The sequence below is a fragment of the Bubalus bubalis genome, chromosome 22 (assembly GCF_019923935.1).
Source record: "Bubalus bubalis isolate 160015118507 breed Murrah chromosome 22, NDDB_SH_1, whole genome shotgun sequence".
NCBI classification, from domain to species: domain Eukaryota; kingdom Metazoa; phylum Chordata; class Mammalia; order Artiodactyla; family Bovidae; genus Bubalus; species Bubalus bubalis.
This window is the reverse complement of record NC_059178.1, coordinates 25,545,784-25,617,872: the sequence shown is the minus strand read 5'-3', so window position 1 is coordinate 25,617,872 and position 72,089 is coordinate 25,545,784.

Sequence of the window (72,089 nt, the reverse complement as noted above, 5' to 3'; positions counted from 1 at the left end):
ACCAGAAATAGATGTTTTTCTGGAACTCTCTTGCTTTTTCAATGATCCAGTGGATGTTGGCAATTTGATCTCTGATTTTCTGCATGTCAAATCAGCACATTGTACAGCTTCAACTTACACGTTATATGTCAATTATATCCCAATGTAGCTGGAAACCACCACCACCAACTACAAGAATATATACAAGGAGAAGGAAAAAAAAATCCCAAACTCTCATGGAGACCATCTCATCCCATCCCCACATTCAGCACAGGACAGGCTTCCTGGACCTTGCGGCTGTCCTTGTGAACCTGAATTCATGTGAGGCACAGAACTGCAGGTAGAATTTTCAGGGCAGAATCTTTGTTCACCCAGAACTAAAGCAAAACAAAACAAAACAAAACAAAACTTTTTTTTGGTACCTTTACCGAATCCCACATATTTTAATATATAATATTTTGATTATCAGTTCTATCATTTTCCAATTTCCAATGCGGTATATTTTGACCCATGAATTATTTCATAGATACATAAAGATGTTCCACTTCACTCAAAATCAAGGAAAAAAGAAATATTTAATTTCCTTCTAGTGGGGAAAAAAAAATAGTTTGGGAGGGATGTGGAGATGGAGAAATTTATACACAGCTGGTGAAAAGGTAAATTGATACACCATTTTCAAGAGCAATTTTGAAATACTTAATAAAGCCAAAGATGAGAGGCATAAAATCCGTGAGTTTGCAGTTCCATTTCTAGAATATTTCCCAGAAAATATGTTCATTCAGGTGTACAAAGATGTTTGCCTCAGTCTTTGTAATCATGTAAAATATTACACATCTGAATGTGAGCTGTATATTATTCTTGCAACAGACACCACGGATTACTTAAAATAAAACATCTGTAACTGTGTGTGTCAACAAACAACTTAAAGCAACAAAATTCGGTAAAGCAATTATCCTTCAATTGAAAAAATAAATAAATAAAATAAGATTCTTTAAAAGATTTTAAAAAAAAGAACAACTACAAGGGGGGAAGATAAGATAGAAAATTGGAATGCATGTGCATTCTATGGCACAATTTAGATAATATTTAAGTTCCCTGTAAAATACGGATGGCTGCCTAGGTGGCACTAGTGGTAAAGAAACCACCTGCCAATACAGGAGATGTAAAAGGTAAGGGTTCAATCCCTGGGTCGGGAAGATCCCCTGGAGGAGGGCATAGCAACCCACTCCAGCATTCTTGCCTGGAGAATGCCAGGGACAGAGGAGCCTGGCGGGCCGCCGTCCATGGGGTCACAAAGAGTGGAACACAACTAAGTGACTATGCAGAGCATCCAGTATTTTACAATTTTCATCTCAGAATGATTTTGCAGATGTGATAGTTAATTTTATGTGTCTACCTGACCAGGGATACCCAGATTGCTGGTAAAACATTATTTCTGGATGTGTCTTCCCCACGTCCCCCATTCTCACATCCTCCAACACACTGAATTTCACCATTGACTTCCTGGCAGACAGCAGATCATGAGACTCCTCAGCCTCCATAACCATGTGAACCAATTCCTTTAAAAAGTAATATTTGTTGTTGTTGTTCAGTCGCCAAGTCATGTCTGACTCTTTATGGCCCTATGGACTGTAGCCTGTCAGGCTCCTCTGTCCATTGAATTCTCCAAGCAAGAATCCTGGAAGGGGTAGCCACTTCCTTCTCCAGGCAATCTTCCTGACCCAGGACTTGAACCCAGGTCGTCTACATTGCAGGTGAATTCTTTACCACTGAGCCACCAGGGATGCCCACATGAACCACCAGGGAAACCCACCTGCCAAGCAGGCAACACAGGTTGGATATCTGGGTCAGGAAGATCCCCTGGAGAAGGAAATAGTGGTCCACTCCAGTATTCTTGCTTGGCAAATCCCATGGACAGAGGAGCCTGGTGGGCTACTGTCCATGAGGTTGCAAAAGAGTCAGACATGACTTAGTGACTAAACAAAAACTATATATATGTATATACACATATACATACCTTGGTTCTCTTTCTATGGAAAACCTGGATTAACACAACATAAAAATTTTTATTTTTAAGAAGAAGGTACTATTTTAGAATCTAGTTTTTATTTTTGTCATGGTTTCTTTATTTGTGATCCATTTAGTCTCATTGTTTTGCTCTGTCTTTAACTGGATTCAAGCAAATTTGTCACATAGTCTGCATGTGTTGTTATCTTAAACACATTCCTCTTTTTTTCTTACTTTTCTATTGTTTTCAACATATCTGCAGAGTCAATTGCTCTTTCCAAAAGCAACGTTGAATTTTTAGAAACCTTATCATTCAATTTTTCTCAAACATATCGACCATATTTTATGTAAATTATTTCAAATGACTTTTACAACATGCATAAAATGATTCACATGGAATGTTCTTCTAAGTAGGTTGTCAGCAAGTTGGAGGATAGGGAAAATGAAAGCATGAATGTACATTACAGATATGACTGCAGTTTTATCATTGCACACCATTTAGGGGAAATTATTGGCCAAAATTCAGGGGACAGGGTTGTTCTTCTCTTTCTGGCCCTAAATTGATTAATTGGTTAAATTTTGAAAAGCAAGAAATGAAAGAAACTCCAAGAGATAAGCATGAATCACAGGTTTTTAGGTTTTTTAAATTTAAGATAATACTGACTACTAATCGGGTATTGGCCACACTGTTTTCTTAGCCCTCTGCTTGCATGGTGTCATTCCCTGATTGCTTCGCACACCGGGGCAGAATAGGAGACTCTCCTACACTCCAGCGCACACATCCCCACTTGGTGGGAAGACAGAAGAGGTCTGTGGGCCATAGGAGCCAGGATCATAGTCAGGACTGTGCTTTCTCCTTACAAAACAACCTCTCTCCATCTCTCACACCCTCAACAATTCAAGGTAATGACATCCACTTACAAATTTCCCTTCCTAGTTGAGATGCTTGGAGAAGGAAATGGCAACCCACTCCAGTATTCTTCCCTAGAGAATCCTGTGGACAGAGGAGCCTGGTGGGCTGCTGTCCATAGGGTCACATAGAGTCAGACACGACTGAAGCAACTTAGCATGCATGCATGCATTAGAGAAGGAAATGACAACCCACTCCAGTATTCTTGCCTGGAGAATCCCAGGGACAGGGGAGCCTGGTGGGCTGCCCTCTATGGGGTCACAGAGAGTCGGATACGACTGAAGCGACTTAGCAGCAGCAACAGCAGTTGAGATGCTAAAAAAACTATCTATACCAGTTCTTTAGTTCAAAATTACTGAAACAGTAAGTATACAAAATGAAATAGTAAGTATACAAAAATCTATGATATGGTAAGAGATATAAAGAATGATAACCATTTTGCTCTTTTAATCCTTCACTTTATTTATAATTTAATCGAACCAAAGTCAAAGACCTGGCCTCAAAGACCCCACCTCAGTCCTCCCTATCAATGGCTGCGGTCATCTTCAGGCTGTGTTAAATTCTTGCACTTGACCAAGATGAGTGTCTGGGTTTGACAAAATCACAGTCCCAGTGAAATAATGACATTTAGGTTGAAATGACAAAGTTTTCAGCCATGGTACATTCTCCCTAAGAGCTCAGAGCATATCATTCCCAAGCTGTCTTTCAACAGGCTACCAATTTGTATAATATTTCTGGTTTGGGGTTGTTTGTTAATTTAGAACTCTACAGCCTCTCCAGCTTTAATTAAATTTTTACTTGTTGCCAGAAGAGAATGTTTAATTTCAGAATAAAAATTTTTTAACTGAAGTGAATCCAAGTTTATCTCTACCCATAGGGTCCAAGAATGATATTCGTGGCTCTAATCATCTGTGACCTGAAGCCTGAGCAGTTGCAGCAGGCTTACTTCTTTCTTTAACCAAAAATAAAGTAAATACTACTAATCAGGACCCCTCTATCTTTTATTTTTTATTTTTTTATTTTTTTTTAAGTTAATGAATCACAGAACTTTATTGTAGCATAGAACTTTAAAACTAAAAAATGGAAAAAAAGATCACCTTTTGACATTATAATTATACATTATATATATTAAAAGTTTAATATTTTAATATTTTTGAACAAGAATGATGGATATTTATTTCCCCTTGTCTTTTCCATTCCTCTTTTCCCGATACCTTGCCCAAACCAAGTAATAAGGAATATTAGCCAATTTTATCTATCAATTTGGCGCTCTAAGGAATATATAAGACACGATTAAGTATTTCAAAACACTGGATCTAAAAATATACTTTAAAATTTTTCTAAAATAATACAACTGAATTTTAATAAAGGAATACAATTATTTAATAATGATAGCTCTAGTACAATAATTAAATGCTTCTCCTAAAGTCAATCATGGTGAATACCCACGATTCACCATAATTTACAATAAAATACATTCACAGTCCAAAAACCTGTACCATTCTCATCTTGAAGGGTGAATATTTTAAAATGCTAAAAAGTCACTTATATCTCTCTTTCTCATTTCTAAATCAATAATAGCATTTTCAAATTCAAGAATTTCCTCTACCTCTCCCAAGTGTCCACACACAATTAAGCAGAACAAGAGATGCTCAATTGTACATTAAACCACCCCATGATATATCACAGAACACTACCCAGAAATATATATACATTCCTGTCAATACCTCTATTAAAATCACCTTCAAACAAACTGTGACCAAGACTGAGGTAACTAAGTTTAAAGTCTACTATCAACTCAAAATACTCAAAGGAAAAAATCTGACAGAAAATCATTCAGCAATTAGTTCACATAATAAAAATTCTTTTTCATGGCACAAAAAATTAAAGTATAAACTGTCTTCAGTATAGTCATATTTTCATTTCTAAAGGCTATTTATTTTATTTATAATTATTACTTATTTAATTGGTTGTGCCAGGTCTTAAGTGCAGCAGACAGAACCTTTAGCTGCCGCATGTGGGATCTAGTTCCCTGACCAGGCATTGAACCTGGGCCCCCTGGATTGGGAGCATGCAATCTTAACCACTGGACCACCAGGGAAGTCCCAGGACCCCTGTATCTTAAGAGATGTGGCCCTCAAAAAGGCAGTGACCATCATAGTTCCTTAAATTGTCATCCACAATTTTGATGCATTGTAAGAATTTTCTAGCTTTTTCCTTCACTGTCAGTGGTCCATGAAAAGTCATAGATTCCTACAGTCTGCAATGAATAAGATTGTAAATTTAATAAAGTCAGTTAGAAGGATAAAAAGTCACCTGACATTTCTGGCAGTCCTATCTTGAGATTATGAATTTCTAACCAGTTCTCACTACTGTGTGCACATTTGCACCTCTGTGAATGATATAACAACCTCAGTGGGCAGAATTTTGTTCACACTTCTGTTCTCCCTCTGTGTAGCTGAAAATTATTTTAAATGACTCATTTTAAAATATTGCTTTCCCCTTTCCTAAGCCTCAAAAATGTAGTTTTTATTATTATTATTTATATAATACACAGTTTCAGCTGAGGTGACTTTTGAACAACTAATTATTAATTATAGTATTACTGTAATCTAATTATTAATTAACATGATATTTTAAAATAACTTTACCCACCATAATTGGGCTTCCCTAGTGGCTCAGATGGTAAAGAATCTGCTCATAATGCAGGAGACAGGGGTTTGATCCCTAGGTCGGGAAGATCCCCTAGAGAAGGAAATGGCAACCCACTCCAGTATTCTTGGCTGGAGAATCCCATGGACAGAGAAGCCTGGTGGTCTACAGTCTGTGGGGTCACACAGAGTCGGACATGACTAAGCAACTATCACTTTCACCCACCATTATAATTATAATAAAACATATCTGGTCTTGTTGTAGTAAACCATTGTTATAGTTATACTATTGTTTTTATTCCCTTCACCATCTTCAATATCCTGAATGTGTACCTTGCTAACATTAACAACATTAGAAACATTAAATTTACACTCACAGTCATATTTTGCTACAGGCACCTAATATACTTAATTAATATGTTCACATACCAATCACCCAAGATACACTGTAGCAAATGTTGTTACACGATATAGCTGCCCTACCTATATCACCTTGAGATCTAACTGCCTGAGTGCTTTGCCTCCAAGAGGAGAGCTCTCTTCCCCTTCGTAGAATAAGTCAGGAGTGCCAGAAAATTTCAGCTTCCTCCTCCATTCAGGAGCAACCCTCAACAATACTCGATGGAGATGGGTATATAAAAGTCCCAACTCCATATTTCATGGATGGAGAAACAACCGAGGCCCATGTTAGACAGAGAATCCCAGAGTTCTGCAGTAGGATTAAGCTCCAACTAAAACAGCGATGCCATTTGCAGCCACATGGATGGACGTAGAGAGTGCCATAGAGTGAAGTAAGTCAGACAGAGAAGGAGAAATATTGTATGACATTCCTTATATGTGGAATCTAAAAAGAAATGGTACAAATGAACTTTCTTACAGAACAGAAAGAGACTCACAGACTTAGAAAACAAACTTATGGTTGCCAGGGAGAAGGATGGGGGGAAGGGATAGTTAGGGATGGATATGTACACACTGCTGTATTTAAAATGGACAACCAACGAGGACCTACTATATAGCACAGGGAACTCGACTCAATGTTATCTGACAGCCTGTAAGGGAGGGAATTTGGAGGAGAATGGATACATGTATATGTATGGCTGAGTCCCCTTGTTGTTCACCTAAAACTATCACAACATTATTAATCGGCTATAAAGAAGGTTAGTCATTGTTGTGAATGACTCTTTGCAACCCCGTGGACTGTAGCCCACCAGGCTCCTCTGTCCATGGAATTCTCCAGGAAAGAATATTGGAGTGGGTTGCCATTCCCCTCTTCAAGGGATCATTCCGACCCAGGGATCAAACCCAGATCTCCTGCACTGCAGGCAGATTTTTTACCGTGTGAGCCACCAGGGAAGCCCTACTCCAGTACAAAAGAAAAAGTTCACAAAAAATCCATAATGATGATAACAACAACAGAAACAACAACAATAAAAAACAGCAGCACTGGGAAATCTCTAGCAGTCCAGTGGTTAGGACTCCACTTCCACTGCAGGCGACACAGGTTTGACCCCTGGTTAGGGAACTCTTAATAAGATCCCACACGAGCACAGCGCAGCCAAAATTTAAAGAAAAAAAAAATCTGTGTGAGTGTTTGTTGCTGCTGTTGTTGTTTTAAGGGTATGTTAGGTGTCGACATGTACACACTGCCTGTATCAGCGCATCTTTTTTGGCTGCCCTCACTTCCTTGGTTCACTTCCCAGTCCCCTACAGCCATCTTGGGACTATGTGCCAGACAAATGCTTTAATTCAAATTTTTGTCTCAAGGATTGATGCTGGGGAACCCAGTCTCCCACAAATGGCCTAGAGTCTATACAGGAGCAACTGTTAACATTTGTAGGAAGGATGAGGAGATAGACACTGACATAAATCTTTCATTCAAAACATAATTTCAGAAGATTCTACCTGAAGTGCCAGTTCAAACTACCATAAGTTTTCCACAGAGAATTTATGCTTAAATTTACAATGTCTAGACTTTGTATTGATTTAGTGTAGTGGGAAAAATCAGACAATCAATCACTTGAATTGGTTGATAAATTCGGGCAAAGCAATGTACCTGGAGACCTAAGAAGACACACTAAGAATAAAAATAGAGGTCCACTGTAAAGCAAGTTATCTCAATTTAAAAATCTGAATCTGCTAATTAAAGATTTTACCTGTTAGAAGCTCCAAAGAAACAATGCCTTTATCTATTTTTACACACTAATTTTATAGCTTTACTATATGTGGGAATTTTTCTCACATTCTTTTTTCCCTAAAAAATTGTATAGATATTGCAGTATCTTCATCTAATTATATATATATAAATATATTTTAACAGGGAAATATGATCCAATATGTATATTTCCACGGTAAATAAGCTTTTATTTCTGTCTATATTGCTGTTTGTTCTTAATCCTAGGGAATGGCTGAATGGCAAAAATGTCAATCACTGAATATATTTTAATGATTTTTGCTTTATATTTGGGGATTCTCTTCAATATGAAAACTTAAGTTGTTTAGAATTTTCTTTCATAATTTATTTGACCATTGCTTCTTTGCATCACATCATTTATCACTTCATCATCTTTTCATTATATTAGTATTTTCAATTTCTTGTTCTTTTTATATATCTATAAAAATTTTTGACATGTATATAAAAATTTATTTGTATATGCATTTTAGTTCTCCACTCTCCAAGTCTTTTCTTCTTTTATTCATGATTTCATGTCTTTATCATTTTTTTCTGAATTCTTGAAGAAGTTATTCATTCTAACTTGAAAATTGCTAATTTGAATTTCTGAAGTCACTTAAAGCCCTCTATTATAGTTCTGTGCTGTCTCTTATCCAGTCCAAGAGAGGAAGTGTGGGACAAAAGAAGGGAATCAATTTTAGGGAGACAGACAGGCTGTTCCAACTGGGGCTCCTAACTCTAGGGTTGACCATGGTTTGAATTCAGGTTTGCCCATGAACAGGGAAAAAAAACTACCACTAATAAAATGTAACAATCTTTCCATAGTTTATATTCAGAGTGAGTTAGCAACACCTGTGAGTTTTTTCAACAATAGAAAGTATAACTAGGGACTTCCCTGGTTGTCCAGTGGCTAAGACACCTCTCTCCCAATGCAGAGGGCCCTGGATCGATCCCCGGATGGGGAAATAGATCTCACATGCTGCAACAGAGATTGAAGATTCCATGTACTGCAGCTAAGACCTGGTACAGTCAAATAAATGCATAAATATTAAGAAAAAAAGTATACCTATGTTAGTGCTAAATAACAATTGTTACATTTCAAGAAATCATTTTTGCTTTCACTACTTGAAACTATAGAAGTCATTCTTCAGCTCTCTGGGTTAATGTAACTCTAATCAACATACAGAAATGTTGTTTGTGGAATATGAAAATTTATGTTGAAATACATATAGAAGACTGAGGGCCAAGAGTAGCCACAAATGTTTTGAATACAAAAAATAAACAGTATAAACCCACTCTTAGCTTCCAAAAGTATCTTTGCAGTTTTGTGGCTTCATCTGCCTGCCTAACTGGATCAAATCGGAACCATGAATTCCAACTCAATCTGTATAATTTTTTTTCTCTTCTCTTGGGTGATGGAAAAATGAATTTTCTCCAGATCACGAAAGGCAAAATTCATGCTTCCAGAACCAGCTTTCAAAAGTATTAATGTGAACTACTAAAAAGTCTCAGATAACTAATTACCTGGCATGCTTGACCAAAGTACAGTTTTTTCTCATTTGAAATAATTGTTCCAAATGTTTCAATACTAAGTAATCCAAAAACTAGAGGATATTCAACACTTTCTGTCAAGGTTAACCAGTAAGGTATCTATCATTTTTTTTCCTCTTAAAGAGGGTCTCATATTTCAGGCTATGCGTGTATTATACTTGGGCTTCCCTGGTGGCTCAGATGTAAAGAATCTGCCTGCAATGCAGGTGACTCAGGAGACAGGGGTTCGATCCCTGGGTTGAGAAGATGCCCTGGAAGAGGGCATGGCAACTCACTCCAGGATTCTTGCCTGGAGAATCCCCATGAACAGAAGAACCTGGCTGGCTACAGTCCAGAGGGTCGCTAAGAGTTGGACACGATTTAAGCGACTTAGTGTGCAAGCACATATTATACTTGGTTTTCAAGAATCCTAGGAATTACTGAGTTTATATTAAAATACACACATAAACACACAAACATGAATGCACATATACAAAATGTGTAAATGATCACTTATATGCATCCTTTCACATAACTCAGTTATTAGTTAAGCTCTGCTTACACTGAGCCCCCAATTACACAGCTTGTGAATTATTCTCCTCTAATCATAGCCCATGAAATTTCAATACCACAGATATACTGCATCTGTACACACTCTCTGCAAAGTTCCCAGCACTTACTTTCTCATCATCTCTCTCCAGCTTCCATGTATGTGGGCTATTTCAATTTTTCCCATGTCAACTTCCACAGGGAACCAAATCTTCACAGTTCTCTACCAAATAAACTTAGATAAAACATTTTAAAGATTTAGTAATTTTACCATTTATTCACACACATTGCTGTGGGTAAAGAAGGAAAATGAAGTCGCTCAGTTGTGTCCAACTCTTTGCAACCCCATAGACTATAAGCCTGCCACTGCCAGGCTTCTCCATCCATGGGATTTTACAGGCAAGAATACCGGGGTGGGTTGCCATTTCCTTCTCCAGGGGATCTTCCTGACCCAGGAATTGAACCTGGGTCTTCTGCATTGCAGGCAGACACTTTACCCTCTGAGCCACTAGGGAACTCATTGCTGTGGGTAGGAACCCATCAAATACCACACACCCTCCTTCCACCTCAACTCTTTTAAGCCCTTCACAAAAGCTTTGATCCCAGATTTCCCTGGTGGTCCAGTAGTTAAGAATCTGCCTTGACCACTGGAGACATGAGTTGGATCCCTGTTTCAGAAAGATTCCACATGCCACCAGGCAACAAAGCCTGAGCCCAGATGCTGAAACTACTGAGTCCACGCTTTGCAACGTGAAAAGCTTTGCAATAAGAAAAGCCACCACAATGAGAAGCCCATGCTTGCCATAACTAGAGAAAGCCTGTGCACAGCAACCAAGACCCAGTGCAACCAAAACAAAAAAAGCTTTGATGTTAGCACACAGCCATGCTGTCTTAAATGATCAAGTCATCTTCCTAACAAGGGTGATTTTCTCACTATGAGGAATTCTTATACCACCTGGTAAAAAATATAATGTTCTTCCTTATTTTGTATACAAATATTAGGGCATAGAAAGAGAGAAACAAACAGCAGCTACTGTTTCACTCATCGATCATAATTGTTGTTGTTCAGTCGCTAAGTCATGTCCGACTCTTTGCAAGCCCATGGACTGCAGCACGTCAGGCTTCCCTGCCCTCACCATCTCCTGAAGTTTGCTCAGACTCATGTCCATTGAGTTGGTGATGCCAGCCAACCAACTCATCCTCTGTCGCCCCTTCTCCTTCTGCTCTCAGTTTTTCCCCGTGATAACTTTAAAGGTTACAGTGCGCTGAATACTGCCAGCAGGAGTCCAAAGAGCAGTCCACGGGCTCGAAAACTCACACACAGAAACAAGTCCTGCAGTGAGGCGGGAACCTCAGGAACAGGCTTCCAGGGCACTGCACAAAAACATTCAGGATAAACTTTCTGCTAACCATTCAACTATTTTATATAATGTAGTTCAAATATCTGGTTATTTGATTTTTTTTTTGTTTTCATCTCATTTTGCTTTTTAATTAATTTTATATTTGAGTATAGTTGCTTTACAATGTTGTGTTAATTTCTGCTGTAAAGTGAATCAGCCACACACACATAAATAGGCACACTCTTCGAGACTCCTTTCCCATATAGGTCATTACACACACTGAATAGAGTTCCCTGTGCTATACAGTAGGTTCTTATCTATTATATATTTTGTTTTAATAAACCTTATTCAATAAGCTTTACTTTTTAGAGCAGGTTTAGGTTCACAGCGAAATTGAGAGGGAGGTACAGCCATTACCTGTACACCTTCTGCTTCCACACAAGCATATCTTTCCCCATTACCAACATCACCCCCCTACATTAACACAATGTAATCAGCCAAAATCCACAGTTTAGCTCAGAATTCCCTTTTGTATTGTACATTCTATGGGTTTTGACAAATGTATAATCACATGTATTTGCCATCATAGACTCATACAGAAGTTTCACTTCCCCCCAAAAATATTCTGTGCTCCATATTATTCACCCACATTTCCTCCCCCAAATTCCTGGAAACCACTGATCTTTTCACTGTCCCCATAGTTTTGCCTTTTTCAGAATGTCTTATAGTTGGAATCACACAGTATTTATCCTTTTCAGATTGGCTTATTTCACTTAGTGATATGTATTTAAATTTCCTCCATGTCTTTTCATGCATTGATAATTTTCTTTTTTTTTAGTGCTGAATAATATTCCATTTCTTGGAGAGACCAGTTTATCTATCCATTCATCTACTGAAAGACATTCAAAGTTTGCTCGATTATGAATAAAGCAATTATAAACATTTGTGTACAGGTTTTTGTGTGGATTAAGTTTCAACTCATTTGGATAAATACCAAGAAATATGCTGAATAGTTTGTTAAGAATATGATTGGTTTTACTCAAAGCTTCCAAATTGTCTTTCAACATGGCTATACCATTTTGTATCCCCACCAGCAATAAATGAGGGTTCCTAGTGTTCCGCATTCTTACCAGCACTTGGTGGTGTCAGTATTCTTCATTTTGGCCATTCTAATAGGTGTGTAGTAGCATCTCATTGGTTTAATTTGTATTTCCCTAAAGGCATATGATGTGGACCATCTTGTCACGCTTTTTTGCCATCTGTATATCTTCACTGGTGATGTGACTGTTCTGGTCTTTCGCTCATTTTTAGTCAGGTTGTTCATTTTCCTAATTTTCGCTGAATTTTAAGAGTTTTTTGTATATATTGCATAACAGTCTGTTATAACATATGTCTTTTGCAAATATTGTCTTCCAGTCTTTGGCTTGTCTTTCTCATTCTCTTGACGTTACTTGACACTGTCAAAATAAAACATTTGATAATTGACTAACTCTTTCTCAAATATTTGGGGGTGTTTACATGTCAGCATAGACTATATTACAGATAAACTAAATTACTTTTATGTCTTTTTTTTCTTATTCTTATTTGAAGAATATAATGCACTTGAAGGTAGAGGAGAAAAGAGGCATTGGTGTAAGACAACTTTCACCAACCTTTCGTTTCATTTCTTTCTTTCCATCTGAGTGAAGCAGCTGGATGGAAATCAATCAGATTTTGAATCCAAGATTTCCTGATACTGAGTCCACTAATCAAAGTTATTTTGATAGGCCACGATTACATGTAGCATCATGGAGACAGAAAAACATTATAACTTATGTGCATATCTTTACCTCTTCATCTCATTTTGAACTGACAGCAAAATTCTTAAGCATATATAAATGATTAGAGTTTCACTTGTATTTACCATTTGGTTAAATCTCATAGTTGGTTTTGTTGTTGCTACTGTTGTTTATTCTTAATTTCTGGAAATAAAACACCAGGTACTATGAAGAGGCAGTTTGAAATTTTACAGGTAAGTGTTATGAATCTGTCTAATAATCCTTCTGTGTTATGAACAAATCATCAACTTCCACCTTTGAAAATTCTATAAGAAATTTTACAATATCTATGACTTTCCATTGATTTTCCTGGTGTGTGACAAAAAGTTTTCTGGGAATGCATTAATTTTTAATTTTAATGTGGTCTCGGTATAATTTTGAATTTTTTTTAAAATAAAGATAAAATTTAATTTAAAATTCAACCATATATATTCTAACAGTGAAGATAATCCAACTGATATTTAATCAGGACTTTGCACAGTTAAAGTGGCATGTGAAGGTAATGACAATTATATGGGAACACACTCCTCTCTCTGACTAGCAAACTTCTGTGGAAATTGATTGTAAGATGTCACCAAATACCGCAACATTAAAATGTCTTAGATTCAAAGAACTATGACGTATCTTTGAACTCTGACACTATTCCAGTTGTTGTTGACTCTGTTTCAGTTGTGAGCTCTCTTGCAGGAACTTGTCATTTAATCATTCCTGGGCTTCTGCTCTTCGTCCTCCTTACCCAGTCTCTTTGGTTATTATTTCCATGTTTTCTCTTTATTATCTATTTGGTGGAGTGTGGGAGATATTTAATAGAATCCTGGAGTATGATTCATCTTTTTCGGTTTTATTGAGGCATCTTCTTAGATACAGAACAGATGTGAGTGGGAGAGATATGGGTGATAGCCCTTACAGCATTGGATCAAACAGTAAAGAATCTGTCTGCAGTGAGGGAGACCTGGGTATGATGCCTGGGTCAGGAAGATCCTGCGGAGAAGGGAATGGCAACCCACTCCAATATTCTTGCCTGGAGAATTCCATGGACAGAGAACCCTGGTGGGCTACAGTCCATGGGGGTCTCAGAGAGTTAGACAGGACTAAATGACTAACACGTTCACTTTTACTCTTCATGGGGGTTTCCAGTGTTTATTTGTATTTTTTAAGCCTAAAAGACCTAATATTTTATTCTCATATTATTCTACAGATGAGAAATATAGAAAGTTAAATAACATTTCCAACGGTTACACATAAACAGCTAGAGGCAAAGTCAGAACTAAAACCCAGGTCTGTTTGTGTTATTTTTATTAGAGCAACTTGCTGAAATCCAATTATATATAGTAATTTTAATTTAATGTTTTCTTTTGATCTTAAATCACTCTATGAATTCTGCAAAAGGAAAATTAGCATTTCTTCTATGTGGCTTGAATTCTCAATTTCTTCCTGCTCAATCTTAAATTTCTGACTTTACACTGAAAGACCTAATTTGTTCTAAAATGATTCTGTCTGCAGGACAAGCTAACCTAACTGTGGAAACCATCTGGTTCTGATAGCATCACCAGCCTGGTTTATCCCAGATAAGACTTGAGATTTCTAGCTATCAAGTATAGACCCTCTATCCCCATCTTCCACTCAGATGAGAACCTGAAGGCTGGTACCAATCTCTACATGACTGGTATGGAAAGAAATTTCTGCTCATTATATTTTATTTTTCCCCTCATTTTATTGTAAATTACCTTGGCATGCAGAATGAACTCCAAAAGGATGCTTCCTTGTGACTATATTCTTATATGGATCCTAAGTTATCATCTGCTAATGCATTGAGCTTTAAGAATGGAGACAAGAGTGCAATATTCAATAATAAGTTGGAAAAAAATTCTATTGCCTTTTTGGGAGATAACTTTAAAGCTCACAAGTGAAAGAATAAGAATATACAAAAGTAAAACACGTCCACCCACCAACTACTTGCAATGCAAGAGCCCATTAAACTCAGAGCCACAGGAAGGAAAATGCAAAATGCCTTTACTCTCTTCTCTTATTGTGGCAGCTTCAGCAACATGATGTTTGCTTGCATATTTAGAACCAGCTGGTTCATTCTCATTCATACTTCAAGGTCTTACTTTTAACTGCCACCTCCTCCAGCTTCCTAGTAAGAACTGTGTTGGTGTGTTTAGAGTAAATTGATCAAGACGGTTAACTTACTAATGAAATAGAACTACAAATATCAGGAGTTTCTGAAACCAGCTTTTGTAATAACATTTTGGAGGGACTGGACTGCTTGAACAGAGTATGAAATGGAAGAAAAATAACAACGTATGTCATAAAGTATTCGTGTCAACCATAGAGGGAGGCCATTGGATTGATTTGTTGGGGTTGTGGTTACCACAAGCTGGGAGATGAAACAAATGAGTCAGCACCACTCAGGCACCCCGGGCCAAACAACTGAAAGGAACAGAAACAGGTCCTTCCTGTTCAGAGGGCCATTTAAATCAGGGTAGAAAAACCCTAGTGGCTGAGATTTTAATGCTACAAGAACTACTATGCCGGCGAAGAGATGTTTTAATGATCCTACCATATGTGGCAATTGTTCAAGAAAAGATTTCAGGTTTGTCAAGTTTTGGTATAGAACTGGGTTTCTTTGTTGTGGAATACGCTGGAAGCAAAGGAAAATTTCCTCCAATTAAAAGAAGGGAAAAGAAATCATTATATATTGCCACTACTGAAAAAGGACATAGTCTGGTGAACTCCTTGATTGAAACTGGAAGAATTAGCAGTCTGGGTCTGGTTGTTGTAGATGAGATGCACATGATTGGTGAAGGAACCCGTGGGGCTATACTGGAAATGACTCTGGCAAAAATCCTCTACACCAGCAAAACGACTCAAATTATTGGTATGAGTGCAACGTTAAACAATGTTGAAGACCTACAAAAGTTCCTGCAAGCAGACTATTACACCAGTCAGTTGAGACCAGTTGAATTAAAAGAATATCTGAAAATAAATGACACAGTATATGAAGTTGACAGCAGAGCTGAGAATGGCATGACTTTTTCACGCCTCCTTAATCATAAGTATTCCGATACTCTGAAAAAGATGGATCCTGACCACTTGGTAGCACTGGTTATTCCCAATTATTCCTGCTTAGTTTTTTGTCCCACTAAGATGAACTGTGAAAACGTAGCAGAAATGATATGCAAAAGTTTAAGCAAGGAATATCTGAAGCACAAAGAGAAAGAAAAACAGGAGGTGATTAAGAACTTGAAGAATGTCAGCGGTGGCAACCTGTGTCACCTGTTAAAGCGCACCATCCCATTTGGAGTTGCCATAGTGGCTTAACCAGTGATGAAAGGAAGCTCTTGGAGGAAGCCTACTCCACAGGGGTCCTCTGCCTGTTCACCTGCACATCCACCCTCGCAGCAGGTGTTAACCTACCAGCAAGAAGAGTAGATCCTTGGAGAAGGCAATGGCACCCCACTCCAGTACTCTTGCCTGGAAAATCCCATGGGCAGAGGAGCCTGGTAGGCTGCAGTCCATGGGGTCGCTAAGAGCCGGACACGACTGAGCAACTTCACTTTCACTTTTCACTTTCCTGCATTGGAGAAGGAAATGGCAACCCACTCCAGTGTTCTTGCCTGGAGAATCCCAGGGACGGGGGAGCCTGGTGGGTTGCCATCTATGGGGTTGCACAGAGTTGAACACGACTGAAGCGACTTGGCAGCAACAGCAGCAGCAGGGAGGGAATACAGTGGTAAAAGAACAGTGCCCTTGGGGGACTTCCCTGGTGGTCCAGTGGCTAAGATTCCATGCTCCCAATGCAGGGGGCTGGGGTTCAATCCCTAGTCAGGAAACCAGATCCCACATGCCGCAACTAAGAATCCACACACTACAACTAAAGATCCTGTTACAATACAATGAAGATTGGAGATCCCACATGCCTCAACTAAGACCCCATGCAGACAAATAAATAAACACTTTAAAAAAGAAAGAATGAATAATTCCCCTGGATTGGATGTGGAAAATGAGATAAATATTTCAAAACCCAAAGCCCAGAGATGCTGTGTGTCTAACTGCTCAAGAAACCAGTCTTTCTCCATGACTAAAGCAATTTTTCACTTGTACCATCTCCTTTTGTTATTTGACCATCTGCTCTCTAATTTGTCATCCTGAATATGGGAACCAAGCAACCCAACTTAGGTTCCATTTACTTATTCAAAATCATGAGGCCACGCATGGCTTTTGTCCTGACTCTTTTGATCCATGGGCTGTAGCACACCAACCTCCTCTGTCCTTCACTATCTCCTAAAGTTTGCTCAAATTCATGTCCATTGAGTTGGTGATGCTATCTAATCATCTCATCCTCTGCCGCCTCCTTCTCCTTTTGCTTTCAATCTTTCTCAGCATCAGGGTCTTTTCCAATGAGTCAGCTCTTTGCACTAGGTGGCCAGATAAGACTTAGCGGCTAAAGAACAAAAACAAGTACATAAGGTAGGGACACTTTGCTACCAAGAGGGTAAAGCTCTCACATGGGGAAAGTAATTGATAAACTACAGTAGGAAAATGGAACTGAAATGCTTATCAAAAAATACTTGAAACCTATCCTCTCAGTGGAGTCCTTCCAATCACGTTTCCATACAATTTAAGCCAGTTTGTATTTGGTTTCCTCTTATTTGTAGCTAAAAACATCTTACCTGATACAATGAGGCACATAAAAATGAAAAAAATGAGAATGAAGTCAAATACATGAGATCCGATTTTTTAGTTCTTGGCACCGTGACTATAATGGAGAGTAATCTGGTATCTAATAGCATTTTTAATGGGAACCATCACATTTGAAGAGAAGAGTATTTTGTTAACACAGAGCAAAACCACTGTGAAATTAAGTTTAAGAAAGAAATAAGGGAGTAAGAAAACTTTCCGTTTCTAAGCTCACTGCAGGGGAAGTAATTTCCATTTTCATTTTCTCCATTTTTCCTCATTACATTTGATTTGTTAGCAATGGAGGAGGCTCCATTTCAACCGCCCTGCAAGCTTTATGCCATTACATGGCATATATGGAAGTTAGTATTTCGGTGTTGGTAATAAAGTGCTTACAACCCACAAGAACACCTACATAATATTTAAATTGCCCTGCCATGGTGAAGGTTCATTTCTGCCGGGTGCTAAGTTCTGATATCACATTTGTCAAATGGTCTAGTCATCTCCTCACCTGAATACAGCAGCCTAAGGAGCTTCACAAATGCCACTGAGCACTCAAACTCGCTGAAGCCTTAAGGTGGCCAAAAGTTATGCTCCGTGAAAGAAATGTAAGCAATCATTTACTTTTTAAATTAGTTGAAAAACTCAAGTGTGTTGGCTCATCAGCATAGACAGTAGGATTTAGAGCCTAATTTGAAAACTCCCTCAAAATGAAGAAAGCAGACAGACTTGGGTTGAAATGTGGAGCCTCTCAAACTTGAGCAAGTAGTTAATCTCCTTAGGCCTCTGGGTTTTGTTTTGTTTTGTTTCTGTAAACCCAGGGTATTATTATCTACCCAATAGAATCGTTATGAGTATAAAATGAACTCTTGTGTTTCTAAATGAGAGTTATTGTAAAGTTTATCTGAAACTTCAGTATAGATTTATCATTAAAACATTTCATATGAAATTGGAAACTATATTTATTATGACTCTTCTAGGCAGAACATAATGTTCTAGGAAGAAAGATTATTCACTGTTTATTCTCAGGATTCTCTTGGCTTTTGCTGGATGGTTTTTGAGGTCCACCTTCTGCATCTTTTGAACACTTTGTTGCCTGCTAGAATGGCAACCCACTCCAGTACTTTTGCCTGGAAAATCCCATGGACGGAGGAACCTGGTAGGCTGCAGTCCATGAGGTCACTAAGAGTCAGACACGACTCAGCGACTTCACTTTTCACTTTCATGCATTGGAGAAGGCAATGGCAACCCACTCCAGTGTTCTTGCCTGGAGAATCCCAGGGACGGGGGAGCCTGGTGGGCTGCCGTCTATGGGGTCGCACAGAGTCGGACACAACTGAAGCAACTTAGCAGCAGCAGCAGCAGAAGCAATTTCAGAGATAGAAGTTCAGGCAGCAACAGCCACCTCTCTTCGAGCACCGGCCCCTGGCCAAGGCCTAGAATGTGCTGAATGTCATCTCTGCCGCTGGCAACCCAAGCTCTCAGGTCTACGAATGTTAGACACATATTTCTAGTCATCAGCTCTGTTGGCCTGTGCTGGAGAACCACTTGGTTCTCTTATATCTTTCAATAAAGCCAATTAGATCTTCAAATTTCCTCCACTGAATTGTGTTTCTTAATATGACTTACCATGCTCTCTACTGCTTCATCTACAAAAATCTTTGGTATTTAAAATAACAGTGCTATATGTACGATGTTTCAAAATGGTTTTTAAGTGACTGTAAATCTAAAGGAACGTGATTTTGAAATGTTTCACTAAATTCTTTTCAAAGTGCTTTCTGTTGTGTTACTGCTAAACAAAGACCATGAAATGATTCAATGTTATCTCATAGGAGAGTTCGTGCATTATATAATTATTTAAAAACATAACTTGAAACCTTCTCAGTGTAAGAAACCAAAAATTAATGCAATTATTTTAATTGTACACAATGCCTTTTCAGGTTCAGTGTCACAATGATAATATTTATGTATTTTGAGTTTTCCTTTATGTCACTTAACAATTCATCCTAATTACTCCCACTGTCATCATAATCATTGTTTTCAGTGAAGAGGTAACTCCACTGAGTTGATGTACCCAGGTCGACATAGGCAGTTCCCTATTGTTGGAATTAAAATTATTTACATATTTGTATAAATATTCTTCCAATGGTTACTTTCATGCACAGATTCCCTCAAACCTGTCAGGTAGAGTTCCCAAAGGATCAGTCTTCAGTTCTTTTCTCTTTTCTGTTTACATCTACTCCCTTGATGAACTCTTCTCATCATGGCTTTCAATGCCAAACATGTGTCAATAGCTTGCAGATTTGCACCACCAGCCAAAGATCTGAATTCCAAACTCCATGCTTTTATACCCAACTGCCTAGTCAAGTCTCCATTTATATCTAAAAAAAATCTCCAACCCAGTGTGTCCAAAATAGAACTCCTGTTTGCCACTCGGAAAACTTTCTCAACATGCAACTTTTTCATCTCAGCTGGTGCAAAATCATTTCCGTTGCTTAGACAACTACTTTTGAGCTATCCTTGACTCCTTCCTTTATGTCACATCCCACTTTGATCTCACTGAAAATCTTATTTATTCTACACTTAAAACCTATTTAAAAATGCAGTTCTTTTTACCATCTCCACTGTATCCTCCTTACATGACTACCATCATCTCCTTCCTGGATACATCAATAGTTCCTACATCAGTTGTTACAGGCTACTGTAACAAGTTACCACAAATATGGTGGTTTAGAACAAGAGTGTATTCTCCTATAGTTCTGGAGGTCATATGTCCAAAATATGATGGCACGGCCATCCTCTCTACAGAGGCTGCAGGCAAGAGCCCATTTCTTTGCCATTTCCAGCAGCTAGAGCTTCACCCTTTGTGTTCCTTGGCTCAGGGCCTCTTCCTCCCTTCAACACCAGTGTTGTAACATTTTTCTCTGACTCTGCTTCTATCACATGGACTTTTTCTTGTCTGTGGTCAAGACAAGAAGAATAAATGTGGTTGTATTTAAAGGCCCCACCAAAATAACCTGGACATTCTCCCTAGGACAAGATCCTTAGTCTAACACCTGTAGTAATTTTTTTCCATACAAGGCAATACTCACTGGTTTCAGATATTAGGGTCTTTCAGGGAGTCATTACTCAGCCCACTTCTTTTCCTAACTGGTGACCTGACTCCAGTCCTTTCCTCCTTATGGGCTATTCTCAATATAGCCACAAGAGTGATCCTTTTGATTGATTGGTTGATTTTTTACATTTATTTATATTTACTTATTTGGCTGCACCAGGTCTTACCTGTGACACGTGGGATCTTCACTCTTGCTTATGGCACGCAGGAGCTTTCGGTTGTAGCATGCGAACTCTTGATTGCAGCATGCAGTATCCAGTTCCCTGACCAGGGATCAAACCCAGGCCCTCTGCATTGGGAGTGTGGAGTCTCAACCACTGGACCACCAGGAAAGTCCCCAAGAGAGATCCCTTTTGAATGTCTGTTAGATCCTGCCATGTTTTTTTTCTCAGAACCTTGCAATGGATCCTCATATCAATTAATACAAGACACAAATTTCTCACAATACAGCCCTACATGATCAGGTCTCCCATTTCTGTCAAACTTTATCTTCCACTATTCTCTTCTTTGTTCACTCCACTGCCTCCAACTGCTGACCTCTCGGCTTTTTCTAGAACCTGCTAAGCACTTTCCTATCTTGGGACTATTGCACTTGCTGCTCGATCATCCCCACAGATCATCATCTTTCAACTCTCTTTCTTCAATGCTCATATATGCCTTTCTCAATAAGATCTACCCTAAAGCCCCATTTAAAAATTTAACCCTTAATTCCATATTTCTACTCCTTCCTCTGTTCTTTTTTTCCCCAAAGCATTCTTAAGAATCTAATATCCTATATAATTTAATCATTTATAATTACTATATTTATTATTCATCTGTCATTCTCTTTTATAAAATAAGTTCCAGGACTTCCCTGGTGATCCAGTGGTTAAGCCTTCACCTTCCAATGCAGGGCTTCCCTGGGGGCTCACATGGAAAAGAATTCACCTGCAATGCCGGAGACCTGGGTAAGGAAGATCCCCTGGAAGAGGGAATGGCTACCCACTCCAGTATTCTTGCCTGGAGAATTCTATGGACAGAGGAGCCTGGAGGGCTATAGTCCATGGGTTACAAAGAGTCAGACATGACTTAACAACAACACTTCCAACGCAGCGGGTACAGGATAGATCCCCGGTCAGGGAGTTAAAATCCCACATGCCTCACAGCCAAAAACCAAAACATAAAACAGAAATATTACTGTAACAAATTCAATAGAGACATTGAAAATAGTACCCAACATAGCCAAAAATAATAAAATAAATATTTTTTAAACATTTAAATATTTTTAAATAAATATTAAAAAAATGCTCCACATCAAAAAATATTTTTTAAACAAACTCCATTTTGTTCAGTGATGTTTGTCAAATGTCTACATCAGTGCCTAGCATAGAGAAGATACTTGATTACTGTTTATTGAATAAGTGAATGGCATTTTCTGTTGAGAAATTATTTCCTTAGAATAAAGTTTTCACTAGTATAGTGGTAAGGCCAGAAAGCTTAAATATTTTTTTGGATCCTGAAAGATCTTCATTTCACTCAAAATAAGAGCTGAATTCTTTACAAAGAGCCATACTACTGTAAAGGAGAGAACAAAATGTACACATTATCTTTTATTTTCCCTAGCAATATGAGTTTACCTGCTTCACCATCATCTCATCTGAATTGAATCTGTATCACTTCTTTTTGAAACAAATTGTAAATGCAATGCTTTGGACCAACATGGTACATATCTACTTTCAAGACAGTCAACAGACATACACTGAGCATCTCCTCATACGATGGATTGGTCTATGTATTCTTAAGGGACGTATAGGACAATAATATTTTTGAAAGTGTTGTCCATGCCTTCAACAAGGTCACAATTAATTCAGAAGAGAGGGGACACAGAAATGCGTAACTAACTGGCAAGGCAAAGGGTGAACAAACACTATCAAAAATTTCACAAAGGGTGCTGCTAAAGTTCAAGATGAACTAATATATGCTGTAATTCGGTACACTTAGATAAAGCTCAGGTGAGCAAAGAGGTCCTTCTTATTCTGTTTCTGCAGGGGCATTTTATTCTGCTATTAATTTCCCGACATAAGACAGAAGCGATGCTTCAAGGAGCCTCTCTCTAGTCCCTAAGGGTATGATTAAATAATGTAGAGTAATGTGTAGCAATTGCACCTTTATTCAAAAGAGAAAGACTTATTTAATTTTTTTAACTGCAAAGTCTCATGCACGACTTCTCCAAGATTTCAAATTTAACAAAAACAGACCCAGAATTTGAACCAACTGTGGGAGGATCCTGAACAGCCTTGTGGAGCTTTGCCATGACTCCAGCCAGATCTCCCTGGAAGAAAATCGAATCTATGAGCAGCAAATAGAGCTCACGAGAGTGACAATTCCCTGATAAGCCAAACTATCAAAAACATATGAAACTGAAAAGTCACACACTGCAATAGAAAAAAGAGATCTTAAATATATTAACTTCTAGGTATAAAATAAATATGTCCTAAGGATGTAAGGTACAGAACGATGACTATAGTTAGTGACACTGTATTGCATATTTGAAATTTTCTAAAAAAGTGGATCTTAAAAGTTTTCATCACAATAAAAAAATTGTAATTATATATGGACACCAGAGGCAAGTAGGTTTATTGTAGCAATCATTTTGCAAGGTACACAAATATCAAATCATTGTGTTGTAGCCATGAAACTAATACAATGTTATATGTCAGTTATATCTCAATGTTTAAAAATCAACAATAAAAGTAAAAATTCCAAACACTTCTTCAGCAATTCCACTAAAAGGATGTATTTTTTAATTTTTTTTTAATTTTTTTTATTTTTTTTAATTTTATTTTAAACTTTACAGTATTGTATTGGTTTTGCCAAATATCAAAATGAATCCACCACAGGATGTATCTTTTTTAATTTCTGATGTTTTCTTTCTATTAATAAAAAGACAATTAAAGAGACTCAAATTTCAAAAATGAAAATAAATTACAACATCCGAAAGACATGACATCTGTGACCTAGAAAATAAGGCTTATGATACACTTATTTGAGATGTGAGACCAAGAAGTAAATTTGAAATTAACTAAAGGAATTCCCTATTTCTAGTAAACTATCTTTTACCTGAGGTTGACAACAGTCACTTTTAAAATGACAGCTTTTGAGAATTTTACTTTAGAGAAAACATGAAGCATTTCAAAGCAATCTTCTTTTTTCTATCACTCTATCATTAATTTCTAAATTTCACATTTATAAATAAGAAACCTGAAAGGACATACTGCTTATTGCCCATCTCTTAAAATCTACAAAAATAGAAAATATACTGTGAGTCTTTGAAGTGTACCTGGTAATAGTTAAAAATGTAGAAGTATCTTGGCAAAAGCCTTCAAACTGGAGTCAGAAGGCTTGAGTTCCTTGTCCAGGACACTTACACTTTGTATAACCCTGGAAACACTTGATTCCTTAAAAATAAAAGATATAAGTAGTATCTATTGAGAGGGTAACAGGCAGGAAGGCCAGGGGTCTCCAAAGGGAGGAAACAGCCTGCAAGTATCAGACATTTTTATCTCTTAAGTGACAGGAGGAAACAAACTAGCCATATTTTTTTTCCTTCTTTATACAAATTTAAAAGGAGGTTTCTCTTAAAATACTGTATTGCCATAATGACACCTGGTTTCACCTGAAGTTAACCAATGCCTTTTTCTTATGGAAATGTTTGTCTTAAGACATGCTAATGTACCCCCAAACTCTAAACTCTGTCTTCAAGTCGGTTCTGCCTCTTGGCTCAGAACCTACTTGACAAACCAGTATGTTATACTCAGATATTGTTTCCCTAATCTATGTAAATGAAACTATTTGTATGGTAGTCTGCCCTTCTTCAAGATTCAAGTTAATCATTTTATGGCCCAGGATAAACCATTTGGTGCCAAGATTATCCCAAAATGCATCTTATGGGTGAGGGGCCTGGTGCCATTCTGAATTTTAAGACATTCCTTTCTTTCATTTGGAGAAGGCAATGGCACCCCACTCCAGTACTCTTGCCTGGAAAATCCCATGGACGGAGGGCCTGGTGGGCTGTAGTACATGGGGTCCCTAAGAGTCGGACACGACTGAGCGACTTCACTTTCACTTTTCACCTTCATGCATTGGAGAAGGAAATGGCAACCCACTCCAGTGTTCTTGCCTGGAGAATCTCAGGGACGGGGTAGCCTCATGGGCTGCCGTCTATGGGGTCGCGCAGAGTCAGACATAACTGAAGCGACTTAGCAGCAGCAGCAGCAGGGGGGTATTCTTCTGCCCCCTTCTGATGCCTATGTCAGAAGCTTTCTCTATCTCCTTTATGCTTTAATAAAACTTTATTACACAAAAGCTCTGAGCGATCAAGCCTCGTCTCTGACCCCGGATTGAACTCTTCTCCTCCGGGGGCCAAGAAACCCGGTGTCTTTGCGTGATTCAACAACAACCTTTCACTACCTCAGTATTTATGATAAAGATTAAGCAAGATGGTATATGCAAAAAGATTTTGCAGCTATAAGGGGCCATTCATAGATATGGAACTGCCATTATTGATAGTTGAGTCTATTCCTTTACTTATTTTAGTCAGTTTAGTATGTAGGCTTCCCTAGTGGCTCAGTGGTAAAGAATTCACCTGCCAGTGCAGGAGACTCAGGTTCAGTCTCTGAGTCAGGAAGATCCTCTGGAAAAGGAAATGGCAACCCACTCCAGCATCCTTGTCTGGGAAATCCTATGGACAGAGGAGCCTGGCGGGCTACAGTCCATGGGGTCCCAAAGAGTCAGACACCACTTATTGACTAAACAACAACAAACAAAGAACATAGCAGCCATCTAACAAACTATTTCAAATACTCAGTCCTTAAGTACATTAAGTACCTTAAGTACATTAACAGTACATTAAGACTGTTCTGGCTTTTAAAGACACAAAATCCAACTCAAACCAAGGCAGGAAAATGAAAATCATATTGGCTGGCATAGTCTGAAAAGCTCAAGGAACAGAGAGATGCTTCCTAAAGATTTAGTTAAGGCATTAAAATATACCACACACCCACGTGCTCCAGTTGTACACGGAAGCCCATGTAGGCTTTTGTCTCAGTCTAGCCACCCTAGTGTAGAAAGACAGCTCAGCACATGCAGCCTCACTCCATCACTCAGCTCAATCCAGAAGTGAGAGTTTCCTGTGGTCGTTAATTGCAGTTGTATGTTTCCCACAGGGAACAGAAGTCACTGAGACCACAGAAGAGCAGAAACCTTGATTGTCAGAAGACCCCAGACCTGGAGATGGGAGGCAGTGCTGCCCAGGCCACATGGATGAGCCTGGAGGAGAGTCGGTGCCCTAGCAGGGCCCTGGAGATGCAGCTACCAGGAGAGGGTAAATGAACACTAGATGCCAAAAACAGTGACCACCAATAGAGCCCCCTTCAACTGTATCATCAAGTAGGTTTGATGGTAGCCACTTCTGTTGGACCTTAAGAAAATATGGGGGTGCCTAGTACATCACAGGTTTACCATAGTGCTTGCTGACCACATTTCCCCCTGAAGGGGACCCTGAACTTGTTTTTCTCTCATCTTCCTTTGTCCTCAGTTCTCTAAGCTCCCGTGGTCTTATGTTTCCATCCTCTTCTACACGTGTTCAGTGTTATTCACATTCTTAAATTTTTTTCTTTATTTGTTGAAGCAAGCACTTTCCTTCCTGAGTATTTACTACTCTTCAGTCCCCTCTGAGACTAAGTGGTGATGAGTATCATCCTCTACACTCAATCCTCCTCTAGACTAGAAAACAAGGACAAGCAAAACGATATGCACCAAAAGCCCTTTAAATACAAGTGCAGGAGGACTATTAATGTGTAGAGCCGCTCTGCCTATGTGCCCATTTTTCCGGCCTCCTTTCCCACCACTGACCCCATGCCATGTCACATGGGCGACACCAAACTGCCTGGAATCACCCACAGGCACCAAGCATGGGGTGAGGCCACCGACTCCTCTCCCCCTTGTTTTTACCTGCCTAAACATCTGTGTTTGTTTCACTTGGTTCAGGTTGCAGTACCCCAAGGTAGCCTTTCTTGGACTCATCTCTTTGCTCCTCTGCCTCCTTTTGTAAATCTCTCAGGAATTACCTACTCTGTTGATGTTTTTGGTTCATGGGTCAGTCTCTACCACAGGTCCACACAATTCTTGAGAACGAGAGTGTCATATGTACCTCTTGGCACAGTGACTGATAGGGAGTAAGCAGTCATTAGTGACACTGGTTGAAATGTGTATTTATTGATGAACTTGCTGTTGCCATTTCAGCCTATAAATTTTGTGAAGGTACAGTTGCAGTCTCACTGAGTCTAGCACTACAAATTATATCTATAATTTATCAACATACAGTCCATAACCGCTGGTGATGTTTTCTTCTTGGAAAACACACTCATGAATGATTTACTGAGAGAAGATTGAATAATAAACAAGGGCTTTTTAATATTCAGGCTTATCTTTAAAATATATTAAGAGAAAGAAGAAAGCAGTCAGGTTGAGGAAGAAGCAACTAGAAAAATTGAAAATAAGGGAACAGGGGGTAAAGTACAAGGAAGGAAATGATATGAGAGGAGATGAAAAAAATCTACAGTAGGATTATTTGAAAAATTGGTTTTTAGAAGAGTTGTACACAGTTTCAATGCTGTTTACTTGAAAGAAAAATGGAAATGAAATTATCTCAACAATGACAAATGAGAACCATAAATTACCCACATTTTCGACAGTCAGAACACCATCCTGAGAGTCTGCAAGTGATTTGTATGCTATGTGGCAAGCATGCTCCATTGGGTACAATTATATGATTGTTTATTGAATAATTGCTCTCCTTGTCAAAGGTTTGATTGAATATTTGCCTGCTCCCTGTAATATTTTCACTGAGTAATTGTCTGCTGTGGGTAATACCTCCACTCAGTAATTGCTTGTTCTGAATAATATTTTCACTGAATCATTTCCCATTCAGCATATTTTATCCAGCGATTTTCGTGTTGTGAGTCATGTTACTATAAGTTCACTGAGAATTACTTGTCAAATTACATATTTCCTTTGCATTACTTGGAAATTAGATCTGAGTCCCTGCCCCACACCTTCTCTGGGCTGTTGAGAGATTATATAACAACTTTTTAAGTTGATTTCCAGTGGTGCAGAACTCTGCAACTGAACTCTGTGCCTGAAGTCAAATACCATAAAAGTTCTGCTTTTGCGGGAGCAAATAAATTATTTCAGAGAAAAGATGGAGAAAGTTAATGAATCTTAGTGGGATAGGTAAAGATTGAGATGAAACATGAATAAGCTGTCTCGGAGACTCATACAGTGGTTTCTGGAATCAATTTTTATGAGACTGTAATAGTGACCAATTTAACAAAGTACCAACAGATCTCGTTGTTCGGTTACTAAGTAGTGTCTGACTCTCTGCGATCATGGACTGCAGCACACCAAGATTCCCTCTCCTTCACTATCTCCCGGAGTTTGCTCAAATTCATACCCACGAGTCAGCGATGATATCTAACCATCTCATTTTCTGCCATCCTCTTCTCCTTTTGCCTTCAATCTTTCCCAGCATCAGGGTCTTTTCCAATGAAACAACAGATCTATATATAATTCCAAGTTCAATGGTTTTTTAAACTAAACTCTGGTTTCTCATGTCAATTATACTTATTTCTAATTAATATTCAGTCATATACATATTTTCTCTATTGATACCATCTTTGAATTTTTAAAAACACATTATTATATCTTTACCTTGTACCCACACATGAGTTCAAGATTATATGAGTGGAGAACAGCATCACTGGCTCTTCTTATAACTAGATTAAAATACATATAGTCTCACCAAGATAGCCATACATCTCGATGGTATAGAAACCTCAACATAGGTCTCTGTTCCTCTAGGCTGGTGCAGTTCGCTTAGACTGGTGCCTAGGTTTGGTTTAAGATGAAGCTCATCCTAGACTTCCATTAACTACTGCACTGTGGAGTCATGAGTGCTCCTTAACCAAATACTTCTGATTCTCCTTCAAGGAAGATACTTCCAGTTCAGTCACTCAGTCATGTCCGACTCCTTGCGACTCCATGGACTGCATCACACCAGGCTTCCCTGTCCATCACCAACTCCCAGAGTTTGCTCAAACTCATGTCCATTGAGTCGGTGATAGCATCCAACCATCTCATCCTCTGTCATCTCCTTCTCCTCTTGCCTTCAATCTTTCCCAGCATCAGGGTCTTTTCCAAGGAGGGTTGCATTTCCTTTCCTCTTTGAAAACAGGTGTGGCCATTTGACTTCGTCTGTCCAATAAAATGTGAACAGAAGTAACATGTATCTTTCTGGGTGAAAACTTTAAGAGCCAAGATCAGATCCAGTAGCAGAGAAGATGGAGGAAGCATGCTCCTTCCATCTCTCACACCTGATACAATCATAAAACCAGATAGAAATCACAGAGCGGCGTCTCTGAAAAGTTAACTGCAACAGGCACACTGGGATAAAACACAAGAATTTGATGTACCATTAAACAATGAACCTATGATTTTTTCCTCCAATATCAGTCAGCCTAGATAAGACAGAAGTAAGCACCATGTCACAAAGGGGACTCTTAGTTCTGGCTTGAAGAACAAAATGGGGGACTCCTAAAACTCAGAGAGAACAAATATATCACCCTTTTATCCCTCTCTTTTTTCCATTCTTTCATAGTTCATCCCTCTCCCCACCCCCAACCAGGCAACCCTCCTGTGGTGGTAGCAGCGATCAGTAAGGGGACTAGCAGAGGTCGACTCTGTGAGGGAGGGGGCCTTCCTCTCCAACTGGAGGACTTGAGGTCCCAAGATACCCTGTTACTGTTATTCATTCTCTGTTCTTCCATGGTTGGGCACAGAGGTTCACCAAACACAAAGCGTTCAGCAAAGTGGAGGAACTAGAGCTCCAGGATTTGGGCCACAATCCTGAAAAGGAAAGACTCAGGCAGCCAGAAAATGCTGAGAAGAGAGCAAAGAGGAAAGACTTCCTGAAAGCAAGCCCATAAAGCATCTATGAGCTCCAGGGCACATCTCAGAGCCTCATGTACAAGGCTCTAACCCTAACTAGCAAACCAAGGACTCTGTGAAGAGATCTAAGGGCTAAACGACCCACCGGGTCAATGATTGAACTGGCCTTGGAACCAAAGCCCATAGAAGACAAATTGGAACATAAGTTCTGACCCTCACAACGTTTCTAGCAATAAAAAATACTTTCTTCCCTGCAGAATTTAAACAAGACCAAACTCTCTCAATTCAATATTCAAGGATATAATCCACAATTACTCAGCATACAAAGAACCATGGAAATTTCTATGGGAAGAGACAATTAGCAGATTCCAACACCAAGATGACACAGATAATGGAATTATCTTTGTCATTTATCAATTTGTCAATTATCTTTGTCTATCTTAAAACAGACTTTAAGATGGTTTTTATTAAAAGCTTGAATGAAAAATCATGAACTCTTTCAAATTAAATGTTGAAATAGAAAGTCTCAGCAAATAAATAAAAGATACAAAAAACAAATACCCAGGACTCCATTCATCTTAAAATTAATGAGCCAGAGGTATATCGTCATTGCATCTCTTAATAACCTTTATTTTAATCCATACAGCTTAAATTAGATTGAACAATTGAGCTTTTATTCTAAAATATTCATTTTATAACACTCATCAGTAAAAACAATCATAATTTTTCAAATATAGTTTTATCAATGGAAGTCATATGCTGTTAGGGAGTTACAAAGGAAAATCACGGTTTGCAAATGGAATTTATTCAGTTACTGGATAAAAGTCGCCATGACTTCTTCTCTTCTCTGTGATTCCTAGTCTGTAAGTAAAGTGCTACTGAAGAAGATGTGAGGAATATTGAAAGACTCTTTAAAAAGAAAATGAGTTGGTACAAAAAGCATGGAGCTATTGAAATAACCTTCTAGAATTGAAACAACTGGTCACGTAAGTTATGTCTGAGAGTAGAGACAAGGTTCAAAAACCAGGTCTATCTATTGCAACCAAAAGCACAAAACACAGAAGACAGAAATTCCTAGTAAGAAGTTTTGAAGGAACAATTTAATGCCAACATAATTACCATGAAATGGAGTTTAAGCAAATAAAAGAAAAAATAGTAGACTACTTGGAACAAAGCTAGAGAGGGGTCACTCCAACCTGAACCGCAGTACCAGATCCTCAGAATTTAGATGAGTTCACCTTGAAGATAAAGTTTCTGGGAAGTTAGAAAGGAGTTCTCCATAATCTCAAAGAAAATGTGGTACATGTATACAATGGAAAGTTACTCAGCCACAAAAAGGAATGAAATAATGTCATTTGCAGCAACATGGATGGACCTAGAGATGGTCATACTGAGTGAAGTAAGTCAGAGAAAGACAAATATTAAACGATGTCACTTATATGTGGCATCTAAAAAAAATTATACACACGAGTATACCTGTGGTGGGTTCATTTTGATATTTGGCAAAACTAATATAATTTTGTAAAGTTTAAAAATAAAATAAAATTAAAAAAAAATTATACAAACGAAACTATTTACAAAACAGAAATAGAGACACAGATGTAGAAAACAAACCAATGGTTACCAAGGGGGAAATTGAGGGACAGATAAATTGGGAGATTGGATTGACATATTCACACTACTGTAATATAAAATAGATGACTAGTAAGGACCTATTGTATAGCACAAGGAACTCTACTCAAAACTCTGTAATGACCTATATGGGAATAGAATCTAAAAGAATGGATAGGTACATATGTATAATTAATTCACTTTGCTGTACAGCAAAAGTTAACACAACATTATAAATCAACTATACTCCAAAAAATATAATGTTTTAAAAAGTTGGAAAAGACCCCCTAGTACTAACAACATAACAGAATTGCTTTTAGGCTGGCATATTTTCTGCTAGTCTTTCAGTTAAGCAACCACTTTTAAAATCTAGTTGTGATTCTACTATATATACAAATTATCTTTTTATTTTTCACTTAACATTCAGCCATGAGCATTTTTCATGGTGTTATACGGTCTTTAAAACCGTAATTTTTAATGACTGCCTAACATTTCTTCCTGAAAAAATTCTAACTAAAAAGAACAAAACCACATACCCCAACTGTTCCAAACAACTGGTAGATTTAAAATGAAAATTTACAGTCAGTGATTTTTTTTTTTTTTATGTTTGGTAAATTTCAAGCACCATAAAATGGTCTCCAAATTTTGTTTATAATTTTAAACATTTTTCATGTTTTTTTTCCCAAAAAATGTTTCTCTGTTTTTTTTTTTTAATTTTTGTGCACTTTTTTTACTTTCCAAACAGTTTTTTAATTTATAATTTGTTCTTCAACAGTTATGCATGCTCCACTCATTTAGCAATGCCTTCATGAATTTTAATTTTTTTCTACACATTTTAGGCAATGTTAATGCATTGGTAACTTTCTGGAAACTGAAATGCTTTTGTAATTTATAAAACATTTTTTAAATGTTATTTACTTTCTATTTTAAATTTTCATTTTGAATTCATTTCCATTCAGTGACTCCAATTTTAACTATTTAGCAATGTTTCTGTCATTTTTGAGTATGTATCATTTTTATTGAAGCAGCATTCCTCATAAAAAGTTAACACTTGTAGTAGGGAAAATGGTTATTTTTATTGGATTTTCCTAAAAGGGTAATAAGATTTTAAATGCTACTATTTTACATGAGAATGTAAAATAAAATGATGAGAATCTGTCTAAATGCTCAAAATTCTTCTACTCAGATGCCTCATTATATCTTACATCTTATTTACATGCACATATTGTCAGTATTATTTCCAAAATTTGGCAAAGGATACTTTATGAAGTGAACAAGGGATCACAGACTGAGAGGATACCAAACGGTGACTTAAAATACAACCCATGTGTTGTTTTACCAATTGAATTTTCACAAATCTACTTTTTAATCTTTCAGCAATTTTCTTCAGACTGCTAAATTGCTTCAGTCGTGTCCTACTATTTGCGACCCTATGTACTGTAACCCCCAAGGCTCCTCTGACCATGGAATTTTTCAGGCAAGAATACTAGAGTGGGTTGCCATTTCCTCCTCCAGAGGATCTTCCTGATCCAGGGATTGAACCTCCGTCTCCTACATCTCTTGCATTGGCAGGTGGTTTCTTTACCACTAGTGCCACCCGGGAAGCACTTCAGACTGCCATTGCCCCATAATCAGCAATGTCCATACAGGGTTCAATGATTAAAAAAAAAAAATCACAGAAAGAAGAATCTTGCATGAGCACAGCAGTGAATCCATAGTGGTGAGGTAGCATGCTATCAAAGAAAGCATAAAGGCTTTAGTTAGACAGCCCTGGGGTCTGATCTCTACTCTGTTACATACCAGCTTCCTGGCCTTGGATAAATTTTTTAGCACTGAATAAAGAGCATATGTAAAAATACTAATGCACAGTATCCTATTAACACCAATTTCTTTTCCTTCTCCTACTCTCATTCAAGAAGTGCATATATTAAGCACTATGCAATCACAGCATCGTGGTGGGCACCCTGAGAGATACAAACATGAATAAGACGTGACAGAAAGAAGTTTACAGACCAAATGAGAAAGTTGAAAATAGATACCATATTTATAAAAGGCAAATAAACCATTTGGTTTGAAGACATACAGTAAGTGCTTGATCCCTGCTGAACTGGAGTTGACTGACTGGTTAATGAAAAGGTCTTACTATCCATTACTGAGCAGCTTTGCCCCGTAGGTGGAAGGCAGGCCAGGACAGGGCCTGGCAGTGGGCAGGGATGGGAGCAAAGGGCAAAAGGGACCTGGTGGGATCATTCGGGTGAAGGAGATGAGGGCAGCTGAACATCATGTCTCTGCAAACAAACGTCCACAAAACCAGAAACTAAAAGGAAGGATTGGTACCAGCAAACCCTAGCCCCAAGGAACTAGCTCTGAGGGAATCTTCATACAAGTTCAAGGACAAAGGAGTCTCTCTCAAGGAAGACTGCTGCTGCTGCTGCTGCTAAGTCGCCTCAGTCGTGTCTGACTCTGTGCAACCCCGCAGACAGCAGCCCACCAGGCTCTGCCGAACCTGGGATTCTCCAGGCAAGAGTACTGGAGTGGGTTGCCATTGCCTTCTCCGTCAAGGAAGACTAATGAGCCCATAGTTTGGGAGTAGATGCCCTTAAAGATGCAAAGATCTTTGGATGAATTCATGATCTCTGCAGCAAAGCAGTTGCCCATATTAACTAGAAGGGATTGACTCAGAACCCTGGTTGTGTTATTGCTATTCAGCTTGTTCCATTTTGTAAGAGGATTTACCTGCTGATAGAAAAGAGAGGTCTGATGAAAAATCTAAAATACATCCCCAAACCACTTACATGCTGAATGTCACTGGAGGATAGGGTTGAGCAATGTTTTACTCAAAAGAGCCCAATTTTCAAATCTACTCATAAAGACTAGGGCTGGCATGGTAATAGCAAGACATAACTAGGAGAACACTCCTTTATCCAAGCTAAGCCCTGTTCCCTCCTGAATACATTAAAGCTTGCTTGCACTTAATCACAGTTCTGTTCTTGACAGACAGCTTTAGCGTTCAGCATATCCAAATCAGACCAGACTACATTAGCTTTTCTATATGTCTGCATTTCCTAAGCCAAGAAGCAATGATGCAGCAGGTGAGGGAGGTGCCAAATACAGACAAAAAAACTGATGAAGATTATATCAATTTTATGTGCTAAGGGGATGAACACAGTTGTCTTCCTAAAATCAAATATGGTTTATATTTTCTAGCCATTGGAGATTCCAATGTATGCAAAATCCATTAACTACTAGATCATGTTGGCTTGAGATGTGAGAAGCAAGCTTCAGAATCCACATTAAAAAAAAAAAGAAGAAGAAGGTATGAGACTGCTAAAGGAAAGAATGTCAGCTGATGAAGAGACAGCTTCTCTTACTGTCATGCTTGCCCTACATCACTATGGGGCTTTCCTGGTGGCTCAGCGGTAAAGAATTCACCTGCCAATGCAGGAGATGCAGGTAGGAACGATCACCCTGGAAGAGGAAATGGCAACCCACACCAGTATTCTTGCCTGGAGAATTCCCTGGACAGAAGAGCCTGGCTGGCTACAGTCCATGGGGTCGCAGAGTCAGACACAACTGAGCACATTGCATCACTACAAGAAAGAAAAGCAAACACTGCAAACTGTGGGTCCCCCTAGCGCTGGGCAATCAACATTACTTGATTGCTTCCCTGTTCATGTAAATGAGGACAACAGAGGGCCTGGGAAGTTAGATAATATCCCCTCAATTATAGACTCTACACATAGCACACCGTCTGTGGGAATCCTGAGTCTCCAAACTCCAAAACTCCCAATTTTTATCATTTCCCAGTCCTTTTCCCATTTCCCCACTTCTTACTGGTCTATTCCACCACCTCTCCTAGTTCCACAATTATGAAGTTACTATTCCTTTGTTGTATTTGTTAGTGAGTATGTAGGCATAACGGGGGCTTTCCTGGCGGCTAAGGGGCAAAGAATCCACCTGTCAATGCAGGAGACCTGGGTTCAATTGCTGGGTCGGGAAGATCCCCTCAAGTAGGAAATGGCAACCCGCTCCAGGAAATCTCATGGACAGAGGAGCCTAGCAGTCTACAGTCCATGGGATCACGAAGAGTCGGACACGACTGAGTGACTAAACAACAACAAGTAGGCACGCCATGCACCTAGAACAATCCATGGGGGGTAAACAAGAGTGCCACATACCCAGAACTTTTAAAACACAAAATCAATCCACAAATGTGGGGACCTTCTTCTACCATAAATTCTCAATTATTTAAGTTCTTACTTTTGGGGTGTAAAGATGAGCCACTGGCTTTCAAATGGACAGAGGACAGGAACGGGAGACGTGATGACATCAAGATCTCCTAATATGGTCAAATGTTTCAAAACCTAGGGAGCAGTGCCAAGTGACTGTGATAGAGGGTTGGGGGGAGTATGTTGACGAGAGTAATTTTAAGAGATCTGTGTTCACTACACATTGCTATGTAACTTACTTGAAGTGACATGCATTTATGATCCTATTATATGCAGGTTATGTACTGGGGCACCGCTTACCTGAGTTCCCTGCTTCAGGGTTTCTTTCAGGGCTGAGATTAAGGTGTCAGTCAGCGCTGATCCAAATCACATCCAAGGAGAGGGGCGTTACACAGAGATGTGGATCCTAAGAGGTGGGAATCAGTGGGAGCCATTCCAGAAGCTGCCTGTCACACTCCCCAAGGACACTGTAAGACCCTCTTTTGGGCCCCTTTCCTCATCTTTGGCTTCTTTTCTTTCTAAATGATAGTTTGGTTCATTACCTGCTTAAATCTTGACTGAAAACACTTAGGAATAACTTGAGAAACTTAAATCAGCCAGTCTAGAATTGGTTTGTGGAGAAGGCAAAAGCTTTGGGGGTTTTGCATACATTCTCTTTTTTTTTTTTTTTTTTTTTTTGAGGGTAGGAAGAATGAGCAAGAGGTAAGGGAATTTGAATGATGTGTGAAGATGTGCTTTTATTTCATTTATCCATGCTATTCCATTTTTCTATTGACTGTGCTTATTAAGACCTGGACATGTATTGTTGATTAACAGAAATGTATGGTGATTCCATTAGAGTAACCTTTCATCAGAGACTACAGAAAGTCGTACTCTGTCCTGGTCAGTTAGACTATGTGTTGTAAATCACCTAAAGTTAGTATGAATAATTCCTGAGTTATTTTCTTTTAAAAAAGCCCACTAATTATTTTTGTATTTTGGTTTCCATAGTTACAAATCTTCACTTGAGCTATTCATAATAAACCAATGCACAATGGAGTTTTTGCACTGGCTTATACTTTGTGAGCAATTCTAGGTTCTGCATTATTATGGGCACCTGAAAGAAAAATGCTTTTCTTCAGGGTTCACAGGTCCTGGCTGCTGCCATTGTTCCCAAGTCACCTTTAATTAGCTGAGTAAATTTTTATTAAAAACCTCAACAAAATGTGCAGCAAATCAGATGTTCATTGTTGTTTAGTCGCTAAGTCATGTCCGACTCTTTTGGGACCGCATGCGCTGTAGCCCACCAGACTCCTCAGTCCATAGGATTCTCCGGGCAAGTATCCTGGGGTGGGTTTGCCACATTGGGAAGGAAGCTGCCTTTCCCAACACCTGCGTCCTTTCCAGGAGCAGCTGGCATCCAGTAACTGGTCCATGTATAGATTCAAAGGCTGATACCCCTGGTCTGCACTCAGGACATGGCTGAAGACCCAGGCCAGCTCCAGAGCAGCCTGTAGAATCACAGATTGATTGCAGCTGCATCTCAGTCCACTTTCTCCTTCTGCCCAATTATGCTTTCCCAATCTCTCACAGGTATTAACTCCAATAAACAAACTCTCAAATCAGCTTCCTGAATGCAAATCTCAGAACCTCAGAGGCTGTTTTCCAGAAAATCCAGCCAACAACATTATTCAATGTCAACCATCGTTCTGGAAGGAGAGTGCTGAAGAAGTTGTATTTATTATTAAGATCTACTAGCACATCCAATAAGCCAAGAGTGGTGTCATGTCTAGAGATGTTACACAAAAATAGGACAAGACCTAAGTAAGGGCAGCTCATCTCCCCGTTCTGGAGGGAGGTGCACCTGCCAACCCGGAGGTTTGCTGCTTCGCCATCCTGCCGACCCGCCACCCCCAGGATGAAGATGGAATGATCCGCCCAGTGATTTACCCAGTCCAGCATCTTATAGACTTGGAAAGTTGTAAAAATCTTTCTCTCAGATGCTTTAAAAGCAGAATTAATTTCCTGGTACCAAAGTGGTGACTGTGATCCTTTACAGAAGTAGAAGAACAGACTAGATAATGCCTCAAAGTTCATTTCAGGCAAAAAATTAATGTCAATAATAAAACTGATGCACAGTTCAAAACAGAAGCTATTTCAGTCTTGATCAAGAATGCATTAAGGTCCTAAAAGTTTGCTTGGGGCATTTCCCAGTATGAGGACTATTTATTGTGAGAAGACATCATCTCCTATGTATCTTAAACCTGTATCTTGGTACTCTTTTTAATACTATTTTCTGTCTAAAAAGACAATGTGGTACAATAACCCTATATTGAAGCCACAGACCTGTTACTTAAGAAGGGAGGTTACTTATAAATAGCCATCAGTATTTTTATTAAGAGATGGTAATGATTTTTTCCCCTGACAAACAAGTCTGTTATATCATCCTGGACCTCTTTTTAATGCATGTGGGTTTGCAACTCCAAAGGATAAAATTAAAACATGCACATTCTCTTGCACCAGCATTATTTATCAAAAATGACAGTGTGGCCATTTTTCTTACAGTTTAAAATGGCAGGTCGATGATAATTACTTTAATCTATTTTTTCATACACCATAAGATCCTTGAATCGCTGATGTAATTTTGAAGTCAGTCTTTATTTATAGCCAGAAGTCTCCCATGGTGTAAGGATTGGTCATTCATAAAAAGTCAAGTAGAATGTCTATTCATAGACTGTGCCAATGAGGAGTAGACAGTCAATTTAGAAGGTAGAAGTAAAACAGGAAATAGAATTTAATTCCTTTCCAAGCTTTTCATGCTATGTCTTGGATTAACCTTCATGTAAATAGAGTCCTTCCACTTTCTATTAGCCTAGAAGAGAAGGTCTCCAGACTTAGTCTATCTGGGTACAAGAGAAGTACATTCATTTATCATTCATTCAACAAATATTTGGGCTTCTCTGGTGGTTCAGACAGTAAAGAATCTGCCTGCAATGCAGGGAGACCCAGGTTTGATCCCTCGGTCGGGAAGATCCCCTGGAGAAGGAAATGGTAACCCATTCCAGCATTCTTGCCTGGAGAAGTCCATGGACAGAGAAGCCATGTGGGCTACATTCCAAGGGGTCGCAAAGAGTTGGCACGACTGAGTGACTAACAACAAATATTTATCTAGTATGTCTTATTAATATGAACCAGCATTGCTGGGAAGAATATAAAAAACATAAAGGTAAAGAACTTACAGTGTAGATTCCATTTGAGCAGGGACCCTGGCTGCTCTCTTCCTTGTTCTATGCCAGTGATAGACAAGTAGGCGTTCTGTAACTATTTATTGAGTGAATAGGCAAGACATGATCTCTGACTTCAGCAAAGGTATGACTTGATAGGAAAGTTATCGCTTACTGGGTTTTTCCTATGTGGAGGAGCCCACTGTCCAGGCGGTCACTCAGAAGGTGGCTCTGATCTTAGATCAATAAACCTAAGTCTGTGTGCTCTCATTCTCTCCAGCCTTCCCCAGGATGGGGTGAGAGCCACGTCCTCCTCCCTGGGACACTGACAAAGTGTCCACTTAAAAGTCTTCCTCTCCAACTTGCCTCTATTTTTTTCCAAGCCAGGAAATGGGTGACTATACAGAAACAAGAGTCATTGGCTCAGAAAATTTTCTTTGAGATATATTTTAAATTCAAGGACCACTCTGAATGGACTCTTTTCTCTCTTTTTCTCCATTTTTTGGTAACATCTCTACTTTGAGACACTGGAAGCCTAATATCTAGGAGGAAGAATGATGAGGTTCAAATGGATTTGTATTCGCACAGAAAAAAAAAAATCCCTTTTGATTTCAAGTGTTAATCCAGACACTATGTTTTATGGATGAGAACATCAAGTCCTGCTGAGGCTAACCAACTTGTTCATACTTACACAGTTCTCTAAGAGTAGATTGGATAGTCAAATCTACATTTACCTCCCTCAAAGTCTTGCTCTTAATCACCACATTTACCCCATTTTTATAGCTAAGAAACCTACTTTTAGAGAGATAAACTGATTTATTCAACATCATACCATCAAGACACTGCTGAGTCAGAATTAGAACCCAGATTCTCTACACTACAGTGTATTTTATACTCCAGTGGTATTTCCACACATTTTCTCACTCCGTAGATTCTCCATTCCCCCAAAGAAAATGGAAGTCTTGGAATTGAGTCATGGAATCAAAGGAGTTACTATTTCCAGTTGGCTCTAATGGTAAAGAACCCACTCTCCAATGCAGGAGACATAATAGACCGAGTTCAGTCTCTGGGTTGGGAAGATCTCGTAGAGAAGGAAGTGGCAACCCACTCCAGTATTCTTGCCTGAAGAATCCTATGGCCAGAAGAGCCTGGTGAGCTACAGTCCATAGGGTCTCAAAGAGTCAGACATGACTGAAGTGACTTAGCATGCATTTCCAGTTAGAAAAATCTTTCATTATTTAACATTACCATGAAACAACAATTGTATTTCCATAGAAATCATGCATATCCACTTAAAATTTTATCCTACCAGTTTCAAAACAGATTTGAGGGCTAGGCATTCATAATACAATAACAATAATGTTACCTCAAACAGTGCTACATGTAAATTTGCAGGTTAATGAATATTTCTATGGCTATCACAATAGAAAAACAAAGGGTCAGCATAGAAAATGTCCTAACACTGATATTATGAAAGAGCTAGAAAACCTCCCAAAGTGTTACCAGTTTTCTGGGAATATTTCTCTCTGCAGTTGGGTCTGGCCCCTGGAGCTGCCAGAGAAAATGTATTGTAGATTCTCTGTATGAAAATAATTAACCTAAGGAGAGTAAACAAGGACAAGAGAGATTTCCCTTGGTAGACACAAACATTCACATTTGACTCATGGTAATGAGGTAGTAGCGATAGTCTCTCTACAGAAAGAAAATCTTTTATATTTGAAGCTCATAGGCACCTGCTGCTTGTTTCCCTACCCCATTCAAAATTCACTGTTTAGTTTGGAAAAAAAGAACAGCAATCTCCACAGCAACAACCATAGTATCAAAACAATGCTACAGCTTCGAGTTTGGAAATGTGTGGGGTGAACTTGGGGGCCATAGTCTCATGTGAAAGTACAGCGTAGTTGATATATAAGCTTAGTCATGGCTGAAAACTGCATGTTAAATCTTTCTGGTGACCCATAAATAAATGTGTATTGAAATGAATTTTAACTCAAATAATTTTTCATATTATACCTGTGGCGGATTCATTTTGATATTTGGCAAAACTAATACAATTATGTAAAGTTTAAAAATAAAATAAAATAAAAATAAATAAAATAAAATAAAAATTAAAAGCACTACAAAGGGTGTAGTTCCACAAATCAGATTGAGCAATTTGTCTTGAAACTGTGATTTTCTTCTTAATGTCAGCATCACACTCCTGCAATCTTAAAATGTCCTCCATGAGAATATTTTGGCTCCAATTAAATAAAAATCTATAACCCTACTGAATTGATTTTCAAGAATATCAGCCAGTAAGTTAGTGTTTTGTCTTCACCCTCTCATGGAACCTCAGAGTGGTATCTAATGTCAGAGACTTCAGAAAAGAAATTTCAATTCCAGGGACAAACAGCCTATATACCCGAATTTTAAAAATAACTTGTGTGCTTAATAATGTATTGAAAACGTATTTTAATGTTTTAATCTTGCTGTGAAAGCAAGAAAGCAAAGACTATCCAGAAGCTGAAAACAGAAAAAGAAGACACCTGGGAAATTTAAAAAGGCCTGAAGCCAGCTTTTTCCAGGAAGCATCTGCTTCACCATGATAATTTCAGTTTCTGTTTTGACAGTAGTACAGACCACAGGAAACAGGGAACAAAGTCAAGGACTATCCAAAGTGAAGGGTCTAAAAGAAGATCCTCCCATAAAATTGAGATTTTGGAAGGTGAACAGGAGTAAATCCACCAAACTAAAGGATTAGCAGCAAGTAAGCCTGCTTCTCTAATTGTTGTTGTTCAGTCACCAAGTCATGTTCGACTCTTCGTGACTCCATGGACTGCAGCATGCCAGGCTTCTCTGTCCCTTACCATCTCCTGGAGTTTGCCCAAGTTCATGTCCAGTAAATCAGTGATGCCATCCAACCATCTCTTCCTCTGTCGCCCTCTTCTCCTTCTGCCTTCAGTCTTTCCCAGCATCAGAGTTTTTTCCAATGAGCCAGCTTGTTCTCATCAGGTGGCTCCCTGATAATTTGTAAGCAAAATTTTGCTCTAAAACTCTGCATTGTCCCCCTGGATTCATGCTATCTATGCTGTCCACAAAGATTTTCAAGTGGTCCCAAATTGGCAATGATATCAGGTAACTAGCAGAAGCCACAAAAATGTTCCCCAGAGGAATGTAATCATATCCAGCCTTCAAAGAATTACCACTGCTGAAGTTCTAAGGACTACAAACTCATAATGAAAACCCATGAGATGGGTGAAGAAATAAGGTGAGATTAGTGACAGCCAGGAAAAACAAGATACTAGCAAATATTTCAGATGTTGAAATTGATCAGAAAGAGAATATGAAATCAGCAGTTTTCATATTTCAATAAATAAAGCATTTCTTAAAGTTATGAGCAAAGGACAAGTATATAGTTTAAATGGCAGGAGCATATAGGCAAAATGGTAAGAAGTGAAATAAATGAAATGTATTATTAAATGAAAAATAAAATAAAATTTAAACTTGGTTGACATATTGAAGAGAAAATTAGATACAGCTGAAGAAAAATTTAGCAAACTTGAACATATGTACAAAGATGCTATCCTGAAAGCAGCTCAAAGATATAAAACACAGAAAACAGAAAAGCGGTTAGGATGGAATGAGAAGGTCTAACATCTGTCTAATCAGAGAACCAAAAGATACTGATAAAAAAATCAGAACAAGGCAATAATTAAAGGAATAAAGTAGCTTTACTGATCCCATAAACTCACTTGTTGTCTTAAATAACAAGTACATATATAATCTTTATATAATTAGTCATCACGTATTTTTGATGAAACTATAAAATACTATATGCAAGTGTTATATATAATTAGATTGAAAGCTATAATAGAACAGAAGCAGTGGAAGATTCTTTAATGTGCATAGAAAAAAATAAGTATTAATCTATAATTTTTAACAAGCAAAGCTCTATTTGAAGCATAATTATCAAATTCTGTTCCCAGCTAAAAAAAAACTGAAAGTTTACTATAAACTCTCACTGAAGAAAATTTTAAGTTCTGCTTCGCTCAAAAGAAAACTAACAGAGCTTGAGATGCAAATAAGAAATGGTGGGGAGTTGTTTTGGTAAATCTATAAACCATTGTTTTTAAAATAATAATAATAATATCCAATATATGGCATTAAAACATAGAATAGGTAAAAACACTAGCCAAAAGTAGATTTTAATTTATTTGGGAAGTTGTAATTAGAGTTAAAGCATTTTAAGGTCCCAGTATATTTCAAATAGTGGACAAAGGTAATAATCAACTTCATACATTGCCTAAAAAAAAATATATATATATATATACACACACATATATAATATATATATATCTAGGACAGTCATTTTTTTAAAAAAAATAGAATATAATTTCCACAACAGTTAAGTACAATAATGAAGACTCTATGAGAACAATAAATAAATGAAACAAGTTTTGTAAAAAGCAATTAAAACATACCTGTGGTGGATTCATTTTGATATTTGGCAAAACTAATACAATTATGTAAAGTTTAAAAATAAAATAAAATTAAAAAAAAAAAAACAAATGAAGACAACAAAGGAACTAAAACATGAAAAATCAAAACAGGTAAAAATACTAGAAAAGAAGCATTAAAGATGTACCGTAAGATCCAAATATGTCAATAGTAATTATGACACATGACACCCTTATGGCAGAAGGCAAAGAGAAACTGAAGAGCCTCTCGATGAAAAGTGAAAGTGGAGAGTGAAAAAGCTGGCTTAAAACTCAACATTCAGAAAACTAAGATCATAGCATTCGGTCTCATTACTTCATGGCAAATAGATGGGGAAACAACGGAAATAGTGACAGACTTTATTTTCTTGGGCTCCAAAATCACTGCAGATGGTGACCACAGCCATGAAATTAAAAGACGCTTGCTCCTTGGAAGAAAAGCTATGACCTTAGACAGCATATTAAAAAGCAGAGAGATCACTTTGCCAACAAAGGTCCATCTAGTGAAAGCTTTGGTTTTTCCAGTAGTCATGTATAGATGTGAGAGTTGGACCATCAAGAAGGCTGAACACTGAAGAATTGATGCTTTTGAATTGTAGTGTTGGAGAAGACTCTTGAGAGTCCCTTGGACTGCAAGGAGATCAAGCCAGTCAATCCTAATGGAAATCAGTCCTGAATATTCATTGGAAAAACTGATGCTGAAGTTGAAGCTCCAATAATTTTTGGCCATCTGATGCAAAGAACCAATTCATTGGAAATGATCTTGATGCTGGGAAAGATTGAAGGCAGGAGAAGAAGGGGACGACAGAGGATGAGGATGGTTGGATGGCATCACCGACTTGATGGACATGAGTTTGAGCAAGCCCCGAGAGTTGGTGAAGGACAGGAAAGCCTTGCAAGCTGCAGTCCGTGGAGTCACAATTGAGCAACTGAACTCAACTGGACTGAATTATAAAAGAGATAAAATTTTCTGTTAAAAAACAAAGATGTGCTCACCACATTTTAAAAAACTCTAGCTATCAGCCATTTACAAAAGACCCTATTAAACACATACATATAGACACAGAAAGTTTGTATATAAAAGGTTAAAAATATGTGTACCAGTTTCAAACCGAAAGAACCTGGTATTGCATTGCATAAAACAGATTTTATGTTTATATAAGTAATATAAGGTATTACTGAATCTGAAAAATAACTGCTTAAGGTTTAATTCATTTATGCATTTAATAATGAAAACTCAAATTATATCATTCATATTAAACCACAAAATATATCATTTAAAGCTGAAAGCTCTGCAAGAAAGAAACAAATTCCAATGTCATTATGGAAAAAGTTAGACATGTCTCAGGAATTAATAGATTAGGCTGACAAAAATTAGTAGTAAATCTGTAACAGTTGAACACTATAAACTAACAATTATGAGCAAGGGGCAGTGTTATTCTAATGTTACTCTAAGAAACGTAGAGTAAATTACACCCAACAATTAGAGACTACAATTCTTTTCTAAGTACACATCAATTATTTATTCAGTTCAGTTCAGTTCAGTTCAGTCGCTCAGTCGTGTCTGACTATTTGCAACCCCATGGACTGCAGCACGCCAGGCCTCCCTGTCCATCACCAACTCCTGGAGTTTACTCAAACTCATGTCCATTGAGTCAGTGATGCCATCTGACCATCTCATCCTCTGTTATCCCCTTCTCCTCCTGCCTTCAATCTTTCCCAGCATCAGGGTCTTTTCAAATAGCCAGCTCTTCACATCAGGTGGCCAAAGTATTGGAGTTTCAGCTTCAACATCAGTCCTTCCAATGAACATTCAGGACTGATTTCCTTTAGGATGGACTGGTTTGATCTCCTTACAGTCCAAGGGACTCTCAAGAGTCTTCTCCAACACCACAGTTCAAAAGCATCAATTCTTCAGTAGTCCAAGTCTCACATACATACATGACTACTGGTAAAACCACAGCCTTGACTAGATGGACCTTTGAGGGCAAAGTAATGTCTTTTTAATATGCTGTCTAGGTTGGTCATAACTTTTCTTCCAAGGAGTAACCATCTTTTAATTTCATGGCTACAGTCACCATCTGCAGTAAGTTGGAGCCCCCAAAAATAAAGTGTGCCACTCTTTCACTGTTTCTCCACCTATTTGCCAGAAAGTGATGGGACCGGATGCCATCTTTGTTTTCTGAATGTTGAGCTTTAAGCCAGCTTTTTCACTCTCCTCTTTCACTTTCATCAAGAAGCTCTTTAGTTCTTCTTCACTTTCTGCCAGAAGGGTGGTGTCATCTGCATATCTGAGGTTATTGATATTTCTCCTGGCAATCTTGATTCTATCTTGTTCTTTATCCAGCCCAGTGTTTCTCATGATGTACTCTGCATGTAAGTTAAATAAGCAGGGTGACAATATACAGCCTTGATGCACTCCTTTTCCTATTTGGAACCAGTCTGTTGCTCCATGTCCAGTTCTAACTGTTGCTTCCTGACCTGCATACAGATTTCTCAAGAGGCAGGTCAGGTGGTCTGGTATTCCCATCTCTTTCAGAATTTTCCACAGTTCGTTGAGATCCACACAGTCAAAGGCTTTGGTGGAGTCAATAAAGCAGATATAGATGTTTTCCTGGAACTCTCTTGCTTTTTTGATGATCCAGCAGATGTTGGCAATTTGATCTCCAGTTCCTCTGCCTTTTCTAAAACCAGCTTGAACATCTGGAAGTTCATGGTTCACGTATTGTTGAAGCCTGGCTTGGAGAATTTTGAGCATTACTTTGCTAGCATGTGAGATGAGTGCAATTGTGCAGTAGTTTGAGCATTCTTTGGCATTGCCTTTCCTGGGGATTGGAATGAAAACTGACCTTTCCATTCCTGTGGCCACTGCTGAGTTTTCCAAGTTTGCTGGCATGTTGAGTGTAGCACTTTTCCAGCATCATCTTCTAGGATTTGAAATAGCTCAACTGGAATTCCATCACCTCCACTAGCTTTGTTCCTAGTGATGCTTCCTAAGGCCCACTTGACTTCACATTCCAGGATGGCTGGCTCTAGGTGAGTGATCACACCATCGTGATTATCTGCATCATGAAGATCTTTTCTGTGTATTCTTGCCACCTCTCCTTAATATCTTCTGCTTCTGTTAGGTCCACACCATTTCTGCCCTTTATTGAGCCCATCTTTGCATGAAATGTTCCATTGGTATCTCTAATTTCCTTGAGGAGAGCTCTAGTCTTTCCCATTCTATTGTTTTACTTTATTTCTTTGCACTGATCACTGGAGAAGGCTTTCTTTTCTCTCCTTGCTATTCTTTGGAATTCTGCATTCAAATGGGTATGGCTTTCCTTTTCTCCTTTGCTTTTCACTTCTCTTCTTTTCACAGCTATTTGTAAGGCCTCCTCAGACAGCCATTTTGCTTTTTTGCATTTCCTTTTCTTGGGGATGGTCTTGCTCCCTGTCTCCTGTACAATGGCACAAACCTCTGTCCATAGTTCTTCAGGCACTCTATCTATCAGATCTAGTCCCTTATATCTATTTCTCACTTCCACTGTATAATTATAAGGGATTTGATTTAGGTCATACCTGAATAGTCTGGTGGTTTTTCCTACTTTCTTCAATTTAAGTCTGAATTTGGCAATAAGGAGTTCATTATCTGAGCCACAGTTAGCTCCCAGTCTTGCTTTTGCTGACTGTATAGAGCTTTTCCATCTTTGGCTGCAAAGAATATAATCAGTCTGATTTCAGTGTTGACCATCTGGTGATGTCCATGGGTAGAGTCTTCTCTTGTGTTGTTGGAAGAGGGTGTTTGCTATGACCAGTGCATTCTCTTGGCAGAACTCTATTAGCCTTTGCCCTGCTTCATTCTGTACTCCAAGGCCAAATTTTCCTATTACTCCAGGTGTTTCTTGACTTCTTACTTTTGCATTCCAGTCCCCTATAAAGAAAAAGACACCTTTTAGGGGTGTTGATTCTAGAAGGTCTTGTAGGTCTTCTTAGAACCATTCAACTTCAGCTTCTTCAGCATTACTGGTCGGGGCATAGACTTGGATTACTGTGATATCGAATGGTTTGCCTTGGAGGTGAACAGAGATCATTCTGTCATTTTTGAGATTGCATCCAAGGACTGCATTTCAGATTCTTTTGTTGACTATGATGGATACTCCATTTCTTCTAAGGGATTCTTGCCCACAATAGTAGATATAATGGTCATCTGAGTTAAATTCACCCATTTCAGTCCATTTTAGTTCGCTGATTCCTAAAATGTCAACATTCACTCTTGCCATCTCCTGTTTGATCACTTCCAATTTACCCTGATTCATGGCCATAACATTTCAGGTTCTTATGCAATATTGCTCCTTAAAGCATCGGACCTTGCTTCCATCGCCAGTCACATCCACAACTGGTTATTTTTGCTTTGGCTCCACCTCTTCATTCTTTTTGGAGTTATTTCTCCACTGATGTCCAGTAGCATATTGGGCATCTACCTACCTGGGGAGTTCATCTTTCAGTGTCCTATCTTTTTGTCTCTTCATACTGTTTATGGGGTTCAAAACTTACCAATTGCCAGGCCAGAAAACAAGCCTCAATAAATTAGTGATAGGAACCATCACAATACAGTGAAGTTAGAAATCAATAAGAAAGAAAAAGCTAGAAATTTTTCTTATAAATTAATTTTCAAAACTTACTTTTAGAAATTAATGTGCCAAAGCATACCATAATTATTATCAAACAGAAACTAGCAATGTGTAAAAAATATCCAATAGACCACAAATACCTTAAGTTTATCTAGAAATGCAAAGTTATTTTAACATAAGAAAATCAACTAATGAATATCACCACAATAACCAATTTCAGATTAAAAAATCAATTATTATCTCCAGAGATCCAAGAAATGCATCCTATAAAATTTGATGGCAATTCATGATCTTAAACAAATCTAATAAATTAAGAATAGAAGGAAACCTCCTTAGCATAACAAACCCCCAGCAAACACTATCAAAAACAGAGACGCTGGAAACATTTCCAATATAATGAAGAACCAACAAAGAATTCATCCCATCACTGTTTATTTTCAATGTGTACTGACTGAGGGCTTCTCAGGTGGCACAGTGGTAAAGAACACACTTGCCAATCCCAGAGACGCAGTAGACACCAGTTCGATCCCTAGGTGGGGAAGATAGCCTGGAATAGGAAATGGCAACCCACACCAGTATTTTTTGCCTACAGAATCTCATGAACAGAGGAGGCTGGTGGGCTACAGTCCATGGGGTCGCAAAGAGTCAGACACGACTGAGTGACTGAGTTTGCAGTCACACACTGACTGATGTTTCTACACTATGCAGCAGAACAAGAAAAAAAAGGTAAAAAGGATTTGAAAAGGAAAAATCAGGCTGTGATTTTAGCAGGATACAAGAGTATCTATTCTCCAAAAGACTATCCAATAGTATCTACAGGTTACCACTACGACAGTTATGCACAAATTTTTATGTTTATGACACACTTGGCATTATAAAGAGTACTACAGGATGCAAAAACCTGGTCATTTAATCAGACCAATGAAAGCAAAGGAGGCAGTGGGGGATATTAGTTTCATCCCTTTAAATAGTCTGATAGTTCCCATGTAAACATACTCTTCTATAAATGTTCCCAATAATTTTCATGGAATATCATCTTTGTTATCACAGACCCCAGACCTCCCCTCCCCAAATCTTTGTAAACATTAGAAATATTGGTGTTATTCTGCTCAGTCCTCCATCCTTTCAGTCACTTATTCAAACCCTGTGACAGAAAACATGGTCCTAGGACAGCATCAGTGAACACGATGAAGCCTCTGCCTTCATAAGGTTCAGTCAGGTGGGACAGTCAGTAACAGAAGATTCAAACCCAGGTCTCCCACATTGCAGGCAGACACTTTACCGTCTGAGCTACCAGGGAAGCTGGCTACTGTACTAGACAGTGCAGAGTTTAGAAAGATGCTCATCACAAGTCTATTTCTGAACTGGTATTGTCTTCAAGTTGAGACAGCAATTCATCATTTTACTGCAAAGGTTATTCCATGGATCACATGAAGAACAATCCTTAAATGAAAAAGGAGCATAAAGCCCTTTTGTGTTCAAGACCAATTACCTCATGCCGAAATAGTGAGTCTATTTATTCACCTTCAAGTTGGTCTTAGAAAGTCCATCTGTTCTCTGGAAGAAGCATGTGGTTAAAATAGTTGGTTGACAGAACTTTTCATGTTTCAACTGCTTGTGTTATGTAGAACTCAGAACTTTTTTTTTGAGAATTGTAATCTATTTCAGTACTATTCAGTACTAATAATAGTACTCTTGAAAATATCAGATGCTGTCATCTCCTGGTATCTGAGGGAGATTGGTTCCAAGACCCAGTAGATAATAAAACCCATGGGTACTCAAGTCCTTTATATAAAATGGTGTAGTATTTGCATATAAGCTATACACATCCTCCTATATAATTTGACTCATCTCTAGATTACTTAAATACCTAATACAATGTAAATGCTATGGAAATAGTTGTAAATACAATGTAAATGATATGTAGATAGCTACTGGTGTGCAGCAAATCCAAGTTTTGCTTTTGAAACTTTCTGGAGTTTTGTTTCCCAAATGTTATCCATCCAAGGCTGGTTGAATCCATGGATATGGAGCCCACAGATATGGATGGCTGGCTTTATTTAGGAAATCTAGAAAATAGCTAATATTTATTAAACTTTTACATTTTCTCAAGCACTACAGTTTCACAGCAACTCTACAATGTAAGGTTCTCCCCATTTGACAGATGAGGATGCTGAGGCTCAGAAAGAATAAATAATTTGTCAGAGGTCCCTGGGCTATTAAGTAGGAAAAGCCAGGATTCTGAACTCAGGCAGTGTGGCTTCTGTGGCCAAGCTCTCACCCACTAACCTATGAAGCTTTTCATTTCCCTGAAGCTAACAGTCCTCTTCCACCTCTGTTCTCACACTTTCCACATTTTGAGCTCTTCAGGTAGAGAATGATGGCACTGTGGCTGAATATTCCAGTTCTTACACTATTTACAAGCAGGTGACCTTGAAGAAGCCCATTTCTGCCTTCTCTTCTTTCTGTATATGACAGTTATGATGTACGAGGGCCTCTCCTGAACACCAAGAAGACAGGGTGTACTCAGGATTGTTCTGTCTGCAATGTGGCAAGGTAGGGGTATTATATCTCCTTGGGGGCGGATCTAAATGAGCTGCTGTTAAGAGATGGTGGTACACAAGCTGTGGGAACCACAGGCATGGTGACTGGCTGAGTCTACTTTGGCCATGGGAAATGTCTACATTTCAGAAGCCAGGAAAAACACAGAACTATGGTTCTGCATGATGGCAACCTTCCCTTAGTGTCGGGGGAAGCTTTTGGAAAATCCCTACAAGAATTTATGAGCACCAGCATCCTGAAGCTGGAGATTTTTCAATCATCTTGCTTTGTAAGTTATCATCCACCTTTTCTTATCCTGCCCTTCCCTGTTGACTCAGCGGTAAAGAATCTGCCCATGGTGTAGGAGACCGGGGTTCAATCCCTGGTTTGGGAATATCCCCTGGAGAAGGGAATGGCAACCCACTCCAGTGTTCTTGCCTGGAGAATCCCAACGACAGAGGAGCCTGGTGGGCTACAGTCCATGGGGTCACAAAGAGCTGGAAACGACTGAGGGACTAACACTTTCACTTTCTTTCACTTTCTTTTTCTCTTTCTAACCAAAGGGGAGTCAGGCTCACAGAGGTCTGAGGCCACAGGCAGTATTAGTTGAATGGGAGCTAGAAGATGCACACTCCCTCAGTTATTGCTTACAAATACTTATATTTAAAAAATTATTGTATTAGAATCTAGTAAAAAAAATTAAAACTCCACATTTATTAGAACTCATAATTTAGGCTAAGAGAAATAAGGCAACATTTTAAAAAGCCCTTTGGTATTATCAATGGCTGGGATTCTGGAGGCACTGGGAATTTGTTTCTTTACACATGTACTCACAGTGTTTGTGAGATGTCTCTTACCATTTCACATCACTAATACATCTAGACCAATACTCTTGCCATATTCGGGAACCTCTGTATCATCTCGTGGCTCTGTTTATGTTACTGACTGTCCCACCTGACTGAACCTTATGAAGGCAGAGGCTTCATCGTGTTCACTGATGCTGTCCTAGGACCATGTTTTCTGTCACAGGGTTTGAATAAGTGACTGAAAGGATGGAGGACTGAGCAGAATAACACCAATATTTCTAATGTTTACAAAGATTTGGGGAGGGGAGGTCTGGGGTCTGTGATAACAAAGATGATATTCCGTGAAAATTATTGGGAACATTTATAGAAGATTCAAACCTGGGTCAGGAAGATCCCCTCGAGAAGGAAATGGCAGTACTCTTGTACTCCAGCACTCTTCTATTCCACTCCAGTACTCTTGCCTGGAAAATTCCATGGATGGAGGAGCCTGGTAGGCTATAGTCCATGGGATCGCAAAGAGTCAGACACGACTGAGCAACTTCACTGTTCACTTCAAACTATTTAAAGGTGGCTGCTTACATTTAGATTAATTAAAATCAAATAAATTTAAAATTATGTTCCTTGGTCACAGTGATCACATATCAAGTGCTATCATATATCATATATCACATATCTAGTAGATACATTTATTTCATCACAGAGGTTTCTATTGGATAGCATTTCAGATTATAAACTGGACTATCTGTTACCACTTCTCAGTAAATCTTACCTGATTAGTAAAGACCATTATAAAGTCATTTGTAAAGTCAACCTTCAATTGAGCATCTAGTGTAATAATCAAGGAAACTTATTTTCCAATTATTTGTGTTCATTATTCCCAGGCAAATTTTATAGCCAACACATCTGTATGTTTCAATTCTAATATCAGGAAATTACATAGCACCATATGTTTTCAGGACCATTGGTAATTTGAAATGCACATAAGAGATTTCCCAAGTCAACATTTATTAGCATAATCATATATTAACTGTGCAAATGACACTGTCCAGACACCCCAAGTAAAATCTACACAGCAAAAATGGCATTGAGTCAAACTGTTGTTCAGGAGATTTCTGCTTTGAAGGCAGCTAATGTAAGTTGGAAAAACTGTAAATCCAATACTTTTTCTAGATTTTTAATACATTTTCCTGATGTCTAAATTTACTGCTTTAACATATAATTCTTTTCTTGTCTTCAGCTCATTGTATCTGAATTACCTGCTCTTTAAATATTTTAGTTTCATTGCAAATATCCTGGCTGCAAATCAGGCAGTGGCAGGTGACACCCATCTCCCAGGTCTGGCCTCTGGAGGACCTGCTGGATTGATGCATCACTGTTCAGAGCCTCAAGGGAACCCAACTTGCTCCCAGGATCTGCCCTGACACTATTTGTACTACTTTCATTGTGACCTCCTTGGAGATGGGGAGGTTGGTCACGTGAATTACAATAAGCGGTATGTAATCTGGCACGAATGGCAACCCACTCCAGTATTCTTGCCTGGAGAATCCCATGGACAGAGGAGCCTGGCAGGCCATGGTCCATGGGGTCACAAAGAGTCAGACACGACTGAAGCGACTAAGCACGCACTCACAATCTGGCACAAGAAAGAATATCAAGAAAATGAGAGTGTCTCCAGTTAAAAAGAATGCGGATGGTGGTCATTTCCAGGATTTGAAATACCTTAAGGGCTATTGTGGGGTAGTGCAGAGGAAGTTGGAAGAGATTTAAGCATCAGAATAAGGAGTTGAAAGAAGCTGTTTAGAAATTATATAGGTTGGCTTTCCATTTAACAGGTGAATAAACTGAAGCTCAGGGAAGGCATGAATGGGACAGTACAGGATGGTTATTCATGGACTTTTGAAGTCAAATGATCAAATACCGGTTCTGCTACCTGTGGCTAAGTGAAGTTGAGCCAGTTGTTCAATCTCTCAGAGTCTCAATTTCCTCATTTATAAAACAGAGATTATAATATCGACAACTATCACATAGTCATTTGCAAAAATTACATGAAATAATATGTTTCAAGTGTTAGAGCAGAGACTGACAAACCTAAGTTTTCAACTTCATGGGGCAATGTGGTTGCCCCAAGCCCACATGCAAGGTAATAGAAAAAAACAAAAAACAAATGCCAGTTTGTGTCTTCTAGTCTGATGCTCTGATCCATGTTTCCTGCACTAGTTCAACAATAAATGCAACTTGCTACAAGTTTACATTTTATTTCAATATATATGAATCTCTTAAAGACTCTAGAAATGAATATCTCTAAAATTGTCAGAAGGTATGGCTTCCCTGCCAGCTCAGCTAGTAAAGAGTCTGCCTGCAATGCAGGAGATCCCAGTTCTGTTCCTGGGTCAGAAAGATCTGCTGGAGAAGGGAGAGGCCAACCACTCCAGTAATCCTGGGCTTCCGTGGTAGCTCAGCTGATAAAGAATCCGCCTGTAGGGCAGGAGACCTGGGTTCGATCCCTGGATTGGGAAGATCCCCTAGAAAAGGGAACAGCTACCAACTCCAGTATTCTGGCCTAGAGAATTCTTTGGACTGTATAGTCTATGGGGTCGCAAAGAGTCAGACATGACTGAGCGATTTTCACTTTCACTTTTTCACACTGGATGGTCACCAAACATCATAGCTTCTCCTTGCTATGGGTGGCAACCCACTCCAGTGTTCTTGCCTGGAGAATCCCAGGGACGGGGGAGCCTGGTGGGCTGCCGTCTATGGGGTCGCACAGAGTCAGACACGACTGAAGCGACTTAGCAGCAGCAGCATGGGTCTATTATGTACTAATTTATCAACAACTTGTCCTCAAGATGAAGTTATAAAGAACCTGGTCCTTTATTCTGAATGAAGCTGAGATCCCCAAACACTACTTGGCTTGTGTAGGGGGTGCACACCTTGCTGTGCTGTGAGAAGCTCTTATTTCCCTGTTTCGTTTGGTTCTGAGTTGTGTTGCGCTAGGTCCGTATGTCGTTTCCTCTGCCCTCTCAGCGTCCTCCTGTCCCAGCCCACCAGACAGCAGCTGTGTGTCTCCTGCAGGTTTCCATTTTGGCACATGCTCAAACTCATGCCCCAGCAACTCAGATCCGTGTAGGAAACTGGCTGTTTCCCAGGGCTTCGTTGTTTCAATGGTGTTCTTCAGTGTCTGGAATTTCTACCTCTATAGGCCCAGTTTCAATTAAAAAAAAATAAGCCTGGAGAATTTGCAAAGCATAGCCTGAAGTGCCAATGTGAAAAAAAAGCAGGGACAGTTGGGGAAAGGCATCTTTTCTTCCACTTTTAAATTCATTCTGGATAAAAGGTCATCAACCTAATGTACCCACTGAATGGAACTTGTGCCTCCATTCAAGCTAATGTGGAAATTTACATTTTTTCTTGAATTTTAAGATATTCTCTTGGAAAAGCTTCTTCTTGTAAAAAAAACAAAACAAAACTATCTGTTTCTCTATTTCTCATTCTTGTTTAGGAATCTGGATTTACAATGTCACAGGCAATATTGGAAAAGTATTCTACCAACTGATCATACACCATATGCCTAGAATAGTAATTAGCAGCCCCCTCTCCCACCCTGAGAACATCTGTCTCAGTTTACTTCCAGTCTATTTAGAGCCATAGCATCATTATCACCTAGATCTTGATCCTCTGTTTCACCATCAACATATTTATTTAAAATCTTCTATTTAAGATGTATAAAGCTCTGAGCATTTCCTGAGCGATAGGTCAGAAAAAAGGTCCAGATGTCCATGCTAATTTTAGATTATTTTAGTGTTCAGTCTACCTGAATGTCAAGTTGCTAGAATCTGCCCCTTCCTGGCAACTTGATTTACAGAAAGCTCCTAGCTTGCAAGAGGAGTTTCTCATCAGCATCTTAAAAAGCACACACACACCACATTTTCTATTCAACAGAAAGTAAAGAGAAACAGAGTTGGGGTTTTTTGCCAGTCTATCTACTTTTGATGTCCAAGGAAAAATGTCTATTTCCCCTACAAGTCCTGGGGCCTACCTTCTTATAATGATTCTTGTGAACAGAAGCTGTCAATTTTGTAACAATGGAGATAATTCTTCATCCTGTTGATGTTAAAATAAAGCTTTTCTGAGCTTTTCAGATTATAAAGACCTCAACACACTTAAGGAATGCACATAGACTCTGAGCATAAAAAGCAAAAAAGGGGAAAGCTCTATGGAATTCAAGAAGTTGTGTTTCACAAATTGGAAACTGGATAGAAACTGTTAATTGCCAAAAACAAGCTTTGTTCCAAGAGAAAGACAGTAATGCATTGCTTCATAATTTTTTTTTTAAGATTTTTTTTTTATGTAGACTGTTTTTAAAGTCTATTGAATTTGTTACAATATTGCCTCTGTTTTATGTTTTGTTTTTCTTTGGCCCTGAGGCATGTGGGATCGTAGCTCCCCAGCCAAGCATTGAACCCATACCCTCTGTACTGGAAGGTGAAGTCAACTACTGGACCGCCGGGGCAGTCCTGACTGGTTCATGCTTCTACTTAGAACAGCCTCAGGGCTTCCCTGGTGGCTCAGATGGATCTGCCTGAAATGCTAGAGATGTGGGTTCACCTCCGGGGCAGTCCTGATGGGTTCATGCTTCTACTTAGAACAGCCTCAGGGCTTCCCTGGTGGCTCAGATGGATCTGCCTGAAATGCAAGAGATGTGGGTTCAATTCCTGGGTCAGGAAGATCCCCTGGAGAAGGAAATGGCTACTCCCTCCAGCATTCTTGCCTGGAGAATTCCATGGACAGAGGAGCCTGGAGGGCTACACTCCATGGGGTTGCAAAGAGTCAGACATGACTGACCTACTAGTGCACACAGTTAAGACCATGGCATAATTTTATCACTGGTGATCAAGATTGTTTTCCACCACGTATCTTGATAAAAATGCTTTCCTGTATAGCACTCATCGTATAGGAGTTTCACACACAAATCTATACAAAACACACACAAAACATATAGTAAGAAATGGAAAATTCGTGATAAGAGAGCACATACAGAGTAGTACATGTCTATCCCACTGCCAGCAGCTTCAACTTCAAAATCTATTCCACTACATAGTCCTGCAATTTTCACATGGAAAAATTAATCATGAATGTTGCAAATTTTTCATTGGAAAATATCATTGAAATAATATTTCCTAGCTTGGAGCCCAAGCTTTCCTATACTACTGGGTTCAATAGTTATAGTGGCTGCTAGGCTGTGAAGCTTCTCTTAACTAAGCAACTAGGGAAAGTAAAAGTCTGACTACAATTCAGTTCTTCACTCTTCTTTTAACTTAATCCATGACCCCCAAAAAATAGTCCAATAGGTTAATTTCTGTGTTCATAAATTACATCAACTACTTTGATTTCTAATTTATTTTCAAAAGTACCAGCCACATTAAACTATAGGAACATTAAAGCAAATAGAAATTCAACTCAACACAAAAACTGTCTGTGAATCAATGCTTAAATTTGAAGACTAGAAAGGATTGTATAAAGTAATGGTTTTCCAGTTTGGTCCATGGAGCACTGGGGATTCTGAAGAAGTGTGTGGAGTACTGCCTTTGCTGTATGGAGTGGTGAGTGATTCAACCAGATTGGACACAATCTCTCAGCGTCAATCTGAGCTACATAGTAAGTCCAGTGCATTTGTTAAAGCAAGGCATTTTGCAAATATTTCACTCTGGACCACATCATATATCAATTTAGACTGGTTAGAGATTATGGCAAAAGGCAGGAAGACAAAGGTTTTGGCTTTGCTCTTCAGCTCATGAATATTAAATTATATGCTTTAGGGGTTTTCTCAGGGGAATACCATTGATCCTTTAGAGAAAACTATTGATTGGCCTATCTGCTAAAGATTTTCATCACATCTTGAAAACACTACTATGTGTAAGAGACTATGATTTATAAAATGTCAGTGACAATAAACTTAAACTGACAATAATCTTCAGAGGTAGATATTATCATCCAGGGATCTAGACAGATGGAGTAACCTCCCCATATGCTCAGAAACAGATTCAGGGCTTACATGACTTTCAAACCGTATTCACTCTAAAACTGAATCATTATCTTCCCAAATGGGGCAAAATTGGTTTGGTGGAAGCAAAGATATCTGAGCTATTACAGCAGTTTGTGGCCCTGCAAAGGGTCACAGTACATGAACAAAATGCATTTACCTATGATTTTAAGATTTCACAGGGAGTAGAGATAAATAGAAAAAAAAATGTCTAAGAATATTCCTTGGATGGGTTTGGAAAAGAGGCTGAGATATATTTACATAAAGGTACTACATTTAATATTTTCCTTTTATCCTATTTTGAATTTATTTTCTAATATCATTCTAGCCTTTTATAAATATCTATTGAATTGTCAAGGATACTCTGGTGACCTAAAGGAATATAATCTGTCTTCACAACACTACGTCCTAGTGCTTATCTGTCTGACTTCTGTCCATTTAATTATATTCTTCCTCTAAAAATTTCATTTCATGTTGAATTTTATTAATCAGAATTTTTCTTATCCCCTATTTTATCCTACTAACTGGATTGCCCTTTCTTACTTTATTTGCCTTTTTCTTATCACAGGAACAAATGAAACTCATAGGTTTTTATCACTGTTCTTAAGTGAGGTCAAGGTCAATCTTTACACTGAGAAAAATTCATCATCATATACATCAGATCAGATCAGTCACTCAGTCGTGTCCGACTCTTTGTGACCCCATGAATCGCAGCACACCAGGCCTCCCTGTCCATCACCAACTCCCGGAGTTCACTCAGACTCATGTCCATCGAGTCAGTGATGCCATCCAGCCATCTCATCCTCTGTCGTCCCCTTCTCCTTCTGCCCCCAATCCCTCCCAGCATCAGAGTCCTTTCCAATGAGTCAACTCTTCGCATGAGGTGGCCAAAGTACTGGAGTTTAAGCTTTAGCATCATTCCTTCCAAAGAACACCCAGGACCAATCTCCTTCAGAATGGACTGGTTGGATCTCCTTGCAGTCCAAGGGACTCTCAAGAGTCTTCTCCAACACCACAATTCAAAAGCATCAATTCTTCGGCACTCAGCCTTCTTCACAGTCCAACTCTCACATCCATACATGACCACAGGAAAAACCATAGCCTTGACTAGACGAACCTTTGTTGGCAAAGGAATGTCTCTGCTTTTGAATATGCTATCCAGGTTGGTCATAACTTTCCTTCCAAGGAGTAAGCGTCTTTTAATTTCATGGCTGCAGTCACCATCTGTAGTGATTTTGGAGCCCAGAAAAATAAAGTCTGACACTGTTTCCACTGTTTCCCCATCTATTTCCCATGAAGTGGTGGGACCAGATGCCATGATCTTCGTTTTCTGAATGGTGAGCTTTAAGCCAACTTTTTCACTCTCCACTTTCACTTTCATCAAGAGGCTTTTGAGTTCCTCTTCACTTTCTGCCATAAGGGTGGTGTCATCTGCATATCTGAGGTTATTGAGATTTCTCCCGGCAATCTTGATTCCAGCTTGTGTTTCTTCCAGTCCAGCGTTTCTCATGATGTACTCTGCATATAAGTTAAATAAGCAGGGTGCCAATATACAGCCTTGATGCACTCCTTTTCCTATTTGGAACCAGTCTGTTGTTCCATGTCCAGTTCTGTTGCTTCCTGACCTGCATACAACTTTCTCAAGAGGCAGATCAGGTGATCTGGTATTCCCATCTCTTGAAGAATTTTCCACAGTTTCTTGTGATCCACACACTCAAAGGCTTTGGCATAGTCAATAAAGCAGAAATAGATGTTTTTCTGGAACTCTCTTGCTTTTTCTGTGATCCAGCGGATGTTGGCAATTTGATCTCTGGTTCCTCTGCCTTTTCTAAAACCAGCTTGAACATCAGGAAGTTCACGGTTCATATACATAATACCTACTTAAATTATATTTAAGAATCCTACTGGCTTGGTCTTTTGAGACACAGTCCATATAAACATATTTGGAAGTGACTTCTTTTTGTATTCCAAATAAGGCAAATGAAAGATATAAGTAGGTTTCCTTATTGGTACACAACCTTGCCTGGGGGAATATCCCCTGTATTTTGTCTTAAAAGTATCTCAATAGTCTTCACAGAGGTTTTATTCTAGGGGATGAACAGAACCCCTCTATTATGTGCCTTTTAATCCATAAAAAAGCAATGTCAGCCCTGGGGCCCATATCAAGCATTAAGAAGGCTAGAAGCTTTAGTGTAATATCTACAATGGCAGTGGAAAGGATATTACATTTAACAGGAACTATAAGGTTTGCAAAACTTTTTAAATTGTTTCTGTCTCTAAATATCCTAAAATATAAGACTCTTTACAGTCAAGAAATTCAAAGTATATTCTAGCCAAACTGCAAAATTGAAAGGATTGGCAGACTCAAGAATTGACAAAACTTAAAATATTATTATGCCATCAATTTATCTATCTATAAAGTATACACAAGGGCTTCCCAGGTGACTCAGTGGTAAAGAATCTGCCTGCCAATGCAGGAGACATAGGTTCAATACCTTGGTGGGGAAGATCCCCTGGAGGGGGGCATGGCAACCCACTCTAGTATTCTTGCCTGGAGAATCCCAAGGACAGAGGAGCTTGGTGGGCTACAGTCCATGGGGGTCACATCACTGAGTGACTGAGCACAAAGTATATACATACTTTTTAATTTGCCTTCATCAATCAGAACATGTAGTATTTGGCCATCCTTTGTGAAGAAAATACACGGTCTAAGCAGGCAAGGATTCTCTCTCCATTTGTTCTACAAAGACCCTCCTTTTACCCAGAAGATAATCTCCTGATTCTAATACAATCCAGTGATCCAGTGGCACCACAGGCCAAAGTTCTCCTGAAGAGTAGGAGGAAATTCACACTTTGCAGCAATTGATTTGAATTATTGGAACAATGCTATCATGTCATGAATTGCATATAATCATAATATCCAAATCAATCACTTCTGTCAACAAAACACTGCTGCTGCTGCTGCTAAGTCACTTCAGTCATGCCCGACTCTGTGCAACCCCATAGACGGCTCCCCCGTCCCTGGGATTCTCCAGGCAAGAATACTGGAGTGGGTTGCCATTTCCTTCTCCACAACAAAACATTACTGAATGCCTACTGCATAAGCCACATAAACAGCCTCCCACACCATAAGCTACAGGAGATGTTTTCCTTTGAAGATCTAACTTTAACAATTTTTAATGAATTTTGTAACACCTCAGTGAGAGTTCTTAGGAGACACATCGGCTGATCTTTAATTAGGCAAAGGAAGACTATTTGCTAAAAAAAAAAAAAAAAAAATCTTTTAAATGTAAAGACATGACTTTAGAACCATTCTGTTTAGAGAGTGGGCTCCCTAGGTGGCGTTAGTAGTAAAGAATCCTCCTGCCAATGAGGGAGACACAAGGGATACACATTTGATATCTGGATAAGGAAGATCCGCTGGAGAAGGGAATGGCAGGCCACTCCAGTATTATTGCCTGGAGAATTCCATGGACAGAGGAACCTGGTGGGCTACAGTCCATGGAGTCACAAAGAGTCAAACAGGACTGAGTGACTGAGTACACTGTTTAGAGTGTGTTTGTGTGTGTGTGTGTGTGTGTGTGTATGAAAGTTGCTCAGTCATGTCTGACTCTTTGTGACTCCTTGGACGTAGCCTGCCAGGCTTCTCTGTCCTTGGGATTTCCCAGGCAAGAGTACTGGAGTGAGTAGCCATTCCCTTCTCCAGGGGATCTTCCCAACCCAAGGATCAACCCCAGGTCTCCTGCATTGCAGGTAGATTCTTTACCATCGAGGTCTCAGATAATAAGCCCAAGTTTAGCTTGACTGGGCTTACCTTATACACACCAAGGAAACCAGAACTGAAAGAGACACGTATATCCCAATGTTCATTGCAGCACTGTTTACAGTAGCTAGGACATGGAAGCAAACTACATGTTCATCAGCAGACAAATGGCTAAGAAAGTTGTGGTACATATACACAATGGAATAACACTCAGTCATTAAAAAGAACACATTTGAGTCAGTTCTAATAAGGTGGATGAAACTGGAGCCTATTATACAGAGTGAAGTAAGTCAGAAAGAAAAATACCAATACAGTATATTGATGCAAAAATATGGAATTTAGAAAGATGGTAACAAGGACTCTGTATGCAAGACAGCAAAAGATACAGATGTAAAGAACAGACTTTTGGACTCTGTGGGATAAGGCAAGGGTAGGATGGTTTGAGGGAATAGCATTGAAACATGCATATTACCATATGTGAAGTAGATGACCAGTCCAAGCTCGATGCATGAAACAGGGCACTCAAATCTGGTGCACTAGGACCACCCAGAGGGATGGGATGGGGAGGGAGACAGGAGGGGGTTTGGGGATGGGGGACCCATGTACATCTGTGGCTGATTCATATCAATATATGGCAAAATGTGGTCTACTGGAGCAGGCAATGGCAAACCACTTCATTATTCTTGCCTTGAGAACCCCATGAACAGTATGAAAAGGCAAAAAGATATGACACTGAAACGTGAACTCCCCAGATCAGTAGGTGTCCAATATGCTACTGGAGAAGAGTGGAGAAATAACTCCAGAAAGAATGCAAAGACGAAGCAAAAGCAAAAGTAACACCCATTTGTGGATGTGACAGGTGATGGAAGTAAAGTCCGATGCTGAAAAACAGAAATATTGCATATGAACCTGGAATGTTAGGTCCATGAATCAAGGCAAATTGGAAGCGGTCAAAGAGCAGATGGCAAGGCAAGGGTGAACATCGACATTTTAGGAATCAGTGAATTAAAATGCACTGGAATGGTGAATTTAACTCAGCTGACCATTATATCTACTACTGTGGGCAAGAATCCCTTAGAAGAAATAGAGTAACCCTCATAGTCAACAAAAGAGTCCAAAGTGAAGTCCTTGGGTGCAATCTCAAAAAAGACAGAATGGGGGGAGGAGCTAAGATGGCAGAGGAATAGGACAGGGAGAACACTTTCTCCCCCACAAATTCATCAAAAGAGCATTTAAACGTCGAGTAAATTCCGCAAAACAACTTCTGAATGCCAGCAGAGGACATCAGGCACCCAGAAAAGCAACCCATTGTCTTTGAAAGGAGGTAGGAAAAAATATAAAAGACAAAAAAAGAGACAAAAGAGGGAGGGACGGAGCTCCGTCCCGGGAAGGGAGTCTTAAAAAGAGAGAAGTTTCCAAACACCAGGAAACATTCTCACTGCTGAGTCTGTGCCGAGCCTTGGAAGCACAGAGGGCAACATAACAGGGAGGAAAAATAAATAAACAATTAAAACCCACAGATTACGAGCCCTGCGGTAACTCCCCCAGCGGAGAAGCAGCACAGACACCTGCATCTGCCATTAGCAAGCAGGGGCTGGGCAGGGAGGTGCGGCGCGGGCTGCATGGCAAGGATCTGGCCTGAATACCCCGAGTGCTACCTGAGCGAAATAATTTGGGCTAGCAAACCAGACTGTGGGATATCTACCACAGGAAAAGCCAGCCCCAACCTAAGACACCGCCAGGCCTGTGCACGAAACAAAGGACTGTACAGAGATAGCCGGCGGCAGACCGTCCCTCTCCAGTGACAGGCAGCCAGAGCCGGAAGGGGGCAATCGCAGCCCCAGAGAGACATTATCTATAAAACTGTAAGCAGGCTTCTTTGCTAACTAAAACTTCTTGGGTTCTGGACAGTCAACATCCGCCTGAGAAGGTGCACCAGTTGTACACCCAGATAACCGAGCGGCGAGGAGGTGATAAGTCATAGCAACCGCGCTCGCCAAACACCTCATCACCTGAGCTGCTCGGACCTGGGAAGGGCGCAAAACGCAGGCCCAACCGAGTCTGCACCTCTAAGGACTACTGGAGTGCCTGAACCTGAGCGGCTTGGACCTGGGAGGTGCAAGCAGCCCAGAGCCAGCCGTGGATGGTTCCCGGTGGAGCAACCTAGAGCCTGAGCAGTGTGAGCGGGGGCAGGCCCAGTGTGGCTGAGGCACTGCAAGCACACGCCAGTGTTATTTATTTGCAGTGTCCCTCCCTCCCCACAGCACGACTGAACAAGTGAGCCTGAAAAAAAAAAACAAAAGGTGTCCACCACCGCCCCCTTTGTATCAGGGTGGAAATCAGACACTGAAGAGACCAGCAAACGGAAGAAGCTATAATAGAGGAAACTGCCTTGGAAGCGACAGGCAATAGATTAAAACCCGGTGGTTAGTACCAACTACATAGGAAGGGGCCTATAGATCTTGAGAAATATAAGCCAGGACAAGGAACTAGCCGAAAATGAGCTGAACCCACAATACCCACAACAACATCAGAGAAAGTCCTATATATATTTTTACTATTTCTACGATCATTCTTTCTTTCTTTTTTTTTTAATTTTTTAAAAAATTTTAAGTCCTCTATTACTCCTTTAATTTTCACTTTTATAACCTACTATTACTTTGCAAAAAAAAAAGACCCTTGTTTTTTAAAAAAGCTAACTTCATATATATTTTTTTTACAATTTTGTGACCTTGTTTCTTTTTTCCTTCTTCTTTTTCTCTTTCTTTCTTTTTTTATTCTTTTCTTTAACATTGTATTTTTGAAATTCAAAACTCTGCTCTAGATTTTTAATTTTAGCTTTTTGGTATTTGTTATCAATTTTGTACCTATATTTTTTTTTATAACTTTTGTGACTTTTTTTTTCTCTCTTTCTTTCACTTCATCTTTTCTTTAACATTGTATTCCTGAAATTCCAAACTCTACTCTAGATTTTTAATTTATGCTTTTTGGTATTTCTTATCAATTTTGTACCTATATCTTCTTTATAATTTTTGTGACTTTGTTTGTTTTTGTTTTTGTTTTTGTTTTTCTCTTTTTTTCTTCTTCTTCTTCTTTTCTTTAACATTGTACTTTTGAAATTTCAAACTCTACTCTAGATTTTTAACTTTTGCTTTTTGGTATTTCTTATCAATTTTGTACCTATATTTTCTTTATAATTTTTGTGACTTTATTTTTTTTTCTTTCTTTTTCTTTTTGTCTCTTTCTTTTCCTTCTTCTTTTCTTTAACATTGTATTTTTGAAATTCCAAACTCTACTCTAGATTTTTAATTTTTGCTTTTAGGTATTTGTTACCAATTTTGTACCTTTAAGAACCCAATCTTCAGTACCCATTTTTCACTAGGGAGCGAGATTACTGGCTTGACTGCTCTCTCCCCCTTCGACTCTCCTTTTTCTCCACCAGGTCGCCTGTGTCTCCTCCCTAACCCCTCTCTACTCTACCCAACTCTGTGAATTTCTGTGTGTTCCAGATGGTGGAGAACACTTAGGGAACTGATTATGGGCTGCATCTGTCTCTCTCCTTTTCATTCCCTCGTTTTATCCCCCTGGCCACCTCTGTCTCCTTCCTCCCTCTTCTCTTCTCTGTATAGCTCCGTGAACATCTCTGAGCGGTCCAAATGTGGAGTGCACATAAGGAAGTGATTACTGGTTAGCCCACTCTCTCCTCTATTGATTCCACCTCATCTCATTCAGGTCACCTCTAACTCCCTCCACCCTCTTCTCTTCTCCATGTAACGCTGTGAACCTGTCTGGGTGACCCTCACAGTAGAGAAACTTTTCATCTTTAACCTAGATGTTTTATCAATGGTGCTGTATAGAAGGAGAAGTTTTGAGACTACTGTAAAAATAAGACTGATAACTGGAAGCAGGAGGTTCAAGTCCAAACCCTGACTCCAGGGAACATTAATTGGCAGGAGCTCATCAAATGCCTCCATACCTACACTGAAATCAAGCACCACACAAGGGCCAACAAGTTCCAGGGCAAGACATACCAAGCAAATTCTCCAGCAACAAAGGAACACAGCCCTGAGCTCCAATATACAGGCTGCTCAAAGTCACCGCAAAACCATAGACATCTCATAACTCATTACTGGACACTCATTGCACTCCAGAGAGAAGAAATCCAGCTCCCCCTACCAGAACACCAACACAAGCTTCCCCAACCAAGAAACCTTGACAAACCACCTGTACAAACCCACACACAGTGAGGAAACGCCACAATAAAGAGAACTCCAAAAACTGCCAGAATACAGAAAGGACACCCCAAACTCAGCAATTTAAATAAGATGAAGAGACAGAGGAATACCCAGCAGGTAAAGGAACAGGATAAATGCCCACCAAACCAAACAAAAGAGGAAGAGATAGGGAATCTACCTGATAAAGAATTCCAAATAATGATAGTGAAATTGATCCAAAATCTTGAAATCAAAATGGAATCACAGATAAATAGCTTGGAGACAAGGATTGAGAAGATGCAAGAAAAGTTTAACAAGGACCCAGAAGAAATAAAAAAGAGTCAATATATAATGAATAATGCAATAAATGAGATCAAAAACACTCTGGAGGCAACAAATAGTAGAATAACAGAGGCAGAAAATAGGATTAGTGAATTAGAAGATAGAATGATAGAAATAAATGAATCAGAGAGGAAAAAAGAAAAACGAATTAAAAGAAATGAGGACAATCTCAGAGACCTCCAGGACAACATTAAACACTACAACATTCAAATCATAGGGGTCCCAGAAGAAGAAGACAAAAAGAAAGACCATGAGAAAATACTTGAGCAGATAATAGTTGAAAACTTCCCTAAAATGGGGAAGGAAATAATCACTCAAGTCCAAGAAACCCAGAGAGTCCCAAACAGGATAAACCCACGGCGAAACACCCCAAGACACATATTAATCAAATTAACAAAGATCAAACACAAAGAACAAATATTAAAAGCAGCAAGGGAAAAACAACAAATAACACACAAGGGAATTCCCATAAGGATAACAGCTGATCTTTCAATAGAAACTCTTCAAGCCAGGAGGGAATGGCAAGACATACTGAAAGTGATAAAAGAAAATAACCTACAGCCCAGATTATTGTACCCAGCAAGGATCATTCAAATATGAAGGAGAAATCAAAAGCTTTACAGACAAGCAAAAGCTGAGAGAATTCAGCACCACCAAACCAGCTCTCCAACAAATACTAAAGGATATTCTCTAGACAGGAAAAACAAAAAGTGTGTATAAATTCAAACCCAAAACAATAAAGTAAATGGCAACGGGATCATACTTATTAATAATTACCTTAAACGTAAATGGGTTGAATGCCCCAACCAAAAGACAAACACTGGCTGAATGGATACAAAAACAAGACCCCTACATATGTTGTCCACAAGAGACCCACCCCAAAACAGGGGACACATACAGACTGAAAGTGAAGGGCTGGAAAAAGATTTTCCATGCAAATAGGGACCAAAAGAAAGCAGGAGTAGCAATACTCATATCAGATAAAATAGACTTTAGACTTTCACAAAGGCTGTGAAAAGAGACAAAGAAGGTCACTACATAATGATCAAAGGATCAATCCAAGAAGAAGATATAACAATTATAAATATATATGCACCCAACATAGGAGCACCGCAATATGTAAGACAAATACTAACAAGCATGAAAGGAGAAATTAACAGTAACACAATAATAGTGGGAGACTTTATATCCCACTCACACCTATGGATAGATCAACTATACAGAAAATTAACAAGGAAACACAAACTTTAAACGATACAATAGACCAGTTAGACCTAATTGATATCTATAGGCCATTTCATACCAAAACAATGAATTTCACCTTTTTCTCAAGTGCACACGGAACCTTCTCCAGGATAGATCACATCCTGGGCCATAAATCTAGCCTTGGTAAATTCAGAAAAATAGAAATCATTCCAAGCATCTTTTCTGACCACAGTGCAGTAAGATTAGATCTCAATTACAGGAGAAAAACTATTAAAAATTCCAACATATGGAGGCTGAACAACACGCTGCTGAATAACCAACAAATCACAGAAGAAATCAAAAAAGAAATCAAAATTTGCATAGAAATGAGTGAAAATGAAAACACAACAACCCAAAACCTGTGGAACACTGTAAAAGCAGTCCTAAGGGGAAAGTTCATAGCAACACAGGCATACCTCAAGAAACAAGAAAAAAGTCAAATAAATAATCTAACTCTACATCTAAAGCAACTAGAAAAGGAAGAAATGAAGAACCCTAGGGTTAGTAGAAGGAAAGAAATCTTACAAATTAGGGCAGAAATAAGTGCAAAAGAAACAAAAGAGGCCATAGCAAAAATCAACAAAGCCAAAAGCTGGTTCTTTGAAAGGATAAATAAAATTGACAAACCATTAGCAAGACTCATCAAGAAACAAAGGGAGAAAAATCAAATCAATAAAATTAGAAATGAAAATGGAGAGATCACAACAGACAACACACAAATACAAAGGATCATAAGAGACTACTATCAGCAATTATATGCCAATAAAATGGACAACGTGGAAGAAAAGGACAAATTCTTAGAAAAGTACAACTTTTCAGAACTGGACCAGGAAGAAATAGAAAATCTTAACAGACCCATCACAAGCACAGAAATAGAAACTGTAATCAGAAATCTTCCAGCAAACATAAGCCCAGGTCCAGACGGCTTCACAGCTGAATTCTACCAAAAATTTAGAGAAGAGCTAACACCTATCCTACTCAAACTCTTCCAGAAAATTGCAGAGGAAGGTAAATTTCCAAACTCATTCTATGAGGCCACCATCACCCTAACACGAAAACCTGACAAAGATGTCACAAAAAAAGAAAACTACAGGCCAATATCACTGATGAACATAGATGCAAAAATCCTTAACAAAATTCTAGCAATCAGAATCCAACAACACATTAAAAAGATCATACACCATGACCAAGTGGGCTTTATCCCAGGGATGCAAGGATTCTTCAATATCCGCAAATCAATCAATGTAATACACCACATAACAAATTGAAAAATAAAAACCATATGATTATCTCAATAGATGCAGAGAAAGCCTTTGACAAAATTCAACATCCATTTATGGTAAAAACTCTCCAGATAGCAGGAATAGAAGGAACATACCTCAACATAATAAAAGCTATATATGACAAACCCACAGCAAACATTATCCTCAATGGTGAAAAATTGAAAGCATTTCCTCTAAAGTCAGGAACAAGACAAGGGTGCCCACTTTCACCATTACTATTCAACATAGTTTTGGAAGTTCTGGCCACAGCAATCAGAGCAGAAAAAGAAATAAAAGGAATCCAAATTGGAAAAGAAGAAGTAAAACTCTCACTGTTTGCAGATGACATGATCCTCTACATAGAAAACCCTAAAGACTCCACCAGAAAATTACTAGAACTAATCAATGAATATAGTAAAGTTGCAGGATATAAAATCAACACCCAGAAATCCCTTGCATTCCTATACACTAATAATGAGAAAACAGAAAGAGAAATTAAGGAAACAATTCCATTCACCATTGCAATGAAAAGAATAAAATACTTAGGAATATATCTACCTAAAGAAACTAAAGACATATATATAGAAAACTATAAAACACTGGTGAAAGAAATCAAAGAGGACACTAATATATGGAGAAATATACCCTGTTCATGGATTGGAAGAATCAATATAGTGAAAATGAGTATACTACCCAAAGCAATCTATAGATTCAATGCAATCCCTATCAAGCTACCAACGGTATTCTTCACAGAGCTAGAATAAATAATTTCACAATTTGTATGGAAATACAAAAAACCTCGAATAGCCAAAGCTATCTTGAGAAAGAAGAATGGAACTGAAGGAATCAACCTACCTGACTTCAGGCTCTACTACAAAGCCACAGTCATCAAGACAGTATGGTACTGGCACAAAGACAGAAATATAGATCAATGGAACAAAATAGAAAGCCCAGAGATAAATCCACACACATATGGACACCTTATCTTTGACAAAGGAGGCAAGAATATACAATGGAGAAAAGACAATCTCTTTAACAAGTGGTGCTGGGAAAACTGGTCAACCACTTGTAAAAGAATGAAACTAGAGCACTTTCTAACACCATACACAAAAATAAACTCAAAATGGATTAAAGATATAAATGTAAGACCAGAAACTATAAAACTCCTAGAGAAGAACATAGGCAAAACACTCTTCAACATACATCACAGCAGGATCCTCTATGACCCACCTCCAGAATATTGGAAATAGAAGCAAAAATAAACAAATGGGACCTAATTAAACTTAAAAGCTTCTGCACAACAAAGGAAACTATAAGCAAGGTGAAAAGACAGCCTTCAGAATGGGAGAAAATAATAGCAAATGAAGCAACTGACAAACAACTAATCTCAAAAATATACAAGCAACTCCTGCAGCTCAACTCCAGAAAAATAAATGACCCAATCAAAAAATGGGCCAAAGAACTAAATAAACATTTCTCCAAAGAAGACATACAGATGGTTAACAAACACATGAAAAGATGCTCAACATCACTCATTATCAGAGAAATGCAAATCAAAACCACTATGTGGTACCATTTCACGCCAGTCAGAATGGCTGCAGTCCAATAGTCTACAAGCAATAAATGCTGGAGAGGGTGTGGAGAAAAGGGCACCCTCTTACACTGTTGGTGGGAATGCAAACTAGTACAGCCACTATGGAGAACAGTGTGGAGATTCCTTAAAAAACTGGAAATAGAATTGCCTTATGATCCAGCAATCCCACTGCTGGGCATACACACTGAGGAAACCAGAATTGAAAGAGACACATGTACCCCAATGTTCATCGCAGCACTGTTTATAATAGCCTGGACCTGGAAGCAACCTAGATTTCCATCAGCAGACGAATGGATAAGAAAGCTGTGGTACATATACACAATGGAGTATTACTCAGCCATTAAAAAGAATACATTTGAATCAGTTCTAATGAGGTGGATGAAACTGGAGCCTATTATACAGAGTGAAGTAAGCCAGAAAGAAAAACACCAATACAGAATACTAACGCATATATATGGAATTTAGAAAGATGGTAACAATACACCTGTATACGAGACAGCAAAAGAGACACTGATGTATAGAACAGTCTTTTGGACTCTGTGGGAGAGGGAGAGGGTGGGATGATTTGGGAGAATGGCATTGAAATATGTATAATATCATATACGACACGAGCCACCAGTCCAGATTTGATGCACGATACTGGATGCTTGGGGCTGGTGCACTGGGACGACCCAGAGGGGTGGTATGGGGAGGGAGGAGGGAGGAGGGTTCAGGATGGGGAACACATGTATACCTGTGGCAGATTCATTTTGATATATGGCAAAACCAATACAATATTGTAAAGTTAAAAAAAAAAAAGACAGAATGATCTCTGTTTGTTTCTAAGGCAAATCATTCAATATCATGGTAATCCAAGTCTATGCCCCAACCAATAATGCTGAAGAAGCTGAAGTTGACCTACAAGACCTTCTAGAACTAACACCCAAAATAGATGTTCTTTTCATTATAGGGGACTGGAATGCAAAAGGAAGAAGTCAAGAAACACCTGGAGTAACAGGCAAATTTGGCCTTGGAGTACAGAATGAAGCAGGGCAAAAGCTAACAGAGTTTTGCCAAGAGAACACACTAGTCATAGAAAACATCCTCCTCCAATAATAGAAGAGAAGACTCTACACATGGACATCACCAGATGGTCAATACCAAAATCAGATTGGTTATATTCTTTGCAGCCAAAGATGGAGAAGCTCTATACAGTCAGCAAAAACAAGACCGGGAGCTAACTGCGGCTCAGATCATGAACTCCTTATTGACAAATTCAGACTTAAATTGAAGAAAGTAGGGGAAACCATTAGACCATTCAAGTATGACATAAATCAAATCCCTTACGATTATACAGTGGAAGTGACAAATAGATTCAAGGGATTAGATCTGATAGACAGAGTGCCTGAAGAACTATGGACGGAGGTTTGTGCCATTGTACAGGAGGTCTTGCTCCCTAGCAAGACCATCCCCAAGAAAAAGAAATGCAAAAAAGCAAAATGGCTGTCTGGGGAGGCCTTACAAATAGCTGTGTAAAGAAGAGAAGTGAAAAGCAAAGGAGAAAAGGAAAGATATACGCATCTGAATGCAGAGTTCCAAAGAATAGCAAGAAGAGATAAGAAAGCCTTCCTCAGCGATCAATGCAAAGAAATAGAGGAAAACAACCAAATGGGAAAGACTAGAGATCTCTTCAAGAGAATTAGAGATACCAAGGGAACATTTCATGCAAAGATGGGTTCAATACAGGACAGAAATGGTGTGGACCTAACAGAGCAGAAGATATTAAGAAGAGTTGGCAAGAATACACAGAACAACTGTACAAAAAAGATCTTCATGACCAAGGTAATCAGGATGGTGTGATCACTCACCTAGAGCCAGACATCCTGGAATGTGAAGTCAAGGGGGCCTTAGAAAGCATCACTATGAACAAAGCTAGTGGAGGTGATGGAATTCCAGTTGAGCTATTTCAAATCCTGAAAGATGAGTCTTTATATCAGAATCCAAGAAGCTTGGAGGAGGCCAGCTCATCTGTAAAGATAGGATTCATGGAGTAGGCAAGCCCCTCTCCCAGAGAGAGTATGGGGAATGCACTCTGCCCTCCTGCAGTCTGGGTGCCTCACAGTTTAGTCCTAATGAGCCAACTGCCTGGTGTGGTGGTGGTCTTGTCACAGTTTTAGCCATAGACAATGTGGTCAGGAAGAAATCTTTCCCCAGACCAGTTCTGGGACTCTGTGTGTGACACCAAGGAGAAAACATTTTGTCAAGTTTATGTGCAACTTCCCTGGTGACTAGACAGTAAAGAATCCACCTGCAGTGAGGAAAACCTGGGTTTGATCCCTGGGTTGGGAAGATTCTCTGGAGAAGGGCATGGCAACCCACTCTAGTATTGTTTCCTGGAGAATCCCCATGGACAGGGGAGCCTGGTGGGCTACG